Source organism: Carya illinoinensis, chromosome 4, assembly GCF_018687715.1.
Source record: "Carya illinoinensis cultivar Pawnee chromosome 4, C.illinoinensisPawnee_v1, whole genome shotgun sequence".
Classification (NCBI taxonomy): domain Eukaryota; kingdom Viridiplantae; phylum Streptophyta; class Magnoliopsida; order Fagales; family Juglandaceae; genus Carya; species Carya illinoinensis.
Window position 1 is genome coordinate 9,617,641 of NC_056755.1, and position 56,202 is coordinate 9,673,842.

Genomic DNA, 56,202 nt, shown 5'->3' on the forward strand with positions numbered 1-56,202 from the left:
CTTAATGCTTACTCAGAAGTTAGATATCATGTGCATAATCGTGTAAGCTAACAGGCATACTTAGATTTAGGGGTGTGTATGTGACCCGAACACCCGCCAAATCTATTAGACTGATCTGAACCGACCCACCTTTTATTAGGTAATTATGAGCGGGTCTCCAACCCAATAATGTACTATCTCATTATGAATTTAATGTTAAGTGATCCCATTTCATTGGAAATAAATTTTAATTTTACAAAACTACAATTTATTTCATCTAGAGTTATAAAATAATTTTATAAATTCATAATTTTTCGTAATATTATACTACACAATTATGCCTTATGAGTAATCTAAAATCTTAGTTAAATGAGATTTTAGCTCCACATAAATAAATAAAAAATAAAAAATGATTTATGCAAGTTTAAGGCATGTAAGTTTCATATAATTATTTTTAAAAAAAGCTTGGTCTATTATAAAAAATAATAATAATAATATAAGAAAACTTATTTTTTAAATTGATGTAAAACTTTGAAGCTTATATCTGACGTCACCCGAAAAAAAATTCTTTGAAGGCTGGGCCGATCCCGTTCTAAACCATTTTGTCCTTGGGCCCAATTAGGACCAAAAATTCACAGACAGCGTCACACCACACCTGTTCCTCACGTGCGCTAGGGTTTTAGGGAGACCTCCATATGGGATCTCCTTCTTCTCCCGTTCTCCGGATACAGCCCTTCTTAAACCCTAATTCCCTCCTCGAATCTCCGAAGCCACCATGCAATGACAGACTTTCCTCCTCAACCAACACCCGAAACCCTGATTATAAACCCTAGCCCTACCTCTTGCTGTTACTCACATCCCTCCCACCACCATGAGACCCCCACTCTCTCCAAGAACCCTCTTCTTCTTCACCTCTTATTCTTCTCCACTAGTCGGGAAAATCTCTCATTTCTCATCCTCTTCGCATTACGCGTTCCATTCCGTACATCCGGTGAGACGCCACGACGAGGAGTCCCGGAATGTGAGAGTTTCGGTGTGGTGGGACTTCGAGAATTGCAACTTGCCCAATGGCGCGAACGTTTTCAAGGTCGCCCACTCCATAACCGCGGCGGTTCGGGCCAATGGGATAAAGGGTCCCGTTACCATCACGGCGTTTGGGGACGTTTTCCAGCTCTCGAGGGCGAAGCAGGAGGCGTTGTCCTCGACTGGGATCAATATCACTCACGTCCCTAACGGTTCGTGCTTCTTTTTTATTTAATTATCTGGCATAGGGGATGTTTTTACACGTTTCAGATCGGTAGTTAGTGAGCATATTTAAGTTTGATAATATGGACTGTTAGTGATTGTTGTTTGAACTTTGAAGGGAATTGTGTGGAATAATATTGAATTTTGTATCAGTTAGACGGCTAACCCGTTGAAGTTAATTTATTCATGAAAAGAAATGCTGAAGTGAGCATGCTGTTTTTTATTTTTATTTTTATTTTATATATATATATATATATATCCCAAAAAAACCAGATATTATAGGTGGCTGAGTTATCCCGTTTAGTTACACAGATGAGATGAGATGTTTTAAATAGTAATGAATAAAATATTGCTATAATATAATTTTGTAATATTAATTTTGTATTGGGATTTGAAAAAGTAAAATTATTTATTATATTTTGTATGGAGAATTGAAAAAGTTGTAATGATGAGTTGAGATGAGATGAGATGAGTTTTTTGGTTTTGTGTAATCAATCCGGGCCTAAATGTTTTAAATGATAAATTGATAAATTTTGGTTGGTGCATTGGGATGAAGGATTTTATTTATGATCTTAGTGGTGCTGACAATGCTGTCATTGCTGAGCCATCGCCCATGAGATTGAGTTTGCTGGTAAAAGTTTTCAATTTGTTTGTGGGGCAGAGGGCTGCAATTTCCACATTCATAAAACTTGATTGAGCAGTATATGCTTTTAAGATTTGTAGTCTTATCAAGGTTGCATGAAATAGTAGTTCACTGACTGAACAAAAAACAATAGATTTTTTTCAAAGGTTTAGGCCCCTTTTGGATGTTGAGATGGTCTCATCTCATCTTAACATCCAAACACCACTAAAACACAAACACTTTTCAATTTCAAATATTCAACTTTTTCATCTATCATTACCTAATCATTATAATTTTCTCAAACTTCCAAACAAATTTAATGACTTGTACGCTTCTTTCTCTACTATTAGGCTGTAATTAGGTCTATTTCTCTTGTATACTACCTGTGTACTTGGGCTTTGCATAATTATGAGGATTAATAAATTCTTTTGACTTATAAAAAATAAAACTTCGAAAAAAAAAAAAAAATCAAATCCCAAAACAAAAGTAATATTCTAACAATATTTTAATTTTATAATATTTTTTTTCAACTTTTTTCTTCTATTTTCCTTTTGCCTGCGCTTACAGCAATACGGGTGCTTTATTGGCTTTGTTTGTTTCCTCCATTGCAATCATAGCAGACGTTCCAGCCTTACCCTCTTCCTTCTTCCCTTTCTTTCAAAAAATCTGGGCTTCCAGATCATGTGCTTTTGAACATAATTCTTCAAAGGTATTGATTGTTTGGGAAGCCAAGATGTGAGACAACTCATATCTGAAGCAATTGATGTACATCTTAAGTTGTTGCGCTTTGAACAACTCTTGCTCACGGAGAGTTCCAGATTTATCCATATGGCGATAAAGTTATCAACAGACTCGTGTTGACGCTACTTGGCTTCCGTCAATTCTGTCACGCCTACACTCCTGTGGGTACTGTAGAAGTGTTTGTGAAACTGTTGAAGAATGAACAAACATATAATGAGTCTTAAGGTTTTCTCTTCAGCGGCAAATTGTTGAAGGTTTTGTTGCTGCCCTAATTGGAAGCTAAGTTTCCTTCAGAATTTTGAGCAGCATTTGTTAATACTTATCAAAAGATAAGATCTGAATGAGAGCATGATGTTCTCAGATTTTTTTTTTTCCTCTCTCTAAATGAACTGAAATGAACTTCATTTTTCCTCTCTGTTTTCTCTATATTTATCTGGACATGGAGACTTCACCATGAACATGAATATTCACAAACATCAATTTGTATGTTGGATCTTGAAATCTGAATGATATTCAATACATCACTTACTATTATATTATAGCGGTATGATATATTTAGCACTCTGTAATTATACACTCATATCTTCTGGTCAACAATTGAAAAGCTTACATATATTTAAATAATTCAATTTTCCTTACTACTGATTGTTGTTTCCAAATATTTTCTCTCAGTTAAGTTTTAACATTTCATGTACATTGTTTAGTAGTTGAGCAGATGATATACTGTTGTTTGAATATAAGTTTCAGTTCAATTTTAATGTTTTTTGGATATCATTCTATACTTGGGTGCAGGTGGAAAGAATAGCGCTGATAGGTCTCTTCTTGTAGATCTTATGTATTGGGTTTCTCAAAATCCTCCACCAGCACATCTCTTTTTAATTTCCGGTGACAGGGACTTTGCTAGCATTTTACACAGGTTAAGAATGAACAACTACAATATATTGCTTGCAAGTCCTGAAAGTACACCTGGCGTTCTTTGTAGTGCTGCAAGTATCATGTGGCATTGGCCTTCCTTGATTAGAGGGGAAACCCTTACTGGGAAGCATTTTAATCAACCCCCAGATGGTCCCTATGGTTCTTTGTATGGCCACTCTAAGGTGCCTCTTGAAGATCCCTTCTCAGTTACTGAGCAACCAGCCTCACAAGCTGAGGACTTGCCTGAACCTAGTCCAGATTCTAAGCCTCGTCCGGTTCCAAAGATAATGACAAAGCTGATTCGCGGTATATTGAATAGTCACCCTGAAGGAATTTCCATTACAGAACTTCGTTCCAAGTTGGGAAATACTTTGAACATAGACAGAGACTTTTATGGGCATAAAAAGTTTTCCCTCTTTCTTCAATCAATGCCACACATTTTAAAGCTTCAGCCTGTAGGTGATGGCCAATTTCTTGTACATGGTATCACCTCTAAAACCCCTGAACCATTTCAGTCCAATCCAGCCTTGTTTGCAGAACCTGCAAGTAATAACGGAGTCCAGGACTTCTCTGCAACTTCAAAGTCAGATGGTGAGCTGGGATCTGCTGCTGGAGGTGTAAATGCGAAGCCATCATTGTCTCCATCCCCCGAGTCAAATGTGAAGGGGCCTCCTAAAAAATTTCAAGAACCTTCTGCACTTGGCAGATCTGTTACGGGAGTGATGGATGAGAAGTCAGCAGTGCTTTCACCCCCTGAATTAAACTTTGAGGAGGTGCAACAGCACTCTCCACATGAGGAGAAGGGTGTTGAACAGTTGAGGAACCGTCATTTGCCTCTAGTGGTGGAACAAGATTCTGCATCTGCACTGGGGTTTTTTAAGAGAGTTTGGAGAAAATATTTTGGCAGAATTGATGGTGGTCCCATGAATAAAAGTCAAAGCATTCCAGAAAAATGTTCTACTTCTGGTGTTATGTCTGAGAAAAAAGGTCACGAAACTGCTGAATATGGTTCCACTGTTAATGGCTTAAAAATGGCAAAAGTTGACAAATGTGTGAACTCAACAAGCCTGGATGCTAAACCAGTATGTCAGCTGCCATATTCTTCTGCCAGCAATGGGTTGGCTATAGACAGCAAAACTGCTACAGTTTCTGAAGCTTATGGTAATAACTCAAGCACAGGTCCAGGTTTCTTCAACCAGATGGTATATTGGTGTAAATTTTGGAGAAGTAACCCAAATTCTGATATATTAAATGATCAACCCAGAGATAAACTGGACCAGATAAATAGTCGTTCTGAAAAGCATAGCTTATTTTCTATGGATTCTTTTTGGAGTGACATGGAATCTTTTCTGGGCACAGTCCGTGGTTCAGTTATTGTCTCCCAGTCAAGGACCAGGTTTTATGCATTTTATTGATTTTCTATCTTTTATGCTGTTTTCTTTCTGATGCCGCTGATGATATCCTTTTATCCGGCTTATGCTTGTGTATTGTAAATACTTGCTCCTGTTCCTTATTTTCTTATCATTAATGTAATATCAACCATCAGAGAGAAGAAAAAATGAAGTATCTCAAATTGTAGTACACATCTGACTAAACATATCAGATACTCGGTTCTCTGGGAATTATTTGCAACTTATTTTATGCTATGGCTTTTTGATTTTTTTTAAGCATAGATTTCAAATTTAGTGGTTGGAAACTTGTCGGATAGGTTTTTGTCTTAATAATTTTTCTTTTTCTTTTGGTCATCAGAATTTATCGTGGGGAGGAACTACTTAAAATCTTGCATACACATGTTTTGTATTGAACTACATTAGATGGAATGAAATTTAGCAGAAGGCTTAGAACTCAAGTCTGAGTACCTCAAGGTTGGGAGAGTTTTCATTGATCATTTTCTGGCTTTTTATTGAGAGAACATCTGCAACTTTTCTGCCGTTCTTCCACTTCATGATTCAAATGCAAATATTAACTGATTGATATACCCGTCAGGCTCCAGCCTAATGGTCAAAGGGCGGGCTTTGGATGAGTTGTAGACTCAGAAATCTTGGGTTCATTTCCACACTAGGGGTTCCCCCAAATTCCTGATATACGGTTCTGGCCGATGTAATCATGTACCAGGATTAACTTCTTAGGGGTGGGTCCAAAGGTCCCACATTGGTAAAGTTCCACGTCATTAAAAGAAAAAAAAAAAAAAAAAACCTTTTTAAACCTAAAAGCTCTCTAACCATGTTGATGCCTTTATTGCTGTGATCTGACAACTTTTGCTTAAACTTAGCACCTGGAATCAGAAGCATATGCTAATATTATTCTGCTATATGTAATTCTTTTCAGGGAACAGATGGCACAAAATATGCGAAAGGAAGGGCCTCCAGCTCTTAGATCTCTGAGTGAAAGTGACGTCCTCCATTTGGTAGATTTATTAATTTCAGAAATGAAATGGATGGAAGAACACCCCTCTCAGACATCACCTTTCAAACTCACTTGGCCGGTTGGAAAGAGCTCTTTGGTTCAAGCTCGTGGTTCAAATGGGTTGAGCTCTATCTTTATGGGCACAAGATTACAGTCACCAGAACATGAAGACAGAAAATATCAAAATATTCCTCATACTGAAGTTTCTCCACCTGCCGTTCACGAGAAACATTCAGTCAGATCTAGAAGTGATATATTAGCTGATTGTCAGAAGCTCGTGAATGAGATATTAAAGAATTATCCAAATGGGTATAATATGGGCTCCTTCAGAAAATTTTTCCTTGAGAGGTATGGTTATCCTCTTGATTTACAGAAGCTTGGGCATCAAAGGTTGGTATCCCTGTTACAGATAATGCCTGGGGTGAAAATAGTCTCCGCTCATATTTTTCCCTCTAGTGAAGCCTCAAGTAGTTCAGGCTTAGAAATTGCCCTTCCTGATAGTCAAGAAAATAGTGCCAGTCATTCAGTTGCTAATTCAGATAGTGAATTGTCTGATTCAACAAAGAAGAATGATGATTTTGACTCTCCATGGGAAGAATTAGGACCTGTTGATTATACAAATTCTACAAAAAATGAAATGGAATCAGTGTCAACAACGAAAACTATAGAACAAACAGAAAGGCGAAAATATCCTGATTATGAACCTTCCATCTCTGATGATGACTTTTCTGATTCAGAAGGGGAGACTTCTTTATTAGCTGGATGTGAAAGGCATGGGAAAAGAATGAACGAGGAAGATAGCTCCCTACTGCAAATTCTAGATTCCTGGTACAGCACTAAGGAAGGTGACAATAGAAAGAACGAGTTAGAAAATGTTGATGGCATGATTGATTGTTCAACAGACGGTTCAAAGCCATCTGGTTCATCCGCTATTGGAACCGGCAGTGAAACTTATAGAGGAAACTCGGTACGGAGGCAAAGACCTCAAAAGAACTTTTCATTTGTTGCTGACTCAGTTGAGGCTAAGGACAAGCTGATTGATGGAATATTTGGTAGCCAGAAGAAATCAGGTGAATCAAGGGTGCAGGGCTGAAGGGTTCAAAAACAAGATGTGATGCATGAGGGGTTCTCAGCTTGAATGCTGGAAATGGGATTTCCGGGTTAGTGAGAAAATTTTATTAGTAACAGGTGGTAATTAATTATAATCAAGCATCATTCATTTTTTGCAGTTTCTTTGAAAGGAAAAAAAAAAAAAGTTATTGTATTGAGGTTAGAGCCTCAGAGGTGGGATACGAGATCGTTGGCACTACCAAGAATGTATGTTTTGGCTTAAATCCAACTGATGGTTAGGGATCACAGAGATATTAGAGAAAGAATATTATTACCAAGGCACAGCACATACCAACATTATATGTATGCTGATTTGCAATTTGGATTGCATCCATTGCGAAGCAAAGTTCACCTCACTATTTCTATGGCATCCTACTCTAAACTTGGTGTTTTATAAGCAAAATCTGTTGAAAAAAAAAAAAAAAAAAAAGAAGAAGAAGAAAAAAAGAAAAAGACAGTGCTACAATCACAAAGGAATTGTACAAAATTAATTTTACAAATTGATATAGCTTTATATGATCTGTTAGATCTGTTTTACAATAAAAGTAATTTTACAATCTGGTAGATTAGATCAAGTCACATAAGTCTGGAAATTTACTTTAATCACTTTGTAGGAGTATCTTTTAAAAAAAAATGTTCATGCTCAAATATTGAAGCTCGATGATATTTTTTTTTTTTTTGGGGTCGATCTTTATTTCGGAGCCGATTATTAGATTTACTTGTTTTGTCATGCATTAAGCCTAATTGTCTACTCTTTCTATCCCTTAATCAAAAGTTAACATCCCCAAAGGGGTGATCGTAGCACCCTGCCAAATGAACATCCGTGAAAAATTCATATTGTTCATGATTTGATAGTTCATGATAGATAAAAGTATCGCATTATTTATATTTTAAAGATACCTTATATATTATTTGCCTAATTTGTTTTCAAAAATAAGATGTGTTAAAATGAATTGAGATTAAAGTTAAAAATTGAATAAAATATTATTAGAATATATTGTTTTAATGTTATTTTTGTATTGTGATTCAAAGAAATTAAATTGTTTATTTTATTTTATGTGTAAATTTAAAAAAATTGTAATAATTAGATTAAATGAGATAAAATTTTTTATAAAAGTGAATGTGAGACTTAATTTAAATGTTTCCTCTTCCACGTGAAATGCCAAGAGCTCAAAGCCTGAAAATACAGACATAAATTTAGACAATTCAATTTTCAACCATCTCAACACAAGCCCAGCAGTCCTTTTCAATTTTCACTTTACAATTTCTCGGAAGCTCCATTCCTAATTGTAAATATGATGATGGTAAATATGGTGATCTAGGGGAGGTTTGAGGAGTGAGATGAAATGAAAATTTTGTAAATGGTTATAAGATATTTTGTGAATAGTAATGATATAGTTTGAGTTAAGTAATTTTTTTTTTAAAGGAAACTTCATTCATGTAACTTAAGGATTACAATTACTTTCAGATGAGGTAGCACATAACACCTTGATGGAGATCTGAGAAGAGCCATTCGCAATGCTACTAGGAGGGCTAGGCGTGCCTAGGCTAGGAGGGTTGCATTGGGTAGCAGGTATGGCTCGGGTGGTAAGGCATTGGGCGTTCAGGGCAAGTGCAACTAGAGGAGTTTCATGTGTTGGTCAATTCTTTGATTTTAGAGGTTGGATGACAAGAAAGTTGCATGAGAAGATGACAAGATCCTAAAAAAAAAATAGGGTAGAGGCATAGGGCTAAACAAAAAACCCGAAAACATTACTCGACCAGTTTCCGAAATTACCCGGCTCGTTTGCAGTTAAAATCGAAAACGGGTATTACCCGTTACCCAATTTAAGCATCTTCTCCATTTCCTTCTTTTTTGTATTTCTGGGTTTTTTTTCTAGGTAATCGATGTGCTATCTTTTTTCTCTACTATCATCCTATTTGGCACATCTGGGTTCCATCCAAGTGTCGCGCGCAGATCGAAATTCCATTAAGAATTCTATCGGAGTCTTGAAGGAAAGCTCTTGGATGATAAATGAAGCGACGCCTAAACCCATGAGTTCCAAAGAAAGTTACCAGGCCTGAGAACACAGTTGAAGATGCTAGTAAAGTAAGAGAGGGTGGAGAGGGAGACAAAAAGGGTGACAACGAAGTGGTCTAGCTCGAGGCCTTTGCAGATGATGTGGACGTGGAGTTGGTGGAGGTGGAGTGAGGTCTTGCAAGCTCTCTTCTGTTTATAGCTTTTTTCCCTATTTTCTCTTTTCAGAACCCGAAATCAGTAAATGTAATAGCCGGTGAATGGGTTCCAACTTCCAATAAGAAAAAGGAACGTGAATGAGTTTGGTAGGTGTTACACAGTACGGTGAATGCTAGGACAGATCCGAATTGGCATGGTTCATGGTTGGAACTTGGAAGTTGGCTGGGTTTTATAGCTTGAGTGAGAAAATTGTAGTTCCACAAGCACTCTTGATGGTGAGAATTGGGGTCGAAAATGGTTGCCAGACTATATGAGTCAAGACAAAAGGCAAGAAATTTGTAGATCCCACCAAATCATTAAACTAGGGGTCCAGGCGGCTCTGTTGGCGCTTTGATCAAGTGATTCACCGGTTGTTAGATCAACGAAAGAATCTCTCCAAAATCTACTCTTTTATCAGGCAAGGTGAAGATGGTGGCAGTCAAACCCTAACCCGCTTGAAAGAGAACTCTTGATAGAAGGTGGAAGTCGAGAAGTGGGTGATCTGTGTGCAGGTTCATTTCGATTTCTTTTGCTTGCTTGGATCGAATTCTTGAAACTCATTTGAGTACTGGGCAGTGGTCCTAGAGAGGGCTCAATGTTCAGCTAGCCAAGTCGATGCTTCTAAGAAGAAGAAGAAGAAAAAGAATTCGGGTAATTGGTTAACGGGTAAGCACCTAATCGGTATGAAACATACTCGGGTCGGGTCGAAAATTGGTGTTTCCATGTCGGGTCGGGTCGGTGAACTCCCCTATGGAGGCACCATCTAGAGGGGTGGCCGGCCATCTCCATTATTTTAGGAAGTTTGTTTATTTTTTACTTGGTTTATTTCTCTTTAATTTGGAGATTTGTCTAGTTTTAGTGTGTTTATGATTATTTCCTAGTTTATTTCCTTTATGTTAGGTATTTGATTTTAATTCCTTTAAGTTAGGAATTGATGTATGTTGGGATAAGATCTAGATGAGATCTAGATCTATTGTTGTTGAAACCCTAGAGGTTTCTATATAAGTTTCGGCCTTGCTTGTTTATTCATCAATTATTGTTATGTTTATTCAATGAATGAGAACTTTCTTTTCAGTACTTTTGAGAGTTAAGTGCTAACCCATGCTAGTCTTGATTTTCACCAACAACCAATTTGAATCTTTGTGTTGCCTTGAGGTAATCTTAGATCTAACCAACCAACAAGTAAAAAACCCTAGATCTAATCACCCAACACACTAATTACAAGTGAGTGAGAGTGAGTCTTCTATCAATTGGTGCTTTCATTGAGAGAGATTAAACCCAAGAAGAGGAAGTCATGTCCGATCGACAACCAATTCATAGGGAGCGTATTGAGAATATTGAAGCCACTTTGAAGTCACAACAAACCGCCACCAATGAAAGCCTTAGAAGGATTGAGGAGGTGCTCCACCAATTGGTAGATCAAAGGAGGAATGGAGAGAGAAAGCACCATAGGAGAAGAGTCCATAGTCCCGAGGGTTCCGTTGGATCTAGAAGAAGCCAACGCCATGAGAGGGTGGATGACTCCAATTCATCTTCTCAAGATTCCTCAAGCACTCATGAGGAATCAACTGGGAAAAGTGAAGGAGAATAAGGGAATCGTGAAGAGAGGAGAGGAGCACGTATGGGGCAAATTCTCAAGCCGAAGATGGACTTTCCAAAGTTCAATGGTGATGACCTGAGCATGTGGATTAGTAGAGTCGAGTAATATTTTAAGCACAATCACATCGAGGGCCATGCAAAAGTGTCATATGCCGCTTACTTCCTTGAAGGGGAGGCCAACCAATGGTGGCAATGGATGAGGAATACGTATGGGGATCAAAGGAAGGAGTTGAAATGGAATGAGTTCATCAAGGAGCTTTTGAGGAGATTCGGGCCAACCGAGTATATGGATTACCGTGAAACGCTCTCAAAGATCAAGCAAACCGGATCTTTAAGAGATTACCAATTAGAGTTCAAGTATTTGTCCATTAGAGTACATGGGTGGTTGGAGAAGGCCCTTATTGGGACCTTTGTGGCCAGATTGAAGAGCGAGTTGGTGGCGGAAGTGAAGCTTAGGAAATCAAAGACCTTGATGCAAGCTTTGGAGGTCACACGAGTCAAGAAAGATCAACTCCAAGATCTAAAGAAGAGTAGCCGGTTTGGAGGAAACCACTCCCATTGGTTTCCAAGAGTGATGCAAACGTGACTTTTGGCAAGGACTTCTTACTAGGAGGTCCTAGTGGAAATGTATCAAGTGGATCTAAACTCTTACTCACAGGGGTGAAGAGACTATCTTAGGATGAGATGCAACGAAGAAGAGAGAATGAGTTTTGCTTCAATTGCAATGAAAGGTTCACTATAGGCCACAAATGCAAAGGTAAGCAAATCTATCTCATAGAGGTGGAGTCCAAGGAAGAACAAGGGCAAAAGGAGAAAGATCAACATGAGACCATGGGGGAGATACTCAAATTTCTATTCATACTTTGGTAGGTGTTATCAGGCCTAAAACAATGAAAACACAAGCACACATCGGCAAAATGGAGATAACGGTTCTTATTGATAATGGTTCATCTTTGAACTTCATCAATTCAAAGGTGGTCGAGAGCTTGACATTGTCTATGACTTCTATTACTCCATTTGAGGTCAAGGTAGCTAGTGGGGAGAAGATGATGTGTATAGAAGCATATAAAAAGTTATGTTTGAAAATACAAGATCTTGAGATTGTGGTAGACTTGTATTCTTTGCCTATTGTTGGGTTGGATATGGTGTTGAGTGTGCAATGGTTAGAGGAGTTAGGGAAGATTGTGTCGGATTATAAAAAAAAATGACTATGGAGTTCATGATGGGGACAAATGGGTGACCATGAGAATGAGTGGAAGAGGAGGATGCAAGGTCGTGGGTCCTAGTGAGAGGGAGAAGAACTTGAGGCAAGAGAGGTAATGTTTTGCTATCACATTGACCTCCCAACAGAGAGGCTTGAATGGGGACCATGAAGTGGAGGATGGTAGCTTGGAGAGGGAGTTAGGGGCCAAGGTGCCTCTTGATTTGAGAGAGTATGTGAGAAGATGTGACATTTGCCAAAGGGTGAAGGGTGAGAGTAGCGAACCTAAGGCGTTGATGCAACCCTTACCGATCCATACTCACTCTTGGGAAGATGTTACCATGGATTTTGTGGAGAGGTTGCCACTTTCAAATGGTTGTGATGGGGTGCTTGTAATCTATGAAGTGGGGAGTTCACCAAATGATTTGGTGGATATGGAACTTAGAAAGAGGGATGAAGTCTTGAAGGATTTCAAGAAAAATTTGGCACTTGCTCAAGACCAAATGAAAAAACACTTTAACAAAGGGGGGAGCATGGAGTCCTTTGAACCGAATGAGTGGGTATTTCTCAAGTACCTACCAAGAGAGCATAAGGCACTATCCAAGGAAACATTAAACAAGTTGAGGGCTAACTAATTTAGCTCATATCAATTGCTGGAGAAGTGCAGACAGCTTGCAAACAAGTTAGATCTACCAGTCGGGATTCATATTCACCCTATTTTTCATGTCTCGTGGCTAAGGAGGAAAGTTAGAGATCCAATCAAGGTGGTGAGTGAGATGCCCATGGTGGATTGCCCATGGTAGATGAAAAGGAAAGAATAGCAATCCAACACAAGAAGATCGTGGAGTATAGGTTTGTGAGGAAGGGTGGCCAAGTAAGAACTGAACCTTTGGTTCAATGGAAGGGGCTTCCATCCGAGGATGCTACATGAGAGAGTGTTCGGGTTCTCAAGGATCAATTTCTAGATTTGGACCTTGAGGACAAAGTTGGTCTTAAAAGGGGGAGGATTGTTGGAGATCCGAAAAGAATAATTTGTAATGCCACTAGGAGGGCTAGGTGTGCCGATGCTAGAAAGGTTGCATTGGGTAGCATTTATGGCTCGGGTGGTGAGACTTTGGGCGTCCAAGGAAAATGCAACTAGAGAAGTTTCATGTGTTGGCCAATTTCTTGATTTTAGGGATTGGATGACAAGATGACAAGAAGGTTGCATGAGAAGATGACAAGATCCTAAAAAATAGGGGTGGAGGCGCCATCTAGAGGAGTGGCTGGCCATCTCCATTATTTTAGGAAGTTTGTTTATTTTTCACTTGGTTTATTTCCTTTTAATTAGGAGATTTGTCTAGTTTTAGTGTGTTTATGATTATTTCCTAGTTTATTTCCTTTATGTTAGATATTTGATTTTATTTCCTTTAAGTTAAGAATTGATATATGTTGGGATGAGATCTAGATATAGATCTAGATGGTCTATATTGGCCAAAACCCTAGAGGTTTCTATATAAGTTTAGGCCTTGCTTGTTTATTCATCAATTATTGTTATGTTTATTTAATGAATGAGAATTTTCTCTTCAATACTTTTGAGAGTTAAGTGTTAACCTGAGCTAATCTTGATTTTCACCAACCAATTTAGATCTTTGTGTTACCTTGAGATAACTCTAGATCTAATCACCCAACACGCCAATTACAAGTGAGTGAGAATGAGGCTTCCATCACACCTACAGGCCCATCTTCTAACCAAATCCTCTCATACTCAGCCCTTAACCCCAATTTAGCAACTACATGAGCTGCATTATTACAAGTTCTAGAAATAAAAGAAAGTCTCCACGCAGGGTGACTCTGTAACAAGTGCTTAATATCTTATGTAAGCTGACCAAGCCACGAGTTATCCATTGTCCTTGAATTAACAGCATCTATAATAGATTTGGCATCCCTTCAAAAGCTACTTGATTAAAATTCAATTCCAAACATAGATACATTGCTCTAACAATAGCATTGCTTACTGCTTGACAAGTTGAAGAAACATGACCCTTTCTAGCAATAAGAATTGCTTGCACTGCCCCTTCACTATCTCTTATAATGATTCCAATACCCATTGTTCCATTATCCTTGTCAAAAGCTACATCAAAGTTAACTTCGAAGCAAGGCCATACTCAAGGAACCCATTTTTGCTAAGCTTTCCTTGAATGGACCCTCTCCACTGAATTAAAATCTTTTTGATGTACCTGTTGAAACAAAGATAATTTAGAAATAGCCACCTCAAGCACACCAATAGGACTTTTGAATTTATTCTTAAAAATAAATTCATTTATTCTATGCCATAGTTGATACATAACAAAATTAAGTTGTAGACTTTCCTTTGCTAATCTCAATATCATCTTAGACCGGAGCATATAGAAACTATCGTAAGTCCTTTTGCATTTCCTGACATGACTTTTATCATCCCTTCATACATCAACAGCTGCAGGACAAGTCCTCAAAACATGGATAACAAACTCTTCCTTTGTTGCACAAATAGGACATATGTTACCATCCAAGAATTTTTTTTAAACAGATTAGCTTTAGTGGGTATTACATTATTGAGTGCTTTCCATATCATCTATTTTACTTTCCTTGAGACATTCAATTTCCATAAATCTTGCTATTAATTAGTATTCTGTCCATTACTAGAGGATTCACCGTGTTGGTTATGACTCTGCATAGAAGCTTTGAAATAGGCACTCTTGAAAAAAAAAAGTTGCCTCTAGTTGATTCCATCCATATTAATCTATCTGCAAACCCCCTATTACTAATAGGAATTGCAATAATTACTTTAGCTTCTTCCTCATTAAACACAGATTCCACCACATCATACTTCCAACAGCTCCTCTCCTCATCAATCAAGATATCCATTGTAGCTTTAGGATCCAACAAATTGACTAGTGACTAAACCTAATATATAATAGGACATGCTAACCACTTATCTTTCCAAATTCTAGTATTTCTACCATTACCAACCCTCCAAACCACACTGCCTTTTATCAAATCCAAGCTAGACCAGAGGCTCATCCAAATAAAAGAAGGTGAGGATCCCATCTTAGCATACAACAAATCACAATTCTGAAAATTCTTGCCTTTGAAAACTCGAGCAACTCCTTTTGGTTACACGGAAGAGGTGAGTTTTTTTTTAAAGTTGAATAAAATATTGTTATAATATAATTTTTTAATGTAAGTGTTGTTTTAGGCTTTGAAAAAGTTGAATTGTTTATTATGTTTTATGTAGAAATTTATGAAAGTTGTAATGATGAAATGAAATGTTTTGGATAAACAAACGAGGCCGTTCGGTTCTTTAATGAATCTCCAGATTTGTTTTGCAAGTAGAGCTATATTAAAGCAATCTAGGTCCTTGAAACCCAACCCCCTTGCTTTTAACCAATCCAAGTTTCTTCCGACTTTTCCAATGAATTCCCTTCTCACCTCTCTTGTGACTCCACCAAAAAGTGGCTAGCATTGTTTCAATTTCTCTTAGTAGCATACTAGGTAGTTTGAATACACTCATAGTGTATGCAGTACACTCATAGGGTATGCATTTATAGCTTGAAGTACACTTTTGATGAGAATGTCTTTCCCTGCAGCAAATAAAAACATAGTTTTCCAGCTATTGATCATCTTCCAGATTTTTTCCTTTAAACCCCTAAAGGTGTTGTACTTAGACCTCCCTACAACAGTTGGTAGTCCCAAGTATTTATTATAGTTGTTACACATAATTCCTTTAGCTTGTTGCATAATAAACTCCATTGTTTCAAGCTTAGTGTTAGAGCTAAAAAGGATGCTGGTTTTCTGCTTGTTTAGGGTTCGACTAGAAGCCATCTCACACTGAGCTAGGATGTATTAACTAGATACTATTCTCCCACTTTAGCACGAAAAAAAATGACACAATCATCAACAAAAAGAAGGTGATTTATCATTATACCTCCCCTTGAAGCTGATACTCCTTTAATAACTCCACTAGTTTCAACTTGTTGTAACAAAGAAGTGAGGCCTTATGCACATATCAGAAATAAATAGGGGGACAATGGGTCACCTTGTCACAACCCTCTTTAAGGAATAAAATTCTTACCTGGCACTTCATTTACAATAAGAGAATGGGTAATTGATCTTACAAGCCATGATCAGGCTTGTCCATTTAACCCCAAAACCTAGTTTCATCAGCAAAGCCTCTAAGTAGTCCTGTCATGCTTTTGACATGTCTAAATTAATAGTCATGCTTCCTCTTTTCCTTTTTTCTTAGATTGCATTGAATGTAATAATTCATATGCAACTATTTATATTATCTGTGATCAACCTACCTATAATAAATACACTTTGATTCTAACAAATGACCTCAAACAGAACAACTTTCATTCTATTAACCATAACCTTGGAAATCAACTTGTAAAAGACATTGCATAAGCTGATAGGTCAATGTTCATGCATAGTAAGAGGAGAGTTTACCTTGGGAATTAATGCTATATGAGTATAGTTAAGGTCCCTCTGCATCTGTCCAGAATTTAAGAACTATAGCACAACTTGTGACACTTCACTTCCCACTATTTCCCAATGATTCAAATAAAATCATGCACTAAAACCATTAGGCCCAGGAGATTTAAAATGGGACATTTGTTTAAGAGCTAAAGTCACTTCATTTTCAATAAACTGCTTACTCAGGCCTGCCCTCATGTCATCTTTAATTCTTATATCAACCCCCCACAAGCACTACTCAATGACTCTAGTTGAAGGTTTAGAGGATTTGAAAATATTTAAGAAGTGAGTTCTAAAACCAGTAGCAATATTAGTAAACTCAGTTAACATTCTTCCTATCAGTTACCTTCTTAATTGTATTCTCTTTTCTTCTTTGATTCACACGTGTATGAAAATATTTCATGTTTTTATCGCTCCTTCTAACCAATGCCTCTTTGCTCTTTGTTTCCACTTAATGTTTTCTTGATCTAACAAGAAGTCAAGGTCCGGTTGAACCTTTTTCTGTTCTGCCATACATTCTAGACCATGTTGTTTCCGTAAATTGCTCAAAAACTGTGTTTTCTATCTAATAGCACTTGTTCCTCTCAAAGCTTCTACTCCACTTTTTAAGCCCCATACTGCACCTTTCGAGCTTGTATTGTACATTGTCGATCCTATCCCCCCTACCTGTCCTCCCTACCAATTTGAGACCACTACATCATGACATCCCTCGTCTTTAATCTAGTTTGCCTCATATTTAAAATAAGGCTGAAATCTTCTAACTGAAGTATGCTCAGGTAAAAAATGCATTAAAATAGGGGAATGATTAGAGCACACTGCAAGTGAAGTAGGCACAGAATGTTCGTGATACTTTGCTCTCCAAACTGATTTTTGAGTTTTGAGAAAGAAAAAAAAAGTTGAATAAAAAATATTATAAAGTTAAAATATTATAAGAATATATTTTTATAATATTGTTTTTGTTTGAAAATTTAAAAAAGTTATAATTATTTTTTATTTGAAAGTTTGAAAATATTGTAATAATTAGTTTAAAAATTTTGTATTTAAATTATGTTTAGGAATAAGATGATATGAGATCAAAATAGAAATTTGTGTCCGTCTGAGGCTCCAAACCTACTCTTGTTTTCTATCTTGGATGCTAAAAAATGATAATTGATGAAAAAGCACCTCCAACACAAACTGCCATTAACAAGGCCAACAACCCCACCACCATACAAATCTTTCGATCCTACACTATCTTTTAGAGGGCAATCGGCTCATAATCATAAGATTGGCATCACTATACAACACCACATGAACACCACCATAACAGAAGCTGCTTCATTTTTCACTCTGTTCACACCCTCTTCCCAACCCAAATTAAAGGGAAAAAAAATTTGGGGGGGGGGAGGGGGGGACATTTCAATGAAAGTCTAGAGCCTTTGTTTTCTACTTCCCAAATATGCAATTTTAGTTCTTTTGTCATGGATTAAGTGATTGAAGAAAAGTGCTCTTGCTTTTGTTTCTTTAAGTTCAAAAAACAGAAGCGAGACCACCACCAGTTTTGGAACATCCCGGCCTCTGCCTCAGGTACTCCATTGTAAATAAAAGTATGCCATATCCAGTCACCAGTGCCTCCCTTGAGAACCACCACCTCCACCTCTGTTCTTTGCAAATAAGGTATTCTTGGGTTTTGGAATCTCACTAGCATTATTCTAAACCCATCCCCTGGTGGGAGTTTTGCATTGGATGGTGTAAAAAGGAGTTTTACACCCTGTCTCTTTCCCAGCATCACTCCAAAGTAAATTTATAAGTTCACCAAAGCTACAATAATATAAGTTCACCAAAGCTACAATAATATATTATAAATTCATTTTAGTTTATAAATTTATTTAAAAAAAGGAAAAAAAACAAGCAAACATCTTCTAATTTGGACAGGCAAACGAGTAGGTCACTCAACCCTTGTTGAGTGCTAGTCTGCTAGATATGACGACTGAGCTCAGCCTTTATGGGGTGTGCTTAGTCCTAATCCAAGTTCTAGACATTTCTTCTTGATAAGGACGATCTACTACTCTATTCCAAACAAGGAGATGCAGATTTATGAATAGAACATTAATTTCTTAAAGTAACAATTGGCAAAGATATTCAAGATGGCATAATTATGCTTCTAGTTTGAATATTCAAGAGCTAGCACATAATTATGCATTATTGTAAAACACACCCCCTCCCTCTTGAAAAAAACAAAAACAAAAAGAAAAAAGGAAGTTAAGAGGTTAGTTAGATAGTTGAGATTGACAACCGAATGGTTATCAAGGATATCTTAAAGGAAATTGGAGTATCTTGATGTCATAATTGGTGTCGTTGATGGCAAGGATACCTTAGAATGGGAGGAAATCAAGGGTTAGGATTGGCTTGGTGTCATGCCAATTGATCTGACCGTCCCACACATCATTCTTCCTCTTCTTTTAGCTTTGTTGGGAAGAGGAACAAAGTTCTTAGTTCAGTAATTTGGTTCCTTCTCCCACCTAATTGTTAGTGATGTCTCCAATGCAACTACATCTGAAGGTTCCTCACAATTGAAGACCGATTCTATATGAATTTAAATACTTGTATATATTAGATATGATCTCATCCGTAATTTAATTTGATGTACAACTCATACTCTGTAATAGAATTGTTTATAAATGATATACATCACTCTGTTTTGGTAAGTAAGTCAAAACACTTTCAAACTTTCTTTCATGGTATCAGCCTTTTTCTTCTAACGCATTCTTGATCCTCATGGCTTCCGCATCCTCACTTTTCCCAATATTTCTCAGCTTTGTTCTATTAAACTTGATGGTACCAACTATCTTAGCTGGTTATCTCTTATTGTTCATGTTCTTCGTAGTAATGATTTGATGGGCATTGATGATGGTTCTAATGCATGCCCCTCTAAGTTTCTTCCTAATGATGTTGATGATGAACAACTGCTGAATCTTGCTGATTCTCTATGGAATAAGAAAGATCAATTTATTCTTAGTTGGCTTAATGCCACTTTAGCTGAATTTGTCTTATCCATTGTGTATGACCTTCACACATCTCGTGAGGTATGGCTTTCCCTTTCCTCTAAATTTACTTCTTAGTCATAATCTCGAATTACTCAATTGAAACAACAATTACAGTCTGAAGAGTAATGAAGTGTGTGACTCATATCAAATGGGCAAGAGCAAAAGTCTTACATTTTTTACCTCTTCTCGGGTTTCAACTTCTCCTCTCCAACTTATTCACAGGGATGTGTGGTGCTCTCCAGTAGTATCTTTAGGTGGTTTTCAATACTATGTAATTTTCATAGATGACTACTCCTGATATACTTGGATGTACCCACTACTTAATAAATTTGATGTATTTCCTCCCTTTGTTAAGTTTAAAGCATTAGTTGAAAATCAATTTTCTTGCTCTATTCAACAACTTCAAACTAAAAATGGGGGTGAATACATTTCTTATTTTTTTCGCTCATTCCTAAATCAACATGACATTTTTCATCGCTTAAGTTGTCCCTACACTGCACACCAAAATGGTCTCCCCGAGAGGAAGCATAGGCATCTTGTCGAAATGAGTCTTTCCATGCTTGCTCAATCTAGTTTATCTAATAAATTTTGGATTGAAGCACTTCTCACCTCTTTTTTTTTTTTATTAATCGACTACCTACTCCTACACTTCAAAACTCTACTTCTTTTTTTACTTTATTTAACCAACATCCTGACTACACATCCCTATGCACATTCAGTTGTGTTTGCTTTCCCATGCTATGCCCATATACACCACATAAGCTTACATTTCGCAGCAAACAATGCATCTTTGTTGGTTATGGCACTCATCAAAAAGGATATTGATGCCTTGACCCTCCAACTAACAAGGTGTATGTCACTTGTCATGTTGTATTTGATGAAACTAAATTTCCAGCCAAATCTTCTACTCCCTCTACTAATCCTCTTTCTCAATCTATTCCATTTTCTTCATTACTTACAGTCTCCACTTTAATGATAGACTCTATTCCATCATCATATTCTTCTACCCTACTACAGATTCATCTACCTATTCTCAGTCTTCTTCCCAAAATTATAATTCTATACCTTCACCTCCTCCACGCTTTATTGTCACCTGTAGTCAGACTGGGTCTTTACGTTTTTGTACCTTTCCTAATTACACTCTTTTCTACTCAACCAAACACCATCTTAACAGTGTGGTTTACTCTATCTGAACCAACATGTTATTTGTAGGCTTTGGTCTCACCTGATTAGCGTGCTGCGATGGGAGCTGAATTTGATGCATTAATTGCCAATGGCACTTGGACTTTGTGTCCTCGCCCACTACATTAGAACATTGTTCGCAATATATGGGTATATAAACTGAAAAGAAAACCTGATGGTTCTATCGAGCGATTTAAAACTCGCTTGGTTGCCAAGGGCTTTGATCAAAAGAGTTGTGCTGATTTTGCTAAGACCTTTAGCCCTGTAGTTAAATCATCCACTATCAGACTTATACTTGCATTGTCTATTAATTTTGATTGGTGCATTCGATAGTTGGATGTATCTAATGCTTTTCTTAATGAATACTTGAATGAAACTGTATATATGGAATAGCCTTATGGGTTTAGTGATGCCACTCATCCTGACCATCTATGTCTTCTCTGAAAAGCTTTTTATGGTCTTAAACAGGCACCAAGGGCTTGGTACCAATGCTTGTCTCAAGCTCTCATTGATCTTGGCTTCCGAATATCAAATGTTGATACATTACTTTTTATCTATATTTCGGGTTCTATTTCTATATATATATTGTTCTATGTTGATAACATCTTAATCACAAGAAATCACTCTCTAACTATTTTCTCATTTATTACTCAGCTTAGGTCTACATTTGCTATGAAGGACCTTGGTGATCTAGATTATTTTCTTGGCATGCAAGTCCATTGAGATTCGATTGGTCTTCCCCTTCGATAGTCCAAATATATAATCAACTTATTGCATCGTGCCAAAATGATTGGTTGTAAACCTTATGCAGCTCCATGTGTTAGTGGTTCTAAGCTCTCAACTTCCGAACACGTTCCATTCTCTGAGGATGAAACAAACACCTATCGCCAGCTAGTAGGTGCTCTTCAGTATTGTACTATTACACAGCTAGATTTGGCCTTGTTTGTGAACCATTTGTGCCAGTTTATGTATCAACCCATGTCCTCTCACTGGATTGCTCTTAAACGTGTCTTATGTTACCTAAATGGCAATGTGGATCATGGCTTGTTTTACCGAAAGGGCTCTGTGCAGCTGCAAGTGTATTGTGACTCTGAGTGGGCTAGTGATCCCGATAGCAGGCATTCAACTACAAGTTTTGGTGTTTTTCTTGGTAACTGTCTTATTGCCTGGAGTGCTAAGAAACAATCAGTCATAGCCCGATCTAGCATTGAAGTTAACCACTAATGATCAGATAGTTGATGTTTTTACTAAAGATCTTACAGTTTCTTGGTTTCTCCTTCTTTATTACAAGCTTCATGTTAATACACCCCCACTCAGCTTGTAGGGGGCTATCAGTGACGTCTCCAATTCAACTACATTTGAAAGTTCCTCACAATTGAAGACCAATTCTATAGGATATCTTAGTTTGAATTCAAATACATGTATATATCATATATAATCTCATTGGTGATTTAATTTGATGTACAGCTACTCTGTACCAGAATTGTTTATAAATGATATACATCATTCTATTTTGGCAAGTAAGCCAAAACACTTTCAAATTTTCTTTCACTAATTAACTTTAATTTAAGATATCATGAAATTTTTCTAAGCAGATTTGGCGCGCTGCTTTCATTTGGCGGGAAGTTGGCGAGTGGCAAATCTGCTTATAGCACTACAGAAAAGTACCAGAACGATGTTGGGCCTGAAGTTGGCAAAATAGCCACAGTTTGGGCCTGAACTCTTGACCCATTCAAAGTTCAAAAGCTAATTATGAAAAAAAATCACTAATAACAACTAATTAAATGAAAAAATATTATATTTGTAAGTCGGTAAGGAAGACACGTCATCTATACTATTAACATGTTAATATTTAATTCAAAAAATAAGTTGAATTAATTTAAAAATAAAATCCTATTATATTATCTGAATAAAATGTGTTGGGCCCTAAAGTCTTGGCTCATTTTAGAGTTCAAAAGTTAATTATAAAGAATTATAAAAAGAAAATACTAATAACAACTAATTAAATAAAAAAATATTATATTTATAAGTTGGCAATGAAGACACACCATTTACACGATTAACATGTCAATATTTAATTCACAAAATAAGTTTAAAATTTAATTTTTTTAAAAATAAAATCTTATTATATGTTATTTGTATAAAATGATATATCTTCTACGCTGACTCATAAAGATATATTCAATAAAAATTCTATGATAGATTAAGCATGTGCATCGATCCTAACTTCAGTTTTAACAAGTACAGCAAAAATCCCCCTCGTTTAGAGATCATGTTAATTCCTGAATATGAACTCTGATACATGAAGTATGGTTGCGGTTCATTTCCTAATTAAATGTGCCAAAACTTCTTTAACCGTTTGTTACCTAAATTCTCTTCATCTCATCTTTCTTTCTGTGATAAAAAAATGGCGGAGAATAAAGCCATTCTTGCAGTTCAAGTAGCACAGAAAATTGTGGTCAAGGTCACGTTAAAAAGGACAAAAACGCTTTAATTAGTGGGAAATTATATGGTCCTAATCACGATCTATTGTTTGATAGTACTGAATTCTTTCTCTCGTGATAAATTTAAAAGTAATGATTTGTGTAATTATTTTTACGAATTTTATGTGCACTCTACTGATATAATTAATTAAATTAATTTTTTTAATATATAATTAATTACATCAATAAAATGTATAAAAAAGTACGCAAAAACGATTGAGATAACATTTTTGTAAATTCAATATTGCTAGGCTTTAACGCAAAAAGGTCAGCCTAGATGCTATCATGTCATACGCAGTGATAAATTTCAATCATTGCCAAATAGAGGCCAAGAAAAATAAACAAATCATCATTAGCATACACAGAAAAACAAGAATTTCATTACACAAACATCATTAGGGAATTAGATGCAGCACGTTGATTAATATTATCGGGGAGGCAAGTCACGAATCAAGAAGATCAATAATTCCTAAAACTACATAACAAAGTTGCTTCAAAGCCTCCTCCCTACGTGCAAGCTCTGACGGATAAGCCGATCCTGGATACCGTTTGAAGACATTGCGGCAAGCATTTGGGTAATCCGCGGCTGCAGAAGCGTGCATGTAGGCATAGTCATAGGACTCATCAATCAAATCCTGCGCAGAAGCTTGGAGAGCGTCACCGGCATAGGCATATATACTTGGCAGCGCACTCCTTGAGGACCTTCTTTAAGATCGTGTCGTTTGTAGTGCTAAGCAATTGAGGCGAGAGGAAAGAGGAAGTAGCGGTGGCATTTGCCATTCCAATCCCGACCATGATGACTGCCAATCCCTTGGTATCAGCATTCAGGCTGGTGGGATCGGATTTGAGAGACGATAGGCAAAGTTCGTAATATTTGGTGCTTTTGCAAGTCTTTTGGATCTGACTGGCATCCCCAGTCACAAAAATGTATGGTTGGTGAAAAACATAGGGAGGAAATGCGAGGGAGAGAAGAGAGATCACTAGCAATAAGAAAATTGCAGAAGAACCCATTTTAGAGAACAATCAAGTAGAATGGAATTAAGCAAAAACTGTTTGTGAGAGTGCCTTTTCTTTCTTATATAATATATATATATATACAGAGCTCCTTAGACTTAATTTTATCTTTTCCTGAGCAGATCATATGATCTGTGTCTTTTGGCTTATGTTATTAATTTAATCATACAATTGAGTTGTTTACTACTATATATGTTGATGTGAGGCCTATTCTGGAAGGATAGTTTGCGAATAATTATGACCTCATTTGGCAGCTTCCAACACTATGTCACCGGTCACCACCAACCACAAAGTAGACCCTCAATCCAATGTTTTTTTCAGCTCTTGAATGTTCTGTTATACGCATCATATATATGTGTTCCCTGTTCAGCCAAGATAACGCTGAACCCATTTAAAGACCAGTCTAATTAATTTGTAAAGCCAAGATAATGCTGAACATTTCAACGGGTCCGAGCACTTTTATTCAAAACATCGATTGTGCGTCTAACAAGAATCCCTTTGCATCTGAGAATGTTCTGCCTTCTTCTAATATCCCCAGTCTACCTATTGAAAGCTATCCGGTGTCAAGTTTTTGTTCAGTTTAAACCAGCTTGTGTTATGTTAATGACTGCCAGTTCTAAGAATCCCAGCATGGTTTTGGAATCCTCCCTAAAGTGGTTTCTAACACTCGGGATCCTGCACATGCCAGGTGGGTATTGAGAACCTCTTTTCATGTAATATTGTAGATCATGCTTCATATCAGATTACCGAAACTAATTCAAGGGGAACTCCTGAGAAATTATGCAAGATTGGCTGTGATCTATCATTCCCGAGTGTAATTGGGAATTAGATGTCGATTCTGGTAATTCTCAGAATGGAAACAAATTTTGTTATCAATCACCAGAAGTGGATAAAAAAAAAAAAAAAACTGCATAATTAACCGCCATGAAATTTAACTACATAATAATAATAATTGTGACCAAGAATGAAAATTGATATAAAATCATGCATATCCAATCCGATTGTAAAACTAAATTCAAAGTAGTAATTGGAATCTGAGATAACTCTGAACCCCAATCCGATCGAACCCTAAAGTTAAAGTTAATCTGATCATATATCCAAATTCATGATCATGCCTACCTTCAATTTCTATGTTTCTGCATCTTCATCGATCTCAAAGTCGCTGATGCCGGGTGTACCTACGTATAGATTGAGTTCATATCCGCTGGAGGACCGTGCATTTGATCATCTGGTAAATTAGTCTGCATCATGGGGTTCTGTACATTAATAGGCGGAATCAGCTGCATGCTGGGATTGTAATTGAACATTGGAGGCAACAAGGAGTTGTTGACTGATATATTTTCCATCAATCCAACAGTCAGATCATAATAGATCGGATAGCTCGGGGGAGAATACTGTATCATAGTACTAATAGACATGTTTCCATGTGAAGAACAAGCCTCGTCGACCTTGACAACCTTCATCGGATCGGCTAAAGGATTAATACAAAACGGAAGCAAAGAGGAATGATCACCCTGATCATAAGATGAATAGAAATCGGGCCACTGCAGGCCGTTATGATCATCCAGTGATTTTACACAAGACTTAGGCATAGGCAGCAGGTCACTAGCCTGATCTAGTCCAACATTAATCCTTTGAATCATGCCCTGATCAGTGTAGTTAGGAAAATCGCTTGGGATTGATCCAAAGACGTTGGAGTTGCCCGTTATTTCTAATGCTGCATCAATATTCATCGCATAGGAGTTGTTATCTGCGGCCTTTAACATGTCGATTTTTCTCTGCACTGCTTCAATCTTCGTATCCAGAAACCCTTGAGCTATCCTTAGTTGTTCATAAGAGAAATAATCCATACGTTCATCCCACGTCCGAAACATGTTACTCCTGCAATTTTCCATGCGCTTTCTTGAAATCTCTTTATCAATATTCTTCTTGCGGTCAATGAAGTAGTCAGATAAATCCTGAGTTCCTCTCTTACGTGCGCTACTAGTGTTGGACTTGAATTTGTTGACCAAGGTTCTGACGCAATCTTCATCGTTTTCAGGCCAGGTTGCCATATCGCAGGGATGGCCATTTCGTCTGGGACCGTAGATGATCATGCACGCCTTGATGCCACAGAGAGTGGAGATCTCGTAAAGCTTCTTCTCCAAACCCTTTTTTCTCTTATGATAGGTTATCATTCGGGACTTGTCGTTGCTTATGAATTCCATGCTTCTTCTTCTGCGCCCCATCTTTTGGTGGTGTGAAAAACTGAAATTTTAAGATCTCAAACATGCACCGTAGTTTTATAGAGAAAAGGGTCTGAAGATCACATCAAGGAAGATTCAAGGAATTAGCTCATGCCGTTGCCACCTTGATACGAGAGGCCAGCCAGGCATATTACGCGCCCGAGCCAAATTGGCCAACAAGAAATTAACCATGATTGGTAAATCAAAAAAGCAAGATTTCCTCAAATATAAAAATTTATTACTTACCATAAAAAGTGATGAGGATTAATACGGAAAATATGTATACGGGCCTCTCCCTAATTGGAGATCATATAATTTTATTCTCTTTCCAAATTTAAAGTTGCGTTTTGGTATTACGGATCATATATTATGTGATTAGTAAAGAAAAAATAAGAAAATAATAATGATAAAATATTAAATAATAATAATAAAATAATAAATAATAATAATCCAGTAAAATATGTTGAGAATACTCTACCTCCCAAACTCTTAATGTGCTTTAATTTGGATGGAGCTGTGGGCCTGCTTCCTTAATGTCACGGATTTAAATGCTGGAATATTATCTTTCTCCTAATTGGTGGTTGTTTTTATCATGCCCCCTAGATACAATACTTAGTGGAGAAACTTAAATTTTGAATACATTCTGCATGTACTATTTTATGCTAAATTTTCTTGTTAATTAGAACTGATCGATCATGTTAAATTTTGAATACGTCGCTCTTTCTGTCAAATTTTGTCTTGCTACATAATTATATTGTTCTTTATATATAGTAGTATTGAAATGAAAGGGTTTCTGATTATCCATCGTGATGACTTCCAGCATTGGTATTGGTTTATGCATGTTAGATTAGACAATTTTTGGCTAGAGATGTAACTTCTTAATTACATGATAGCTAATGTATTCAAAATCAAACTCCCGGTGTTCCCTCAATAATAATAAAACATTATTATTTTTTATTTGGTGTGGTTTGTATTTCTTACAGACTACGAAGCAATAAGCAAATGGACCAAATCAAATCCTTACAAATAGGAAGGATTATGACAATGGTCCAAAATGAAATGAAATCATTATTCCTAAGAATAAGTGAGTTAATTGAATTAACTTTTAATATTCATAAAAACCATATTGTGTATATATATATGTAGGTCTGTTCATCTGAATTTCAGACCGAGTATCCGGGTGTACCCGGTCCGGAACCCGGATTTTAAATTTGGACCGGATTTCGGCCCGGGTGTACCCGGTTATGACCCGGTCCAAAATCCGGGTGCATCCGGGTTTTTTAAAACCCGAAAATCCAATTCCAGGTATTACCCGGATTTCTTCTTCTTCTTCTTCTTCTTTTTTTAAAACTTACAAAGTTACAGTCGCTAACTAGCTGATGTCACACTAGACCATCGGAGCACAAATTGTGGATATTACAATGATCCTGTTCTTCTTCTTCCTTTTTTTTTTTTTTTTTAACTTACAGCCGCATGATCCTATTCTTCTTCTATTTTTTTTTTTAAACTTACAGCCGCCAGTGTGCTACACTAGACCATTGGAGCACAGATTGAGGGCCAACGACACGCCAAGCAGAAAACCACCAGAAGAAAACTCCACCGCTGCACGTCTTCCACACCCACGAAGTTCCTGCACCCACAATACATAAATCTCTGTTTTTAAGCATGAAAACAGAGCAAAACATTAACATACGTCCAGCAGAGCCCAGCCACCGGAAACCGCCAGGGTAGTGCTCTGTTCTGCTATACCTAAACCAAAATACTTCTACCTGGAAAACCAGCCGCCACTGCATCTTGGAAGCCACCGTACGTCCAGCAGCCCTCCATGTTTCCTTCCTCAACCACAGATAATGCCGGTCATCACTTCTCCCTTTTCAGTTCGTCACTGCCAGCAGAAGACGCCAGGGAACGAGCCTCCACCGTCTGACGCCGATCAGTTGAAGGTCAGCACCTTCTAAGCAACCCCCCAACCCGCAGACGTTGCATGGTATACATAACTCTCTCTCTCTCTCTCTCTCTCTCTCTCTCTCTCTCTCTCTCTCTCTCTCTCTCTCTCTCTCTCTCTCTCTCTCTCTCTCTCAGTGTCGTTCCGCTGCCTCTCTTGTGTCGTTCCACTGCCCTCACTTAGTGATCATCACTGGAGTCTGGGACGTTAGGTCCTTAAGTCACTGAGTGACTAACCCGGGTTCCGTTGCCCTTCAGTTAAGTGGATTTTAAAATAATCTGGATATTGGGTTTAAACCCGGGTTTCGGGTTTAAAATCCAGAACCCGGTCCGGTTCACCCGGGTTTTAAAAATACGGATTTCGAAACCCATAACCGGACACCCAGTTATCCGGGTTCCAGTCCGGATGAACAGTCATATATATGTGATATAAATTATAATAACATTTCATTTACAATACCCAAAAAGTATAGCTTTCTCAACAAATACGTAAACATGTTCACTCTTTTTTGTCATCGAGGACAATTAATTACCAACGAAATGATAGAATAGTTGGGCCATCTGACAGTGTCAATTAGAAAACAAAGAAGGAATCCCATTTTTGGTAACCGATAGAACGGATAGAAGAAAAGTTTTTTAAAAAGAAATTAGGGGTGTTAAACTCCACCATCGATTCTTCTAACAATTATTTTAAAAAAAAAAAAAATCAATTCTAATAGTGATCAAGATTTCAACTTTCTCAACAAGCAAACATAGCATAAAAAAAGTGTAACAAAATAAGATTAGAAATGAACCTGGAATTGAGATTGAGATTGTGAGTGAAAAAGTCAAAATACCCTTAAAACCTTACCCCTGGGAATGGTTATAGAAAATCAGTCTAGAATTTTCCACAATATTCCTATTTAGCATATTCGATTTCTTCATTCGATCTGTTGTGATTTGCCACTAGAAGGTTCTTGTGAGATATTATCCTTTGAGGCAGAAACACATGATGTAATATTCCCCTGCGATTCAAGTGGCACAGAGAGAATTGTAAGGCATGAATGTAAAAGAGAAAACCTTGCCAAAGAGAGAGGTTTGGTGAGGATATCTACAATATGGCATTTGCTTGATACAAAAGAGACAGTGAGAGTTCTTGTAGCCACATGGTCCTTCACAAAATGATAGTCAAAATCCATATGCTTAGTTCTTGAGTGTAAGACAGGATTAATATAAAGATAAGTCGCACCAATATTATCACATAATAAATTTGGTGGATCAAAAATAAAAATTCATAATTCTTTCAACAATGATTGTATCCACAAAAGCTCACAAGCAGTGTTACCCACATATTTATATTCGGTTTCAGTGGATGATCGAGCTATAGTTGTCTGTTTCTTGGAACCCCATGAAATTAAGTGAGACCCAAAATAAATATAAAAACTACCTATTGATTTTCGATCATCAGGGCATTCAACCTAATCAGCGTAAAAAAAGGTAGTAAATTTAAAGGAGGAAACAAAATAAAAATATAAACCAAAAGAGGCAGTGAGACGAAGATAACAGTATTCATTTGAAAGTTTGCCAATGAGAATTGTGGGGACAGTGCATATACTAACAAACTTTATTGACAGCAAACGATATATCTGGCCTAGTGAAAGAGAGGTACTGGAGGCTGCCAACAACATTCCGGTAGAGTTGAGGATCCTCAAAAGAGGATCCTTCAAGGGCAGAGAGCATTGCCAAGGTTGACATAGGGGTTGACACAGGTTTTGACTGATGCATATTGGTATGAATTAAAAGATCGGAAATGTAGTGAGACTGAGACATAAAAAGAACCTTAGTCGTGCAACAAACTTGAATTCCTAAGAAAAAAGTGTAGGAAACGGAGGTCTTTTACAGGAAAGATGGTGCGAAGTGAGGCTATGAAATCAGTAATCAGAGAGGGATCCGAGGCAGTGACCACTATATCATCAACATAAATAAGAACATAAACACAAACAATAGCAGTTGAAAAAATAAACAATGAAGAATTTGAAAGAGAAGCATAAAAACTTAGAGCTAATAACTTGGAACTAAGCTTAGACAACCAAGCCCTAAGGGCTTGTTTCAAACTATAGATGGATTTCTTTAATTTACAAACATGATGAGGGAAATCAAGATTAACAAACTCAATTGATTGCTGCATGAAGATATCTTCCTCCAAGTTCCCGTGCAGGAACACGTTCTAAATATTCAGCTAATGAAGAGGCCATTGATGGGTCACTGTAATAGAGTAAGAGACGAATGGTAACCGACCTAACGACCGGACTAAAGGTCTCTGAGTAGTCAAGCCCAAAATACTGATGAAATCCTTTAGTAACAAGGCGAGCCTTGTGACGCTCAAGAGTGCCATCGATGAGCCTTTTGGTCTTAAGGACCTACTTTAAACCATGGAGATTTTTTATTCAAGTTGGGAGGGATGCGGTCCCATGTATGATTGTGTATGAGAGCTTCAAATTCGCTAGCCATGGCAACGCGCCGAACTAGAAATTTCGAAGTTTCGATATATAAGGTTGGCTCTTCAGGAATGGAGGAAGACTCGGTGAGAAAGGTTATATGTTTCGGTGGAGGGCATGGTATGGTGCCATCTTTGCGATGAAGAGGATAACTATTTTGAGTTTTGGATAGTGTAATCATGGGATGCACATCGGTGAGCAAAGGCAAGGATGGGGCTGAGGAAGCAGGATGCAGAGAAAGGGAGGGAATGTTAGTGTTCAGGGATTGCAGCGCGGTAGAGGAATAAGAATGAGTAATGGGCTAAGGAGGATACGAAAGACATGCGGTGGGCTCATGGGCCTGCACGTTTGGGTTGGAAGGAGGGGATGTATGGATTCATGAATCGATGAGAATAGAGGAAGGCTCATGGGCTTTGTGAGGTTGAATTAGTCTAAAGGGAAGTGTGGGTTCTGTCGGCTATGATTAGGAATGAAGAATCATGGGCTCAGGTAGTGTGAGTGGGTTGAGAGAGAAGTGGAGTTAAGATAGAAGGGGAAGGAGTAAGGCTGTGCGATGGGCCAGACAGATTGGGCTAAGGTAATGGAAAAGTCAAGTGAGAGGGACTAGACCAAATAGAGGAGGGGGCCAGATTAGATGAACCCATAGAGGAAATAAAGCGAAATAGTGTTTCATCAAAGCAAACATCACGTGAAAGCTAGACTCGGTCTAATGGTACATGCAGATAATTATACCCTTTATGATTAAGATTGTAACCTAGAAAAACACAGAGTTGGACATGTAGATCCATTTTGTGAAGATTGAAAGGAAGAAGATTGGGCCAACAAGCCGAAGTTCCGAACCAAAAATACATAAGAAAGTATAGTCATGAAGATAATTAAACAGGACTTGAAATGGTGATATATTATGGAAAATGGGAGTGGGCACACGGTTGATAAGAAAACTGTAGTTTGAAAAGTGTCAACCCAATATTTGGTTAGAACTGAAGACTGGGCTAAGAGAGAAAGCCTGGTTTCAACAATATGGCGATGACATCTTTCAATACTACCATTTTAAGCATGGGACTATGGGTATGTAATTCTATAAGTAATACTAAGATGCTGAAGAATTGCATGAAAGGGGCAAAACTCACCACCCCAATCCGATTGAATAGCAATTGTATTGGAAGAAAAAGTATTACGCATATATTTAACAAAAGTTTAAAAACAAATGTAGAAACATCAGATTTGGCACGGAGAGGAAAAAACTATATGTAGTTTTAGTAAAGTCATCGACAATAGAAAAATAAAATCTAAAACCATTAAAGGAGAGCACAGGCGCTAGTCCCCAAACATCTAAAAATAAAAGTTGAAAATGATAAGTTGAGCAGGAAGGTGACAATGTGTGAGGGAGGGCATGTGACTTGGCTTGGAGACAAGCCAAATAGGGAGATGATGTGGAGGTGGAAGTGACCAGGTGGTTGTACTGCCGTATGGTGAAGGTAGTGGTATGTAGGGAAGGGTGACCAAAACAGGAATGTCATATTTGTGGAGAGGTTCTTTCACCAATGAGTGCATGTTCAGCGAGGAAAGGGGCATGGTCTTAGCATCAATTGGAAGAACATATAAGCCGTTCCTAATGGGGCCTTGAAGAAATACCTCTTGGGTATATAAATCCTTCACAAAAAAATCAGATGAGTTAAATTCTAAGAAAACAAAGTTATCCAAATAAAATTGACAAGCAGATAACAAATTTCGAGTAATTAAAGAAACATGAAGTAATTGACGAAGAAGGAAATTGCCATAAGGTGTCAGAAGAAGGCTAGTGCAAGAATTTTGATTAGAAATTGATGATCTATTGCCAATGCTAACTTGATCAGTCCCTCGATAAGGAGTGGAATTCATATTGAGTGTAGAAAAATCAGCTGTGAAATGATTTGTGGCTGTAGTGTCCGGAAACCAATTAGTAAAATGAGAGGTGGGATTCAGAAAAACTGTGAAATTAGCAGCTAAGGAGGATGGATAAGGGGATCGATAAGCTTGATTAAATCTATGATAATAGGATATGGTTGTGTGACTGACTTTATGACAAACTTGGTAGTTTGGACGATGGGTGTTTTGAGAGGAGAAAATGTTGGTCGACGAGTGATAAGGAGTACGACCACCCCTACCTCACCGAAAGCCACGACCTTGGCCTCAACTAGGTGGAGTGGAAGAGGGAAATGAGCGAGTGAGTGTGGAGTGAGCAGAAAATGAGTTGGCCAAGAGGATGGATTGAGTTTGGTGGGTAAGGCGCAACTCACTATTCAAAAGAAAACTATAAACTTGGGAAAAAGGGTAAGGTTGAGTGGTATACAAGGTCACAACTGACTCATAGTCTTAACCTAAGCCGGCTAAAAGATAGATGATGAATTCGGGAGGAGAGAGGGGATGACCTACTACATTAAGAGAAGCAGATAGAGCCTTGTCTTTGTGAAAATATTGTAAGATGGATTCGAAGCCGTTTTTTAGAACTGTAAGTTGGAATTGGGTTTGCATGATGTGGGCAATGGTTTGGGCAAAGTAGAGACTATAAAGGGTTTGCCAAATTTCATGAGAAGTGGAACAATCAAGAACATGGGAGAGAATGTGTTAATGAGGTAGGAGTTGATGGCCGTCACAATCAACTGGTGTTGAAGAAGCCAAGAGGTGAATTCTAGGTTCAGAAGATCTTTAATGGTGAGGGAAGGTATGGGAATAGTACCATCGACATAATACCCATAAAGCTGGCTACCCCTAAGGAATGGAAGAATTTGAGCCTTCCAGAGTAAGTAATTATTGGTGGATAATTTGATAGTAATGAGATGAGCAACGGAATTGGTGACAAAGGGATTGGGTGGAGAGATGTTGGGTGGTTTCATGATGATCGAAGAAGGGAGGTGTGGACATTGGTCCTATTTAGCTCTGGATACCATGATGAAACAAGCTAAAAATAGAGTGCGGATGAAGTATTCGATGAAATGCCTCATACAGATTTTGTATTTCATAAATGCATTTTTGAATTGTAATTCATCCTCAATACAATAGCACTTAGTGCTGTACAGTATTTATAGAATTTCTCATACAAAAACAATTACAGAGAATTAGTCTAGAATTTTCCATAATATTCCTATTGAGCAGATTAGATTTCTTCATTCTGTTGTGATTTGGCACTAGAAGGTTTTTATGAGGTATTATCCTCTAGGGCAGAAACACGTGCTCTAATAGTCTGTGATAAAGAGGCGATACTAACATAACCGAGATGGAGAAAAGCTGCAACGACGGACAATGAAGAGCAGTTGTCGAGACTAAGGGTTAGGGCGAAAGATTTGGGAGTGTAAAATGAAAATTAAGTAAAATAATTATTTTGCATATTATCTTTTTAAGAAAACAGTTATCTTTGTCATTTGTAATACCACTAGGGTGATGCCTAGCAGTGAGAGCTGGGTGTGTCCCTAGGCTAAATTCTACTTTTTTATTTTTATCTATTTTTTAAATATCTTTAAACATTTTTTAAAAAATATATATCAATATATTAATAGTCAGATCTTTAACCATTAATTAAAAAAAACTAAATACATGTACAGTCAAAACGATGAAGCAAAATGAGAAGGACACTATCATTTTCCTTTGTCATTATTATTTCAATATATAATATAAAAATTATAAATAGAAAAATTTAATTTTTAATTGTTCATAAAAGGATTTTATATAAGAGTAACACTATATACAATCATAAATTGTGTAAGTATTATGCACTCATTTTAAAAAAGAATAGGGTCCATTATTAAAAATTAACATTTTCATATAGATTTCATATTTACTCATTTTCAAAATGAATGTACAACACTTACTCTATAACCATAAATATTATTTCCTTTTGTATAATCTTTTGAAGAGGCAACTTCTAAAACTAAATTTGATAAAATCTTTTCTAAACTGGTATTTTTCTAACAAATATTAAATGGAAAGGTGGTATTAAATTTTAATTAGTAATTTTATTTTGCAAAATGATAGGAAAAGTTTTTAAATAAGAATATAATGTAAAATATGAAATTAAAATAAATTTACTGAATCTTACTTTTTATAATAAAGAATGTCTCACTCAAGATTTTCGCCTTAAGCCACTCAACCTATTGAGCCAATTGTTGGAGTACGTTATCTTTTGCGCCAAGAGTTTTAAGTGAGAAATGCTATAAAACTCAAATACGTAAGTGAATGTTCATACTGATCTACCTCATAGCCATACTTATAAGGAATGCCTAATCCAATGCAAGAAGTTTTATGTTGAGATTGCTTATATTCTTGCTAAACTTGACATTTGGCTAATTTAATACCAATTCTCTAAATCAAAGTGACCCATATACTCCGCACGCCATTGTAACCTATCAACCACTCTCAATTGCATACTCAGAAGTTGCATATCATGTGCGTAATCTTGCTAGCTAATAGGCTTGCTTAGATTATTTCCGGTTTCTCATCATGCATTTCACGTTAACTCATCTATTCATCCCATTTCATTGGAAATTTTATTTCATCTAAAATTATAAAATAATTTTATAAATTCATAATTTTTTGTAATATTATACTCCACAACTATGCCTTTTAAGTAGTCTAAAATCTCAATCAAATGAGCTTTGAGCTCTGCATAAATAAATAAAAAATAATTTATGCAAGTTTAAGGCTAATAAGTTTCATATAATTATTTAAAAAAAAATATTGATCCATTATAAAAAATAATAGTAATAATAATAATATAAGAAAACTTATTTTTTAAATTGATGTAAAACTTTGAAGCTTAAATCTGACGTCACCCGAAAAAGAATTCATTGAAGGCTGGGCCGATCCCGTTCTAAACCATTTTGTCCTTGGGCCCAATAAGTACCCAAAATTCACAGACACCGCACCTGTTCCTCACGTGCGCTAGGGTTTTAGGGAGACCCCCACCTGAGATCTCCTGCTTCTCCCGTTCTCCGCATACATCCCGTCTTAAACCCTGATTCCCACCTCGAATCTCTGAAGCCACCATGCAATGACAGACTTTCTTCCTCAACCAACGCCTGAAACCCCGATTATAAACCCTAGCCCTACCTCTTGCCGTTACTCCCACCAACATGAGAACCCCACTCTCTCCAAGAACCCTCCTCTTCTTCACCTCTTATTCTTCTCCACTGCTTGGGAAAATCTCTCATTTCTCGTCCTCTTCGCATTACGCGTTCCATTCCGTACTTCCGGGGAGACGCCACGACGAGGAGTCCCCGAATGTGAGAGTTTCAGTGTGGTGGGACTTCGAGAATTGCAACTTGCCCAATGGTGTGAACGTCTTCAAGGTCGCCCACTCCATAACCGCGGCGGTTCGGGCCAATGGGATAAAGGGTCCCGTTACCATCACGGCGTTTGGGGACGTTTGCCAGCTCTCGAGGGCGAAGCAGGAGGCGTTGTCCTCGACTGGGATCAATATCACTCACATCCCCAACGGTTCGTGCTTCTTTTTATCTAATTATCTGGCATAGGGGATGTTTTTACACGTTTCAGATAGGTAGTTAGTGAGCATATTCAAGTCTGATAATATGGACTTTTAGCGATTGTTGTTTGAACTTTGAAGTAATTGAGTTGAATTGTGTGGAATAATATTGAATTTTGTATCAGTTACACGGCTAACCCGTTGAAGTTAATTTATTTATGAAAAGAAAGGCTGAAGTATGTATGCTGTTTTTTTTTTTATCCCAAAAAAATCAGATATTATAGGTGGCTGAGTTAATCTTTTAAATGATAAATTGATAAATTTTGGTTGGTGCATTGGGATGAAGGATTTTATTTATGATCTTAGAGGTGTTGACAATGTTGCTGAGCCATCGACCATGAGATTGAGTTTGTTGGTAAAATTTTCAATTTGTTTGTGAGGCAGAGGGCTGCAATTTCCACATTCATAAAACTTGATTGAGCAGTATATGCTTTTAAGATTTGTAGTCTTATCAAGGTTGCATGAAATAGTAGTTCACTGACTGAACAAAAAACAATAGATTTTTTTCGAAGGTTTAGGCCCCATTTGGATGTCAAGATGGTCTCATCTAAACATCCAAACACCACTGAAACACAATCACTTTTCAATTTCAAATTGTCAACTTTTTCATCTATCATTATCTAATCATTATAACTTTCCCAAACTTCCAAACAAATTTATGACTTGTATGCTTCTTTCTCTACTAGTAGGCTGTAATTAGGTATATTTCCTCTTGTATACTACCTGTACATTTGGGCTTTGCATAATTATGAGGATTAATAAATTTCTCTTACTTATAAAAAATAAAACTTCCAAACAAAACACACAAAAAAAAATTCAATTTTTTCGAATCCCATAACAAAAATAATATTCTAACAATTTAATTTTATAATATTTTTATTCAACCTTTTCCTTCTCTTTTCCTTTTGCCTGCTCCTTCAGCAATACAGGTGCTTTATGGGCTTTGTTTGTCTCCACCATTGCAATCATAGCAGACGTTCCAGCCTTACCCTCTTCCTTATTCCCTTTCTTTCGAAAAGTATGGGCTTCCAGATCATGTGCTTTTGAACATAGTTCTTTAAAAGTATTGATTATTTGAGAAGCCAAGATGTGAGACAACTCATATTTGAAGCAATTTATGTACATCTTAAGTTGTTGCGCTTCAAAGAACTCTTGCTTACAGGAGAGTTACAGATTTATCCATATGGTGATAAAGTTATTAACAGACTCGTGTTGACACTACTTGGCTTCCGTCAATTCTGTCACGCCTACACTCCTGTGGGTACTGTAGAAGTGTTTGTGAAACTGTGTTGAAGAATGAACAAACATATAATGAGTCTTAAGGTTTTCTGTTCAACGGGAAATTGTTGAAGGTTTTGTTGCTGCCCTAATTGGAAGCTAAGTTTCCTTCAGAATTTTGAGCAGCATTAGTTAATACTTATCAAAAGTAGGACTGTTCATCCGGGTTCCAACCCGGGAACCCGGGTGAACCCGGGCCGGGAACCGGGTCTCAAAATCCGGGCCAAAACCCGCCCCGAGTTAATCCGGATCAGACCCGGTCCGGAACCCGGATGTACCCGGGTTTTGAAATAACCGGATTCTGGGTTACGGGTCAAACCTTGTGTCATTGTAGCCACTCTGATTATGACTATAAATTGATCGGGTTTTGCCATTTTTACAATAATTATCAAGATACAAACCAACCATAAAAATGATGGAATGCTATAAAAATTACAAGCACCCACTTGATTAACAAACAAAATAACAAAATAAATATGGAAAAACAGATCCATAATACAACTTGAAGGATATAAAAACTGGTAAGATTTCTATATTCTATTTGAACTTTCAACCATTGTCCCAAGAATCACAAGTAAAAGTCCAAGAGGAGAGCTCTATAGTGGATTATGGCAATTTCGAGCAAGCAGCCAACTCCAAAATAATCAGACATCATCAGATGTGGGCTTGCATTTCATCACAAATCTGGTTTAAAACTATATGTTTCTCAATGCATGTGCTCCTGTTACTGAGTTGAGTAATCAGCCAACATAACAATAAAGGTTCTTGGAATAAGTTGTCCCAAATAGCATCAAATGAATTGCATTAAATGCACAAGTCCATAGAAAAAGATTATGACGAATCAAAAGAAAAACAAGATCTTCCATTATTATTCATTCCAATTTTGTAGGCAAACAGACTTCATGTAGTCGATGGAGACAACTTTGACGAACAAGACGGAGCTGCTAAACGATTAGAGCTACCTGAATCCAGGGAAGGAGTCGTCAAAACAGATCATACTAAAACCAATATTTGAAGCAGAGTCTAAAAAAAAGGTAAGATCGTGAAATTTGGGTGAAATAAGATTGTGCTTTTGAGAATAAGATTAATTTTCTGGAGTTGTGGATAGCATCAAATGAATAGCACGTGGGAACTTGAGTTTTTTATATCAAAATAATATTTGGCCAGCAACTTGGATTGGCCAAATTTGGCTAGTGAAAATGATCAAAGTTAAAAGTATATTGTATATTTGTTAGGTCCATTACAGTGAGTTTTTATACAACCTAGTAAAACTTTGGCTAAAATATAGCTAAGTTGATTCCAGTACTGCTAGTGCTATTAGAAACAAGCTGTACTAGATACCATATTCAGGCATATTTTGCAGGAAACGACAGTAGATACATTTATTCCAAATGACAAAAAGATACTTGATGATGGTAAATGGAAGATACACTCAATCAGTTCTGTTATCTTGCAAACCCACATTTACACTAAACATCTTATGAAAATCAACCATCATACCCACAAATGTGAAATCCCCAATCAAACTCAGCCACAAATGTGAGCAGTTTTAAATTATGGGTAAGGACCCGAGATCAAAACACATCCTAAATACCCCCCATATAGACACAAAACAAACACCCAAAAGTGTCGAGCATCAAATTTACATTAAAAAAAATAAAAAACGGGACAACTCTCTACAGAATATAGTAGACAAAAATCACATTAAAAAAAAATCATCCATTTATTCCATTTCGAATGCAAAAAAAAACCCAAAAAAACCAGAGATTTTGAACAAAGCAAAGGTAACATAGTAGAAAAGCATTTAAGCAAGACCCAGAGAGGAGAAAAACTGACCGAACGGCACGCAAGGATGAAAATGACCGAGCAAAGTGATGAAGACAATGGCATGAGGTGAGGAAGACGACGGCACGAGGACGAAGACCAGGTATGCGGATGAAGATGACGGCTAGGGTTTCGGAGAGACTGAGAAAGGGCTTTCGGCGAGATGAGTGAGAGAGAGAGAGGGAGAGAGAGAGAGAGAGTGAAGAAGAGAGAGATCACACGGGTTGGGACTTGGGAGACGGCTCCAGAGACAACGAGAGATTAGGGTTTTTTTTTTTTAACTTTATATACAAACCCGGTTAACCGGGTTATAATACGGAACCCGGGTTTGAAACCCGGGTCCGGACCGGGTATATACGGTTTAGAATGCGGTTTTCGGCCCGGGTCAAATCCGGACCGAAAACCATAACCGGGAACCCGGCTATCCGGGTTCCGGTCCGGGCCGGATAAAATCCGGCCCGTATGAATAGTCCTAATCAAAAGATAAGATCTGAATGAGAGCATGATGTTCTCAGGTTTATTTTCCCTCTCTCTGAATGAACTGAAATGAACTTCATTTTTCCTTTTTCTTTTCTCTATATTTATCTGGACATGGAGACTTCACCATGAACATGGATATTCACAAATATCAATTTGTATGTTGGATCTTGAAACCTGAATGATATTCAATACATCACTTACTGTTAGATTATTGCAGTATAATATATTTAGCACTCTGCAATTATACATTCATTTCTTCTGGTCAACAATTGCAAAGCTTACATATATTCAATTAATTTAATTTTCCTTACCACTGATTGTTGTTTCCAAATATTTTCTCTCAGTTAAGTTTTAACATTTCATGTACATTGTTTAGTGGTTGAGCAGATGATATACTGTTGTTTGATCATAAGTTTCAGTTCAATTTGAACGTTTTGTGGATATCATTATATACTTGGGTGCAGGTGGAAAGAACAGCGCTGATAGGTCTCTTCTTGTAGATCTTATGTATTGGGTTTCTCAAAATCCTCCACCAGCACATCTCTTTTTAATTTCTGGTGACAGGGACTTTGCTAGCATTTTACACAGGTTAAGATTGAACAACTACAATATATTGCTTGCGAGTCCTGAAAGTACACCTGGTGTTCTTTGTAGTGCTGCAAGTATCATGTGGCATTGGCCTTCCTTGATTAGAGGGGAAACCCTTACTGGGAAGCATTTTAATCAACCCCCAGATGGTCCCTATGGTTCTTGGTATGGCCACTCTAAGGTGCCTCTTGAAGATCCCTTCTCAGTTACTGAGCAACCAGCCTCACAAGCTGAGGTCTTGCCTGAACCTAGTCCAGATTCTAACCCTCGTCCTGTTCCTAAGATAATGACAAAGCTGATTCGTGGTATATTGAATAGTCACCCTGAAGGACTTTCCATTAGAGAACTTCGTTCCAAGTTGGGAAATACTTTGAACATAGACAGAGACTTTTATGGGTATAAAAAGTTTTCCCTCTTTCTTCTATCAATGCCACACATTTTAAAGCTTCAGTCTGAACGTCATGGTCAATTTGTTGTGCATGGTATCACCTCTAAAACCCCTGAACCATTTCAGTCCAATCCAGCCTTGTTCACAGAACCTGCAAGTGATAACGGAGTCCAGGACTTCTCTGCAACTTCAAACTCAAATGGTGAGCTGGGATCTGTTGCTGGAGGTGTAAATGGGAAGCCATCATTGTCTCCATCCCCCGAGTCAAATGTGAAGGGGCCTCCTAAAAAAGTTCAAGAACCTTCTGCACTTGGCAGATCTGTTACAGGAGTGATGGATGATAAGTCAGCAGTGCCCTCATCCCCTGAATTAAACGTTGAGGAGGTGCAACAGCACTCTCCACATGAGGAGAAGGGTGTTGAACAGGTGAAGAACCGTCATTTGCCTGTAGTGGTTGAACAAGATTCTGCAACTGCAGTGGAGTTTTTTAAGAGAGTTTGGAGAAAATATTTTGGCAGAATTGATGGTGGTCACATGAATAAAAGTCAAATCATTCCAGAAAAATGTTCTACTTCTGGTGTTATGTCTGAGAAAAAAGGTCATGAAACTTCTGAATATGGTTCCACTGTTAATGGCTCAAAAATGGCAAAAGTTGACAAATGTGTGAACTCAACAAGCCTGGACGCTAAACCAATATGTCAGCTGCCATATTCTTCTGCCAGTAATGGGTCGGCTATAGACAGCAAAACTGCTACAATTTCTGAAGCTTATGGTAATAACTCAAGCACAGGTCCAGGTTTCTTCAACCAGATGGTATATTGGTGTAAATTTTGGAGAAGTAACCCAAATTCTGATATATTAAATGATCAACCCAGAGATAAACTGGACCAGATAAATAGTCATTCTGAAAAGCATAGCTTATTTTCTATGGATTCTTTTTGGAGTGACATGGAATCCTTTCTGAGCACAGTCCATGGTTCAGTTATTGTCTCCCAGTCAAGGACCAGGTTTTATGCATTGTCTTGCTTTTCTATCTTTTATGCTGTTTTCTTTCTGATGCCACTGATGATATCCTTTTATCCGGCTTATGCTTGTGTATTGTAAATACTTGGTCCTGTTCCTTATATTCTTATCATTGATGTAATATCAACTATCAGAGAGAAGAAAAAATGAAGTATCTCAAATTGTAGTAAACATCTGACTAAAGATATCAGATACTGGGTTCTCTGCGAATTATTTGCAACTTACTTTATGTTTTGGCTTTTTGATTTTTTTTAAGCGTAGATATCTAATTTAGTGGTTGGAAACTTGTTGGATAGGTTTTCTGTCTTAATATTTTTTTTTTTGGTCATCAGAATTTATCGTGGGGAGGAACTACTTAAATTCTTGCATACACATGTTTTATATTGAACTACATTAGATGGAATGAAATTTAGCAGAAGGCTTAGAACTCCAGTCTGAGTGCCACAAGATTGGCTGGGGAGAGTTTTCATTGATCATTTTCTGGCTTTTTATTAAGAGAACATCTGCAACTTTTCTGCAGTTCTTCCACTTCATGATTCAAATGCAAATGTTAACTGATTGATATGCCAGTCGGGCTCCAGCCTAATTGTCAAAGGGCGGGGCTTAGGATGATTTGTAGACTCAGAATCTTGGGTCCATTTCCACACTAGGGATTCCCCCAAATTACCTGATATACGATTCTGACTGACGTACCTGGATTTACTTCTTAGGGGTAGGTCCAAAGGTCCCACATTGGTAAAGTTCCACGTCACTAAAAGGGGAAAAAAAAAAAGAAAAAAAGAAAAAAAAAAAAAACCTTTTAAACCTAAAAGCTCTCCAACCCTGTTGATGCCTTTATTGCCGTGATCTGACAACTTGTGCTGATGTTTAAGCTGGGTGTCTTAAACTTAGCACTTGGAATCAGAAGCATATGCTAATATTATTCTACTATATGTGATTCTTTTCAGGGAACAGATGGCACAAAATCTGCGAAATAAAGGGCCTCCAGCTCTTAGATCTCTGCGTGAAAGTGACCTCCTCCATTTGGTAGATTTATTAATATCAGAAATGAAATGGATGGAGGAACACCCCTCTCAGACATCACCTTTCAAACTCACTTTGCCGTTTGGAAAGAGCTATTTGGTTCAAGCTCATGGTTCAAATGGGTTGAGCTCTATCTTTCTGGGCACAAGATTACAGTCATCAGAACACGGAGAAAGAAAATATCAAAATATTCCTCGTACTGGAGTTGCTCCACCTGCCGTTCACGAGGAACATTCAGTCAGATCTAGAAGTGATATATTAGCTGATTGTCAGAAGCTCGTGAATGAGATATTAAAGAATTATCCAAATGGGTATAATATGAGCTCCTTCAGAAAAATTTTCCTCGAGAGGTATGGTTATCCTCTTGATTTACAGAAGCTTGGGCATCAAAGGTTGGTATCCCTGTTACAGATAATGCCTGGGGTGAAAATAGTCTCCACTCATATTTTTCCCTCTAGTGAAGCCTCAAGTGGTTCAGGCCTAGAAATTGCCCTTCCTGATAGTCAAGAAAATAGTGCTAGTCATTCAGTTGCAAATTCAGATAGTGAATTGTCTGATTCAACAAAGAAGAATGATGATTTTGACTCTCCATGGGAAGAATTAGGGACTGTTGCTGATACAGGTTCTACAAAAAATGAAATGGAATCTTTTTCAATGACGAAAACTACAGAACAAACAGAAAGGCGAAAATATCCTGATTATGAACCTTCCATCTCTGATAATGACTTTTCTGATTCAGAAGGGGAGACGTCTTTATTAGCTGGACGTGAGAGGCATGGGAAAAGAATGAACGACGAAGATAGCTCCCTACTGCAAGTTCTAGATTCCTGGTACAGCACCAAGGAAGGTGACAATAGAAAGAACGAGTTAGAAAATGTTGATGGCATGATTGATTATTCAACAAACGGTTCAAAGCTATCTGCTTCATCCGCTATTGGAACCGGGAGTGAAACTTGTACAGGAAACTCTGTACGGAGACAAAGACCTCGAAAGAACTTTTCATTTGTTGCTGACTCAGTTGAGGTTAAGGACAAGCTGATTGACGGAATATTGGGTAGCCTGAAGAAATCAGGTGAATCAAGGATGCAGGGCTGAAGGGTTCAAAAACAAGATCTGATGCATCAGGGGTTCTCAGGTTGAATGCTGGAAATGGGATTTCCGTGCTAGTGAGAAAGCTTTATTAGAAACAGGTGGTAATTAATTATAATCAAGCATCATTCATCTTTTGCAGATTTTATTAGAGAAAAAAAAATTATTGTATTGAGGTTAGAGCCTCAGAGGTGGGATGCGTGATCATTGGCACTACCAAGAATGTATGTTTAGGCTTAAATCCAACTGATGGTTAGGGATGACAGCGATATTAGAGAAAGTATATTATTACCAAGGCACATCACATACCAACATTATATTCATGCTGATTAGCAATTTGGATTGCATCCATTGCGAAGCAAAGTTCACCTTGCTATTTCTATGGCATTCTACTCTAAACTTGTGTTTTATAAGCAAAATCTGTGGTGTAAAACAAAAAAAGTGCTACAACCACAAAGGGGAATTAAATAAAATTAATTTCACAAAATTATATGAATTCATATGTTCCGTTAAATTTATTTTATAATAAAAATAACTTTACAATTTGACAAATTAGATCAACTCCCATCAATTTATAAAATTATTTTTATATACTATGGTACTTATTAAAAAAAAAATGATTCCTATGCAAATAATGAAGGTGGATGATTAATTTTTTTGTCTTTATTTTTTGGAGCCGATTATTAGATTTACTTGTTTTGTCATGCATTAAGCATAATTGTCTAATCTTTCTATCCCTTACTCAAAAGTTAAAATCCCCAGAGGGGGTGATTGTAGCACCCTGCCAAATGGACATCCTTTGGCACGTGAAAAACACTTATTTTTCATGATATGATATTTCATGCTAGATAAAAGTATTATCGCATCATTTATATTTTAAAGATACCTTAAAAATTTTATTTTTAATTTAAATGGTTCCTCTTCCACATCAAATATTAAGAGTTCAAAGCCTGAAAATAAAAACATTAATTTAGACAATTCAATTTTCAACCATCCCAATCCAAACCCAGCAGTTCTTTTCCATTTTGACTTTTAAAATTCAATTTCTCAGAAGCTCCATTCCTAATACGATGATTTATTTTCTAACTTGGATACTAAAGAGGATGATTGATGAAAAATCACCTCCAAGTTCCAACAGAAACCGCCATTAACAAGGCCAGCAGCCCCACCATCATACAAATCCTTCGATCCTACACTAACTTTTTGAGGGCAATTGGCTCACAAGATTGGCATCACTGTACCACACCACATGAACACCACCATAACAAAAGCTGCTTCATTTTTTATTCTGTTCACACCCTCTTCCCCAACCCAAATTAAAGGGAGAAAAAGGGGGGAAAACATTTCAATGAAAGTCTCGAGCTCTTTGTTTTCTACTTCCCAAATATCCAATTTTAGTTCTTTTGTCATGGATTAAGTAATTGAAGAAAAGTGCTCTTGCTTTTGTTTCTTTAAGTTCAAAAAACAGAAGAGAGACCAACACCAGTTTTGGAACTTCCCGGCCTCTGCCTCAGGTACTCCATTGTAAATACAAGTATGCCATATCCAGTCACCAGCGCCTCCCGTGAGAACCACCACCTCCACCTCCACCTTTGTTCTTTGCAAAGAAGGTATTCTTGGGTTTAGGAATCTCATGGATGTCCATCACCTGAATCGTTCTTTGCTTTTTGGCTTCACAATAAGTAGAACACACAAGCACAGACAGCATCAGCATAAGCTAAAAATAAGAACTACAAAAAACATGGAATGCAGCAAAATTATAGAAACAAAAGGCAATAAATCAAACCATTTTGAGCTTCTTTGTAATTCTCTTGAAGCCGTTTTCTTGCTGAAGCCAGTTTTTCTGAGTCAAAATCCTTTTGCTCCCTTTGTCTCTGCATAAATCAATTAAGTGATTCAAATTGAGTTAAATCTTCTTATAATACATTTGATTGGCCTGAAAGAGAATAGCAGGAGTATATCTCAAAACTCCATATTGTTAACGGGGCATGGTGAGAAAACTTACACCTCCCACTCAATTGAACCAAAATAAACCATTTGATACAATTGAGTTTGGTTTCTCATATTCTGGAAGCATTAATGCTTCGAAAAATTATTCTCTATCTCCCACTTTTCATCAACCAAACATAGAGCTAGAAACTCTAAGTTGGTATCCATACATTTTGATGTGCAGATGCAGATAGAGTTGTAGATTGGGCTGGTCTAAGAGGAGCTTCCTTCCGAGGAATCGTTTTTGGCTTAGGCTCTGATTCTGAGTTATTCTTGTCTGACCCAGAACTCCCATCTGTTCAGGCAAGACAGATCAACAAAATCCAATCAAAAGAACACGCAACAAAGACGAAAAGTTGAACTTTGAATCTGATTATACGACTCACTGTGTGGATTGGGAGAGTATCCAAAATCAGGAACCTATAAAGGAAGAGAATATCAGAAAGTTAAAACAAGACAGAAAATTACAACTGTCTTTTTTCCCAGGCTCCCAGGCAAAGTAAATTAGCTAGAAATGAAAGCAAAAAATGGTTCCTTCCACCTGGTGATGACCATTTTGGGGAATTTTCCTTGGGGGCGATTCACCATCCTCTGCCAACAACATCCATTACCATTTTTAACATAATTTGTAAAGCACAATTTGCATTTCAACGACCCCCAAATCTTTTCTCAGAAGGGAAAATTAAATAAAACTAGGTGAAGAGTAAAATGTTACCCATTAGAGCAGAGGAAGTCTGTTCCCCAGGTTGATTCAACTTCACCCATTCATCCACAATATCCTTCCACTTCCTGACCAAAACAAAACCATCGCAATAAATCTTGAACAACTTTCTCCAACACTTGCACTATCATGTGCAATTAAAGAAAACGAAAGATTAGAAACGAAAAAAATAAGAACATTTGTACATATTTCTCTTAAATTTTGGCCGTTCAAAACCTGACTAATAGCTTCACCAATCTCCGGACATCGCTTGATGAATGCTTTCGCAATCGATTCACATGCCTTCCTATATCAGTCTCCTATAATTCAAAATAACAACAGATGAATAAATATTAGATAAACGTTATAATCCGAAGAGATTAATTTAAAAATACCAAGAAAAATCTGGTAGCATAATTTACCTTGAGTGCCTGAAATGTTATATCCATGTCTGCTAGACTTTGAAGCAATTCAACCAAAGAATCATCAGACTGACTCCCGGAAACGAATCCAAACCAAAGAGAAAATCAAACTCAGAAAGATAAAACTGAAATATAAACGAAAAAATTAGCAGAAAGAAAGGAAAAAAACCTGGTCAGGATCTTCGAGGTGCTCCTTAATTTCCAGAATTTTTGTCTGCTCGTCATCGAACAGACCACCGAAGGGATCCAAATCTCCGACGTCCTCGCCTTCTACGGACTGCGGCGTCATCGGTGACCCTCCTTTCCCTTCGTGGCCGCTACAATCCTTCCCCGTCGGAGCCCTCGCCTCGCGAAGATTATTAGGCCGCAGGTTGTCTACGTCGTCGCAGTTTCGGCACCGAGGCTGCGCCGGCGAGGTCGCCGAGTAAAGCCGTTCCACGATCCCGTCCCTACGGTGCTTGAGCTCGTCGCCGTAGTCCGAAGACGCCAACGTTATGGCAGTGTCAATGAACGTCCACACGTCAACCCCACAGCTCTCCAGAACTTCCCGGAAATCATCTAAATCCATCGTCGCAGTCGTCGTCGCGGTACCGATGAGTTATTTCGATAGAAAAGAAAACAAGGCTCAGCTCAAAATGGGTAATCTATCGTATTTTCTGAGCGGTTTCGGAGATTGGAATCGTGAGCGTTTGCATCACCGGATCTGGACTAAAGACGAGGTCGCACCTCGAAGACAATAAACCGTGTCTGACAATTGACAAAGGAGGTAACGTAAGAAAACTTGCGTACATACATCCGAGGGAGGAATCATCGAAATCCCATTCGGACAAAACTAGAGGAGCACACAGATCTGAGAAGAAGGAAAAAGCTGAACCGGATTTTTGGGGATGGGTAAGGGAGGGCAGAACAAGATGATCTCTGTTCCTTTTATCCCTATTCTTTTTTCCCTTTCTCGGTTTCTTTCTCGGTTTCCTTCGGTTTTCGGATCGAACTGTGCCAGGATTTTCTTTAAAGACAAGTGGGGGTATATTTCAAGACGAAGTTTTTTATCTTTTCGTTTTGCTTTTATGAAATGCTTTAGTTCACGTTGACCTGCGAATCAGCCATGAACTCGTGGGTTTGTGGCGCTCTCTCTCTCTCTCTCTGCGTCGTCTTCTTAGAAGAAGCAGGTGGTTCAGTAAAGGAAGGGAGGGAGAGTTGTGGGAAAAATGGGGGTTTCTTTGGCATTATTGCTGGAATATTGATGTGAATGTGTGTTTTCCGACTGCCCAATATCCAACGTCAGGATGGTCGGTCCGGATTACTCGCCTGTAAATATTCCGATTTCATTTCATCTCTCTCTACAATTTGAAAATTTATAAATATAATTATACATTAATATGTTAATATAATATAATTGATTAAAAATAAATTTTATTAAAAATAATATTAATTTAAATTTTAAATATGAATAAATTAATATTGATACACAAATTAATACGCGATTGTGATTATATATAGTAAAATTCTTACAATTTACATTGTTTGGTGGTGTTGTGTAAACATTTAGGTAATGCATACCTTCCATTAGCTTTTATTTTTGTATTTTCTCCCTTTCTCTTTTTTTATATAAATAATGTTATATTTTATATTTCTATCATATTTTCGTATCACTATATAAAATATAACATATTTATTATTATTAAATAATAAAAAATTATCTAATATTAATAAAAATGACACATCTTATCTAATATGATAAGAATAAAATAATAATATGACTTATAAAATTTTTCTTTTTCTATACTTAATGCATCACTAATATGGAAGTATTTGCTATGTTAGAAAAAAATAATTAGTGTTTTAATCTTTTTAAAATTATAATAAATATTGAATGAGAAATGGGTTTCATATAAACAACAAACAACCTAACAGGAACTCTTGTGTGGCTTAACTAAAAACCGGCCACCTTGCCTTGACAAACCACGAAGGATTCATGGTTGAGACCATGACATGACCATTAACAGGGCTGGACAGCCCCACGACAGCCCACAAGCATGCCACGGTCCTGACCATGGCACGCCCAAGATGCCCCACAAGGCTCGTGAGCAGGCCAGCCACGCGCACAGCACGTAGCCCATGCGCCAAGCCCACCATGCGCAGGCCAGCACCAGCGCACGCCCAGGGCCACGTCAAGCCATGCAGGCTGTGCAAGCCATGCAGGGCGTGTAAGCCATGCAGCACGCAGCCCTGCCTAGGCCAGACTAGCATGCACGCACGGACCCAGACCAAGCCAGGCAGCCCCTGCACAGCACCTGCACCAGCTTAGACCAGGCCACGCGCATGACCATGCACTGACCCAACAGCACACCACGCACGAGGCCAGCCACGTTCAGCACGCAAGCCATGCGCAGGGCAACCAGCAAGCCCATGCGTAGGGCCTCCAGCGCGCACAGTGTGCAAGCCGTTGGCAACCTGCAAGCCCATGCGCAGGGCCACCAGCTCGCACAGCGTGCAAGCCATGGGCCACCAGCACTCCCATGCGTATGTTCCTCAACAGGCACAGCAAGCAAGCCAAGGCCATGCCATGGCCCTGCCAGCCAACCCAGCGCGCCTGACCTGCACGCATAACCTGCACGCACAGGCCATGCCCAGTGCCCACAGCCAGCCTGCCCAGGCCAAGTGCACGCCCAGCATGCAGACACGCCCAGGGCCAAACCAAGCCACGTGCACGACCAGGCACTGACACTAGCACCTGCACGACACCAGCCATGTCAGAGCCAGCCAACCAGGCACTAGCACATGCACGGCACCAACCATGCCAGCACCAGGCAGCACATGCACTGGCACCGACCATGCCAGCGCCAGGCCCACGATAGGACCAGGCCACCAGCACCAGACCAGGCCAGACAGCACCTGCATGGCACCTGCACCTGCCCCGACCAAAGCCATGTGCATGACCATGCCCTGGCACCTGCACGTGCACAGCACCAGTCCATGCTAAGCAGCACCAGGCCATGCCATCTGCACCACTCCAACCGAGCCAACCAAGCCCTGGCCATGCCACTCAGCACCTGGACCATGCCTTCAACACCAAGCCATGCCGCACAGCACAGGGGCCTTGCCACCAACACCAAGCCACCAAGACCACCACGGATCCAACATGCCAAGGACCACACGTGGAGCTCATCCAAGACCTTTTTCATTTATTTTCTTTTATTATTTATTTTCTTTTATTTTATGCTTTGCCTATAATATGGCACTTAGCCTTTGTAGTAGGAACTTTTGGACTTTTGGCTAGACTTATGATTTTCGGACTTTAGGGGGAAACCCTTGAAGATGGAACCTTTGGCATTTGCCATTGGTGGGTTCTTGAAGAACCCTTCGGTGCTTGCACTTGGAACTCATGGGGTGCAATCCGTGAACTCCCTTAAGACAAACACTTCATGCAATCCGTGAATTGAAGTGGTTGACACTATCCTTGCACCTTTTGAATTCAATCCATGAATCCCAAGAGGGAGAAGCACTTCTTGCAATCCGTGAATGGAAGTGATTCGAGTTATCATTTCATTTTTGTTATTCTTGTATTTGTTTTGTTCTATTGTAATCTTTCTTGTTTCCCATTATCATTTCGTTAATGTCATTGTTCTTCATGTTCTTGTCATGTTCATACTTTTCTTGAGCTATCCTTTCATCTTTTAGATTCAATCCATGAATCCCAAAAAATAGAAGCACTACTTGCAATCCGTGAATGGAAGTGATACAAGTTATCCTTTCATTTGCGTTATCCTTTTATTTGTGTTGTTCTATTACCATCTTCTTATCCTTCATTTTCGGGCAAGCCACTGTTCTTCATATTCATGCCTCTTTCTTAATGTTTTCTTGAGCTTTCCCACCATCCAAACGTCGCCAAGTCCCACCCAACACTCACACACGGCCTAACCAAGTTTTCCACACTTGGCTCACCCAACCATGACTCACCTAATGCCCATGAACCGTAGCCAACACACTCCCAAATCCTAGCCTCCACTAGCCGTCCAACCCATTTCCCCACCAAACCCTAGTTGCCACCTAAAAGTGGCCATTGGCCTTTCCCAAGCTAAGTTTCCCTTAAGCATTTTGGGAAACCCTAGCTACCCCTCTCACCAACGGATCCCTTAGTCCAAACCTTAGCCTACACATCACTAAAACTGAATCCCCAACTTGCCCCCAACTTGCCGTCCAACATAGCCCCCATTCCCATAAACCCTAGTCCACTTGCCTCAATTGACAACTTGACTTTTCCTTAGGAAAGTTGTCACCCACCATTTTGGAAAAACCAACTCCACACTCAACCCATCAAGTCCACCCACCGAAAAGTGTCACTAGACAACTTTACTTTTCATTAGGAAAAGTTGTCACCCATTATTTCGGGAAAACCAATCCCACACAAAAACCTCTCATCCGTCCCTCAACTTAGCCCCACCTACTCGGCACCCTCTCCAAGAATTAACCCCAACCGGCCTAGACAACTTATCTTTCAAAAGAGACAAGCTGTCCACTTTCCATTTCAGGAAAACCCAGCCCCACACTCAAACCTCTCATCCGTCCATCACCTTAGCCCCACCTACAAGAGCACCCTAGACACCCTCCTTTCACTTTAGCTAAAGTTGCCCCCTCTCAAATAAGGCAACTTGAGCTACCACTCACCAACGGATCCTTTAGTCCAAACCTTACCCCACACCTCACTAAAACCGAGTCCCCAACTATTCCCATAAACCCTAGTCCACTTGCCTCAAAAGACAACTTGACTTTTTCTTAGGAAAGTTGTCACCCACCATTTCGGAAAAACCAACTCCACACTCAACCCACCAAGCCCCCCACCGAAAAGTGTCAATAGACAACTTTACTTTTCCTTAGGAAAAGCTATCACCCACTATTTCGGGAAAACCCATCCCACACACAAACCTATCATCCGTCCATCACCTTAGCCCCACCTACTCGGCACCCTCTCCAAGAATTAACCCAAACCGGCCTAGACAACTTGTCTTTCAAAAGAGACAAGCTGTCCACTTTCCATTTCGGGAAAACCCAGCCTCACACTCAAAACCCCACCTCCCATCACTCAAGTGGACCCCTTAGTCCCTTAACCCTAGGCGCCCAACACCACACGGATCATCCCATCACCAGTCAATCCAAACTGTCCACTAAAGAGGTAGGTTAGACCTCCCTCTTTCCTTCATGACAAGTTGTCCCCTCCCCTAAACTAAGAAACCCTAGCTGCCCAATACCCCACGGATCCCCTTGCCACTAAACCCTAGTTGTCCCATCACTCACACGGATCCCCTAGCCACATCATCCTAGCCATCACAATCCGAACCATCATCATTCTTCCAACCATAGCTCACCCACTCGGCCACACAAGCATGACCCCATGACCGAACCATCTTGTGCTTCCATGCACCTCATGCATCCTTACACTCACCCCATTACACCAACATCATAATCCCTTCCATCCTTAGCTCAACCATTCGGCCAACACTCAAGAACCACCCTAACCATATCATCTTGTGCTTCCATGCACTACACGCATCCATACACATAGGCTACCCCATTACGCCACCCTCACCATTCCTTCCACCCTTAGCCAAACCACTCGGCCATGAAACCAAGAACCACCATATCTACGCATCCTTGTGCTTCCATGCACTACGTGCATCTTGTCACTTAGGTTGTCCCTTACACCACCATAATCTTCCCTTCCTCCATTGACCAACAAAACTTCATCAACCTAAGACCCCCACATGGTCGTGCAAGCTCAAGACCAAGCATGTTAGCTAGGCTCATTCGGTCACCATCACCACAAGGCAAGCTTGGACCCCCCAATGTTTAGGGACTAGACTCCCTAACACAACCTCTCAAGTACGTAGTAGAATTTGATCAGATATCTAAATCTCTTTGACATGCAAAGGTTATTCTCATATTTGATCATATATATCAGATCAATGACAGTGACTAACTAGAAATGAGAGAGGAAGAGAGAAGAAGAAAAGAAATGAAGTCTCATGAAGAGAACATAGATATACACACATATATACCAAGCTAGCGGGCAAAGTATCTTGGCGCTGGCGGCCTGTCGCTAACCCAAATAAAATTTCTAATCTTCCCCACTCACCTAGTCTAGGCCGCCAACATGAGGCGGGTTGGGTAGCAGCCTGCAGCTATACAGGGCCCCCCGCTGCATGCGCATGCCTGATATTTGTAAGGACATATTGCAATTGAGAAGTTTCAATCATATGTTTTTTTGTTTTTTTGTTTTTTTTTTTTTTTGGGTGTTAGTTATTTTTGTTGAAATCTTTATTATGTGTGATTAAATCTTTAAAAATTTCTTATAAACGCATAAAATTAAAATCCAAGCATGAATATAAAAACTCGAAAAGATAGAGAAGGGTGAAGGAGCAGTGTTCCTCGAGAAAGGGAATGATAAAAGTCCCCAAGAGCCATGTATTGTAGAGCAATGGAGGGACCTCCCATCATCATTCATGCCATGACCCACCTAATAAATATATATATATATATATATATATATATATATATATATATATATATATATATATATGGAGATTGACAACAAACTGAACTGCTAACGTCTCTCTTTTTTTTTTTTTTTGATAGAAAAATATTATTCATTCATTCACAGAATGGACATTACAACTCTGACTTGAAAATTACAAGTTAATTATAGATTTTCAAGCTCTTTAGTATACAAATTCCTTTATGATTGACATGATCTTATCTAGTGCTACAAAATCTCTCTAGACAAACCAACTGAGAGACAGTGCTCTGTCTTAGAATACCGTCTAAAATAGTAACAAATCTCACACTCTCACAAAGTAGAGGACATACTTTACAGACCCTAGGTCTTAGAGACAATGTTTTTTTTTCCTATTATAACCTAAAATACAGAAAATACCAAAAAACATAAAAGCATGAGAAATACATAAGAAAACAAAGAACAAACAATACAAAACAAAGGTTGTCGTGACAGGCGAGGGACACGCGCCACCTAGGAGCATGACGGTTAGTCAGGACTGAAGTAATTAGTGGCCCTGGACCCAAACAACCCGCACATGGAGGCAAAAAAGCACCCTTAGTGGAGGCGTGTGAGATTCACGCGCCAAGTTTTAAATGTGCGTGTGACTCACACGCCGTTCCTTTCAGCGAACTTCTTTGCCTGTCTAAAGGATTGGTGCCTTTGAAATCCTGTACTGAGGCAAGTGGTGGCCCCTAGCTGCTGAAGAGCTACAAATCGGCCTTTCGCCCTCCTTTATCGAAAATAAAAATAAAAAAAAAACTAAAGAGAAAATGGAGGAGGAGGGAGGGAGGGAGGAGGAGTCCTCCTCTAAGCAAGTTTGATGTTGAAAGAAAAGTTGGAAGTTATATATCTAAAATGAATCACGGCATAATATTTTTCATGAACCGAACTACTACTTCAATCATAGAGAGAGAGAGAGAGAGAGAGAGAGAGAGAGAGAGAGAGAGAGAGAGAGAGAGAGAGAGAGAGAGAGAGAGCCGTGATTTGAACCAATGCCATTGAAGTACCGCGCTTTTTGGAGGGTATATATTCTATCATGATGTTTAATGACACAGCTCAATGGTTTGAAAGATGAGCAATGCTACATACAATCATAGAATTGTAAATGCCGCGCAATCGTTTTGAAAAAGAGTGGGATCCACGATTAAAAAGTTAATTTTTTTTCATGTAAGTCCCATATTAATTCATTTTTTTCAAAGCGACTGCACACCGCTTGCACAACCACGACTGTAAATATCATTTCTCTTTGAAAGATAGCAACGATTAGCCGACTGTTTAGATTAGTTGATCAATTCATCTTATTTAATCATTATAATTTTTTTTAAAATTTTTACATCAAATATAATAAATAATTTAAATTTTAAAACAATAATAATATTAAAAAGATATAGTATTATAAAATATTTTATTTAACTTTCAATTTTTTCTCAACTCACTACTTAAACTGTTGAGTAATGTGGAGTCTGGTTCACACCGCTCGAGCGGAGTCATTGGCCGCTCGAGCGAAGTCAGGCAGAGTCGAACGCTCGATGTTGGCTCGACAGTGAGCTCGAGCAGGAGGAGTTCGCTCGAGCGGAGGCATTGGCCGCTCGAGCGAAATCAGGCAGAGTCGAACGCTCGACGTCAGCTCGACAGTGGGCTCGAGCGGGATGCGGAAGGGAAGTTCGCTCGACGCGCGCTCGACACACCGCTCGAGCGAACATGCGTTTTAGGGATTCCGCCGTTTGAACTATATATATGATTTTTGCCTCTTTTGTCTGTAACAGAGCAGCTACGAAAACACTGTGGATGAACAGTGTTGTGACCCATCTTGTAGTGTGATTCCTCAATAATAAAAATCCTCTGCAGCTCCCGTGGACGTAGGCAATTTGCCGAACCACGTACATCTTGTGTCGTGTGTGATTGCGTGTGTGATCGTTTTCTCATTCAGTGTTATTTTTCAATTCATTGTCATCGTTTTTCACAACAATTGGTATCAAGAGCCAAGGTTCGGGTCTGAGGAGAAACGATGGCTGGAGATGAATTGAAGGTATCGGGGATCGAGAAGTTTGATGGCACGAATTTTGGATACTGGAGGATGCAGATAGAGGACTACCTCTATGGGAAGAAACTCCATCTTCCACTATTGGGGCAGCAACCGGAAAAGATGGATGATGCTAGTTGGAATCTGTTGGATCGACAGGTTCTGGGGGTTATTCGATTGACCCTGTCGAGATCCGTTGCACACAACGTCATCAAGGAGAAGACGACGGCGGATCTCATGGCGGCTTTGTCAGGTATGTATGAAAAGCCGTCAGCGAATAACAAGGTACATCTGATGAAAAAGTTATTCAATTTGAAAATGGCAGATAGTACGTCTGTTGCACAACATCTGAATGATTTTAATACTATCACAAATCAATTGTCGTCTGTTGAAATTGAATTTGATGATGAGATACGTGCACTGATA

At 38.4% G+C, this 56,202-nt stretch overlaps 4 protein-coding genes and 1 pseudogene across 4 annotated transcripts; 2 read left to right on the plus strand and 3 right to left on the minus strand.

The window, feature by feature from the left end:
• The first annotated feature begins 628 nt into the window (after positions 1-628).
• LOC122307158 lies at positions 629-7,388 on the plus strand. Its single transcript, XM_043119843.1, has 3 exons — positions 629-1,214; positions 3,380-4,898; positions 5,831-7,388. The coding sequence occupies exons 1-3, from the start codon at positions 851-853 to the stop codon at positions 6,999-7,001; spliced, it is 3,054 nt and encodes a 1,017-aa protein (XP_042975777.1). The 5' UTR covers positions 629-850; the 3' UTR covers positions 7,002-7,388.
• Positions 7,389-23,606: 16,218 nt separating this feature from the next.
• Positions 23,607-24,237, minus strand: LOC122307165 (annotated as a pseudogene).
• Positions 24,238-25,224: 987 nt separating this feature from the next.
• LOC122307160 (agamous-like MADS-box protein AP1) lies at positions 25,225-26,552 on the minus strand. The gene has a single exon (XM_043119845.1). It carries the CDS (start codon positions 26,458-26,460, stop codon positions 25,411-25,413), a length of 1,050 nt encoding a protein of 349 aa, XP_042975779.1. The 5' UTR covers positions 26,461-26,552; the 3' UTR covers positions 25,225-25,410.
• Positions 26,553-35,787: 9,235 nt separating this feature from the next.
• On the plus strand, positions 35,788-44,465 carry LOC122307159. The gene is made up of 3 exons (XM_043119844.1): positions 35,788-36,350; positions 40,443-41,961; positions 42,925-44,465. Exons 1-3 carry the CDS (start codon positions 35,987-35,989, stop codon positions 44,093-44,095), a joined length of 3,054 nt encoding a protein of 1,017 aa, XP_042975778.1. The 5' UTR covers positions 35,788-35,986; the 3' UTR covers positions 44,096-44,465.
• An 886-nt stretch (positions 44,466-45,351) lies between these two features.
• Positions 45,352-48,494, minus strand: LOC122307161 (probable mediator of RNA polymerase II transcription subunit 26c). Its single transcript, XM_043119846.1, has 9 exons — positions 47,370-48,494; positions 47,201-47,269; positions 47,016-47,098; positions 46,794-46,867; positions 46,620-46,669; positions 46,465-46,498; positions 46,249-46,373; positions 45,876-45,963; positions 45,352-45,760 (listed from the first exon to the last, which is right to left on the minus strand). Exons 1-9 carry the CDS (start codon positions 47,766-47,768, stop codon positions 45,639-45,641), a joined length of 1,044 nt encoding a protein of 347 aa, XP_042975780.1. The 5' UTR covers positions 47,769-48,494; the 3' UTR covers positions 45,352-45,638.
• Between the last annotated feature and the right edge of the window lie 7,708 nt (positions 48,495-56,202).

Excerpts from the sequence above, each read along its gene's own strand:
- LOC122307158 (XM_043119843.1), top strand. The coding sequence starts at position 851 with ATGAGACCCCCACTCTCTCCAAGAACCCTCTTCTTCTTCACCTCTTAT. Across the intron at positions 1,215-3,379 it reads TATCACTCACGTCCCTAACG|GTGGAAAGAATAGCGCTGAT; the intron begins GTTCGTGCTTCT and ends ACTTGGGTGCAG. Across the intron at positions 4,899-5,830 it reads GTCTCCCAGTCAAGGACCAG|GGAACAGATGGCACAAAATA; the intron begins GTTTTATGCATT and ends AATTCTTTTCAG.
- LOC122307160 (XM_043119845.1), bottom strand. The coding sequence starts at position 26,460 with ATGGGGCGCAGAAGAAGAAGCATGGAATTCATAAGCAACGACAAGTCC.
- LOC122307159 (XM_043119844.1), top strand. The coding sequence starts at position 35,987 with ATGAGAACCCCACTCTCTCCAAGAACCCTCCTCTTCTTCACCTCTTAT. Across the intron at positions 36,351-40,442 it reads TATCACTCACATCCCCAACG|GTGGAAAGAACAGCGCTGAT; the intron begins GTTCGTGCTTCT and ends ACTTGGGTGCAG. Across the intron at positions 41,962-42,924 it reads GTCTCCCAGTCAAGGACCAG|GGAACAGATGGCACAAAATC; the intron begins GTTTTATGCATT and ends GATTCTTTTCAG.
- LOC122307161 (XM_043119846.1), bottom strand. The coding sequence starts at position 47,768 with ATGGATTTAGATGATTTCCGGGAAGTTCTGGAGAGCTGTGGGGTTGAC. Across the intron at positions 46,374-46,464 it reads ATACTCTCCCAATCCACACA|ATGGGAGTTCTGGGTCAGAC; the intron begins GTGAGTCGTATA and ends TTGCCTGAACAG. Across the intron at positions 45,761-45,875 it reads TTACAAAGAAGCTCAAAATG|CCAAAAAGCAAAGAACGATT; the intron begins GTTTGATTTATT and ends CTTATTGTGAAG.